At 42.6% G+C, this 71372-nt stretch overlaps 5 protein-coding genes across 16 annotated transcripts in view; 2 read left to right on the top strand and 3 right to left on the bottom strand.

Moving 5' to 3' along the window:
• Window positions 1-21464, bottom strand: part of LOC306928641 (catenin delta-1-like) — a 23691-nt gene extending 2227 nt beyond the window's left edge. The window contains exons 1-22 of one of the 10 annotated variants that reach the window (XM_079508902.1): window positions 21243-21464; window positions 20266-20346; window positions 15065-15209; window positions 14159-14322; window positions 10319-10387; window positions 10018-10134; window positions 9392-9657; window positions 8267-8554; window positions 7734-7974; window positions 6988-7210; window positions 6086-6278; window positions 5792-5909; window positions 5525-5681; window positions 5287-5304; window positions 4834-4902; window positions 4556-4683; window positions 4012-4162; window positions 2112-2304; window positions 1764-1960; window positions 1248-1289; window positions 729-796; window positions 411-514 (exon numbers count right to left, since the gene is read on the bottom strand). In XM_079508902.1, the coding sequence (XP_079365028.1) occupies window positions 455-514; window positions 729-796; window positions 1248-1289; window positions 1764-1960; window positions 2112-2304; window positions 4012-4162; window positions 4556-4683; window positions 4834-4902; window positions 5287-5304; window positions 5525-5681; window positions 5792-5909; window positions 6086-6278; window positions 6988-7210; window positions 7734-7974; window positions 8267-8554; window positions 9392-9657; window positions 10018-10134; window positions 10319-10387; window positions 14159-14317 (2757 nt within the window). In that variant the 5' untranslated portion in view covers window positions 14318-14322; window positions 15065-15209; window positions 20266-20346; window positions 21243-21464 and the 3' untranslated portion in view covers window positions 411-454. The remainder of the gene's footprint in view (window positions 1-410; window positions 515-728; window positions 797-1247; window positions 1290-1763; window positions 1961-2111; window positions 2305-4011; window positions 4163-4555; window positions 4684-4833; window positions 4903-5286; window positions 5305-5524; window positions 5682-5791; window positions 5910-6085; window positions 6279-6987; window positions 7211-7733; window positions 7975-8266; window positions 8555-9391; window positions 9658-10017; window positions 10135-10318; window positions 10388-14158; window positions 14323-15064; window positions 15210-20265; window positions 20347-21242) is intronic. The other 9 variants (XM_079508906.1, XM_079508904.1, XM_079508905.1 and 6 more) reach the window with 9 other exon arrangements.
• A 2439-nt stretch (window positions 21465-23903) lies between these two features.
• On the bottom strand, window positions 23904-26692 carry LOC306928723 (uncharacterized protein). Its single transcript, XM_079508993.1, has 4 exons — window positions 26293-26692; window positions 25781-25881; window positions 25607-25688; window positions 23904-25490 (listed from the first exon to the last, which is right to left on the bottom strand). The coding sequence occupies exons 1-4, from the start codon at window positions 26573-26575 to the stop codon at window positions 24670-24672; spliced, it is 1287 nt and encodes a 428-aa protein (XP_079365119.1). The 5' UTR covers window positions 26576-26692; the 3' UTR covers window positions 23904-24669.
• A 384-nt stretch (window positions 26693-27076) lies between these two features.
• On the bottom strand, window positions 27077-34632 carry smtnl1 (smoothelin-like 1). The gene is made up of 6 exons (XM_079508982.1): window positions 34625-34632; window positions 31188-31288; window positions 29447-30159; window positions 29174-29288; window positions 28303-28454; window positions 27077-27901 (listed from the first exon to the last, which is right to left on the bottom strand). The coding sequence occupies exons 2-6, from the start codon at window positions 31272-31274 to the stop codon at window positions 27490-27492; spliced, it is 1479 nt and encodes a 492-aa protein (XP_079365108.1). The 5' UTR covers window positions 31275-31288; window positions 34625-34632; the 3' UTR covers window positions 27077-27489.
• Window positions 34633-35037: 405 nt separating this feature from the next.
• slc43a3b (solute carrier family 43 member 3b) lies at window positions 35038-64867 on the top strand. Of its 3 annotated transcripts, none has more exons than XM_079499668.1 (14): window positions 35038-35056; window positions 35983-36040; window positions 49445-49722; window positions 50464-50593; window positions 52535-52581; window positions 52674-52750; window positions 54107-54199; window positions 54343-54482; window positions 54910-55079; window positions 55297-55440; window positions 61852-61959; window positions 62439-62625; window positions 63496-63619; window positions 64129-64867. In XM_079499668.1, the coding sequence occupies exons 3-14, from the start codon at window positions 49536-49538 to the stop codon at window positions 64222-64224; spliced, it is 1503 nt and encodes a 500-aa protein (XP_079355794.1). In that variant the 5' UTR covers window positions 35038-35056; window positions 35983-36040; window positions 49445-49535; the 3' UTR covers window positions 64225-64867. The 3 variants fall into 3 exon arrangements, with proteins under 3 accessions (XP_079355794.1, XP_079355792.1, XP_079355793.1); XM_079499666.1 differs by lacking the exon at window positions 35038-35056 and adding an exon at window positions 35523-35571; XM_079499667.1 differs by lacking the exon at window positions 35038-35056 and adding an exon at window positions 35524-35571 and having other exon boundaries at window positions 36010-36040.
• Window positions 64868-71192: 6325 nt separating this feature from the next.
• rtn4rl2b (reticulon 4 receptor-like 2b) overlaps window positions 71193-71372 on the top strand; it is a gene marked incomplete at both ends in the record, with an annotated part of 3994 nt that continues 3814 nt past the window's right edge. The window contains one exon of the mRNA XM_079503645.1: window positions 71193-71250. Coding sequence (XP_079359771.1) covers window positions 71193-71250 — 58 coding nt within the window. The remainder of the gene's footprint in view (window positions 71251-71372) is intronic.

Below are 71372 nucleotides of genomic sequence, written 5' to 3'. Positions count from 1 at the left end.
AGTTTCTGACCGACAGCAACGATATAGATACAGTATACATGTACACAACACAAGGACACAACACCAACGCTTATTCTGTGGTACAATATTGTGCGCACACCACAGTTGTCATTAACCAGGCCAGGGTCAACGTTTATAATAAACATACACTGGGGTTTGGTAAGTCTATGGTAGCATTTTACCACAATTCCCAAGGAGGAACAACTTGCAGGAACACTATACCAGCATGTACACATGTCAGAGTATTGTGTTCTTCAGTTATCAGTACCCTGCAGATCTCAGATCAGTGCACCACGATAAGACCTCACAATTGGACTTGGTACACAAGGGGTTTTTATAGAAGCTACGGAAGACAGAGGATGAGCGCCCTATAGAGATTCCATGCAGGATAAGAGGTCAGTTGGACGTACCATGCTGTTACATGCAGAGGGGGGGTAGAGGGGATGGGGGAGGGCTAACCATCGTAGGAGTCCAAAAGGGGCAAGGAGCCCTTCCTGCCCCCATACACCCCTCGCTGAGAGACAACCAGAGAGAGAAAGGAGAAAAGGTTGTGAGGTTGTGAGTGGGATAAGTAATTTTGGTCAGTAATTGTGAGGTTGAAGGTTATTAATTAATGGAAAAGTTTAAAAGTGAAGCCTCTTTAAAAGAAGTGCAGGAGAGAGAGTGTGTGAGAAGAGTCACATGGTTAGTGCAGCTCAATGGACAATCACGTGTGTGCACACTCTTACTGGTAAAGTGTCTGTCGTGTCATCTAGAGTGTGTCTCCTCTCCCTCTGCTCCAGTGTAGAGTAGCCCTCTGAAACAAACATAAGGCATGGGGAGACGTCATCCACTAGGCATGCAACAATTCACTCAACTCACGATACGATCCGAATCACAATATTAGGTTCACAATACGATTTTTCACAATTTCTTTAAACACAAATGTATTTTTCAGACAAATGATTTATTATTATTATTATTTCTCTTGCACAAATCCAGTATTGTCTTATTTTTCTTTTACAATACCGTTTGTTTTCAATACTGTAGCAAATGACAGGAAACATTTTTATCATTTCTCTTCCACAAATCTCAAATCCTGTATTTGTCAACATTAAATCGATTTAAATTGCCACCAGTTTATATTGATATACAGTATATCAATATACAATATATCATGACATGCCTATCATCCACAGATAGGATCCATTGAATGAGTAATTAAGGTTAGGTCTTTTGGTACAGTCATAAACCATGCATTCACTCACCAGGGCCCATGTCATTTAAAGGAATCATGTCCCTCTTCTCCCCTGTAAAAAAACAGTATATTGATTAACAGTCAGACACAGTACTTGCCACTGAAAAACACACATCTGATATCATCGTGAAGACCTACATAATGTAAGCATTATGTTGTCCAGGAGTCGTGTTAAAACCAACCAGCTAGTTATGATTAGAATAAGGATCCACAATGCATACCTATTAATAGACTATACTATGGGTCTTGGGTGAAGGAAATTAATCACAGAATACCACTTCCACAGCAATAAAAGACTGCAAGTTTGAATACAAAGCAAAATGGGAGCTATAGACAACTCATATTTTTTTATTAGAAAGGATCCTTCTAGCAAAATTACTTAAACCCGTTCATTAAAAACAAAATAGTTTCGGTTAATTGTTTGAAGACGCAGTTTTCAACTAATCATAATTTTGTTCTTTTATACTTGAGGAATACTGTCTTTTTATGCTTCATCATTTCATTAAATGTTAAAAAGTCTATCTACCTCTATCCAGTAGTGGCAGCGTGCTGTCTTCATAGTTGCCATTGGCTCGGCTGGATGGACCGTTAGTGGTGCTCAGATTGACCATGAAGTCAGTCTTCTTCCAGCCGTCCTTCTCCAAAGGCTTACGTAGTTCCTTGTGGGCCCAAACAAGCTGCAACACCTGGCCTGCTCCCCGCACCTCACGGTCTGAACGTTTACTGGAGAAAATACAGAAAGTTGGATTGGGTTATGAATTTAGATAATTTAAGACAATCAAATTTATATACTACTTTGTCTTTTATACATCAAAATTACAGTTTTGATGGATATTATGTTAATCCATCACCCACACACACACACGTCACTTACCCGTCTTTGTTAATGAGCACCAGTCTCTCGATGCCTTGCGAGGCTCGCAGGGTCTTTGCTGCCTCTAGACTGTTGCCTAGCACCTCGGTGAGTGTGCTCAGTACAGACACTACGGTCTCCTCGGACAGAACACGTCCAGACTGGCCTTGACCTCCAGGCAGGTCGGCCACTAGGTGACCAACTGCATGTTTGCCTAAAAATGGGGAACAAAGGATAAAAAAAATGAGCAAGAACAGTTTGTCGTGTTGAGGAGTAATAATAAGGAGTAATAATACATTTCATTTATAAGGCGCCTTTCAGGGCACTCAATGTCACTGTACAACAGGTTTAAAAATACAAACAATACAAAACAGTTAAAAGCAAATCAAAAACTTAAGTACAGCTCGCAGCAGAGACAACAGAGGAGTTCGCTCACATGTGGAAGGATTTGTCTTGGATGATTAACACAGCCGTATTTTAAATCGCTACCAATTATTTTATTGCTTAAAACACTTTTGTTTTGGCCATTTTGTCTACATGTAGTTTAGGACAGTCTGCGAGCATGCGCAACAGATTACACACACAGATACATAACTTGTGGATTTGTTAGTTTGTGGGAGAAAACTACTTAGCCAGGGCAGTTCAGTTTGGTGTTTTCAGTTGAGATTGTATGTTTGATATTGTCACATAATATATACAGCGGATATTAAGGATGCCCATTTATTCAACAATGTTTATATTGTGTCTATAATTTATACGCCAACTATTAAGCAATGTAGACAACGCCCTGGTAAAGTCTGTCCCGACAGCCAGGAACCTTGGTGTTGTCCTGGACAGTCAGCTCTCGTTCAAAACACACATCACAGCTGTCACTAGATCCTGTAGGTTTACACTCTACAACATACGACGAATTAGACCGTTCCTCACCCAGGAGTCAGCCCAGCTCCTAATCCAGACAACAGTCTTGTCAAAACTTGACTATTGTAACTCCCTCCTTACCGGCCTACCGGCATGTGCACTTAAGCCCCTCCAACTGATCCAAAATGCCGCAGCCCGCTTGGTCTTCAACCAGCCAAAATTCTCACACGTCACCCCCTTCTCCGCTCCCTCCATTGGCTCCCGGTCGCTGCCCGCACAGAATACAAAACTCTGATGCTGGCATTCCCATCACAGTCAGAACTGCAGCCTCACTCCCAATCTTCCGCCGTAGTCGAAAACCCACCTCTTCAGACTCCACCATGGCCCGTAGCACTTGCCCTAGCCTAGCCCCTTAGATAGCACATTATGTAGACTTAGATAGTATTTTAAACAGACCTATAGCTTGTTACGTAGACAGCTCTAGAATTGCACTTTATGTAGTCATAGCACTTTATAGTACACATGTATAATATATTATATAGTATAGTATGTATAGTTAACATAGATACTCCACTGTTACGTTCTTAGTTTATGATTCATGATAACTACTTTTTATATATGTGATGTATGCCATGCTTTTGTTATTGCTTAATGTAAGTCGCTCTGGATTAAGAGCGTCTGCTAAATGCCTAAATTGTAAATTGTAAATTGCAATGTGCTGTGCAGGCATTCAAGAATACGGTAGATGCTAATGGTAGTCTTAGCAAGAGCAAATGTATGATTTTGTGTTGCTGGTATGCGTTGCGGAATTCCATATTTGTAGAAGATCTTACAGTAACATTACAATTGTTGAAACTTAAGACCTACATGTAACACATCCATTTCTTCAGCTACTACAAAAGAGACATTAACTCCCCTGTGTGCTGTGGTCTCTTTTGCTGCCAACCCCCTTTTTGGCCTGAAGAGGGTGCCTGCTCCAATACACATAGTCACCCGTTGCTCCAATACACATAGTCACCCGTTACTTCAATTCACATGACAGTTAGGCGAGGCACAAGCTTACCAAGCAGTTCTTTGTTGCGGTTGTCAATGGCTAGGTTCCTTAGAGCTCCAGACATGGCCCGCACCACGCGGTCATTGCCATGGGCCAGCAGCTCAGCCATCATGGGTAGACCTTTTTCCAGGCGTACTGTGGCCCGTATATATCGACCATACTGGTGAAATAAAAATAAATGTTGCATCAATATAGATGATGCAGAGCAATGGTCGTCCCATAAGATGAATCGATAATGACTACCGACTCCGATTTGAGAAACTAAGTAACGGAGGTCCTTTAGATCTGAGACAGATAGCTCTATGAGAAGCTCTACTGTCCCCTGCTGGATGAGCTTCTCTTTTTTTTTCTCCAACAAATGTATTTATTTTCCTTTTTCCACACAAGACAATACAAATATACAAAAAACAACAATGAACATTACAAGACAATATTACTGATATAAAGAAAGCAAAATAATGACAACAATGACCAAAAAAGAAAAACGACAACAGCACTACTAGAAAAACGACAACAGCACTACTGCTGGATGAGTTTTAAGTGAATCACTTACAGTCCATCGTCCAGCACACAGGTTCTGGATGGCCCCAGCAGCAGCCTCCAGTACCGAGGGGTTCTGGGTCTCTCTGAGCAGCGACGTGTACACACGCACCACCTCTGGCTGGAACAGCAGCTCATAGCCTGACAGAGAACACAAAGAAATATTGGTCTATCTAAGCAAAGGTTTGTTTTAATGCCCCAGAGAAGAGGATTTCTCTACGGCTGTCCTCCCAACTCAACCCAAGATATTGGAAACGGTCATTAAAATAAATAAATGCGAGACACACATACCTTTTGCAGGGGTTGTCCTTTTTGGAATGTCAACCTGGTCTGCACTCCCATCATCCCCATCCTTCTTTCCTGTGCACGAAAAGAGGTAAAGGAAGAAAGAGAATTGAATAATTGAATAATAATAGATACAAAAACGTAACGATCTATAGGTTATAAAACATTGGCTTGGGAGTGCATTCCAACCTCCTCCGTCCTCTAGCTTGGTAGAATGTCTAGGTTGTGTGAAATGGGATCATGCCACCAGCAGGAGTGTTTGACCATGCAGTTTGACAATGATTAAGTCCATGATTGTATTTGATGTGATGAGACAGGCTTGAACATCCACGTTTGCACAGTGAAGTGTTATTCAATGTTAGTGGACTAGTTGGTGATACCAGGTGGTGAGCAATCAATGGGCAACGTGCAAAAGATGCACAAACCGAGGTGAAATTAACACCAATCAGAGACTCTTACCTTTTCCAAACCACTCATCTAGAAACACAGAGGAGAGACAGAATTGGGGAGGGATCAAAAAGGAGACAGAAAGAGAAAGGAGGACAGAGAAGAGGAAAAGAAGAGTGGTAGAGAATGAAATACAGCAATAGGGGATCTTGCCACCAACAAGCCTCAACACACCAGCAAACCTCTGAGCAGAGGGGAGAAAATGAAAATCCAGTGACCTTTGAACCCTAATTGACAGATTAAGACAAACCTTTGCCCTTTCGGGAGCCGAAGCAGCCGCCCTTGTTGGAGCCTGGGGCAGAGCCTTGACTAACAGGCGTTGTCTCAGCATATCGGTCGCAGCCTGGTACCTCGCGATGAACCTGATAGGACAGATTTCTTAACAGGCATACGCTGTTCTCGACCAGCTGAAGAGAGGGATGAACACGACGGAAGACAAAAAGGTACCATCAGTCTCACATGAAACATGTTTCATAATGTTAAAAGCCATCTTAAGACGTATCAAAAGAGCATTTACCTTGTTATCCACATCTTTGCGGTTGATCTGTGACTGGACAATGTACATGAGCGAGTCAACCAATCCTGTGCATTCCCTCAGCTTCCGCCTGGCCTCGCTGCGTTCTGAACTAACATTCCTATTGGAGGGAGCGAGAGAAAACAAATTGGGGTCTCTGATAAAATGAGTACCCAATGGGGTCCATGGCATAAAAAAAACAGTGTATCTTTGAAATTAAAAGGGTTGATGGGCACGGTTATAGAAGACTTGGACAATTGGTCCTTCATCTAGTTATTTAGTTCCTTCATTGTGTACCTAAGGCAGCCAGCAGTGTTGGTGAGGGCAGTCTCCCACTCCAGGTGGCGTGGTTTGCAGCTCTCCTCTCCTGCGTCACTCCCTCGCTCCCAGCCGGAGTGGGGCACCATGACCTCGTCAGACAGGGCGTGCAGAGCATGGTCCACAATCTCCATCTTCACAGAGTCATGCGAGGACAGGTTCCACAGCGTGCCTGCCAGGTTGAATACATATTGTTTTTGTTTATCAAAAATGTAAATATGAGATTTATTAATTCAATTCTCAAAGTCAACAAGGGAAGAATTCAGGACATTTCTAGCTCAACATACAAGAACGCAAGCAGAAACATAAGCCTTGAGTTGATTTGGGGTCAAATTCCTTCCCACTGGTGGTTGCTTCCAAAACAAATGACTTAATAGGTGTATTATACATTTTTGTAGATTGTCTATTTTGGGTCTGCAACATGGCACGCTACCAAGTGAAATTCAGGCATTACATTTATGTGGGTACAAGTAAGAGTGGTATAGGCTACATATATGTGGGCCCAAGTAAGAGTGGTATAGGCTACATATATGTGGGCCCAAGTAAGAGTGGTATAGGCTACATATATGTGGGCCCAAGTAAGAGTGGTATAGGCTACATATATGTGGGCCCAAGTAAGAGTGGTATAGGCTACATATATGTGGGCCCAAGTAAGAGTGGTATAGGCTACATATATGTGGGCCCAAGTAAGAGTGGTATAGGCTACATATATGTGGGCCCAAGTAAGAGTGGTATAGGCTACATATATGTGGGCCCAAGTAAGAGTGGTATAGGCTACATGTGTAGTTATAAACTAAGCAAAGAAAACATGCTAGACATTTAAAATCATATTAAAACTATCATACAACAGACCGGACCAAGCCTAATATGAACAGCATTACCTGTGATGGTATCAGTGAGGTCCTGGTCACGGGTTTTTCTCAGTAACCTGACCAGGGCTGGCACTCCGTCACAGTTCTTGATGGCAATCTTGTTGTCTTGGTCTCGACCATAGGAGATGTTCTTCAGTGCTCCGCAGGCCGAGTGGTGGACCTCCTTCTTGGGGTGATCCAACATGGAGACCAAGGATGGAATACCCTTCAGACGACGAACCTCCGACTTCACCTGAAGAACCACATACTTCAGATTAATAGGCCTTCTGTACCCATTTGCAAGCTCACACTGGACTCCTATATTTGAATACAGTGTGTGTGTGTGTGTGTGTGTTCGTTCTATAGGGATGTCACTTTTAATTCAAATGTTCAATATATATATATATCAAGTGATATTTTTGGGCTAAAACTAAACTTTTTTTCTTTTTAAGTTCAAGCTCAATATTCTGATATTAATCATTGCTTTAGACTAGAGTGATATTTGTTCAGTAACAGCGGTCTCCCTGCCTCTCCAGGTCTTTGAACAGAAAATACATTTTCAGGTGGGTCACAACCACTTGAATTCAAGTTATCCATGGCACCATAGTCAATTGGCTAAGCTACAATGCAGCAATTATACTGTATGTGTAATAACTGAGAATGTGGAACTATTCTTTGCAACATTGTAGGCGGTGGCCGTCTTTAGGGATCAATTTGGGGAAAACAATTAGACTTTGGACAAAGTGACAGCCATATTGTGTGTGTGTGTGCTATACCTTGTCATTTTTGAAGGTGAGATGCTGCAGGAAGGCAGCAGCGTTGGTCTTGACAGGGTCCAGACGGTAGTTCAACATGGCGATCACCTCCGGCAACTCCGGCTGTCTCCAGGACGTGGGAGGGCCCTTCCTTAGCGTGCTGTCTAATGATGCCATACTTCCCCTGTCCATCGTCATAGGAACACCCCATGTGTAAGGATCCACTCCTCCCATGTCACCATCCAAAGTGTCTTCACAGCTCCTTCAAATTGTGGATGAACGAACATCAACATTTGTTGTATTCAAGTATGAACTTTGTTTAAATTATGTAGTTAAGAATGCATGCGTGCTATAACCCAAGCTGAAATGCAGGAGCTAGGTAATAGGTATTAGACTGATTTATATGGCACTAAATATTCGTATGTAGTCGTATAGAGTAATATAATCAAACTGCAATTACACAAGTACATATTCTATATCACAGATGATGACTCTGTAAGTAGCATTAAAACAAAGTTTGTATGATGATGACAAAGCAGTATATCCAGTTATACCGAAGTCTGCGTCTGTCCATTCCCCCAGGGCCAGGGCCGAGGCGGGGCATAGTCCCATAACCACCAGGGTGCATGGGTGGAGGCCCCATGTCATAGCCAATGTCATCATAGCCTAGGCTACGCTGGTCGTCCTCCATGCCATAGTGCCCTTGACCATAGCGCATTTCCATGGCCGAGCCCATGGCCCGCATCCCCCGGCCCACCTGGGGCTGTGCTGCATAGGGGTCGATCTGCTGACGACTGGGGGCCCGGTAGCCAGAGTCCAGGGTCCTGTAGCCATCCACCTGCCTGGTGAAGTGAACAAAAGGATGAATACATCAACGGATTAACGAGGGACATGTTGGATGGTAGAGGACATGAGTTGATCGCTTTTATTGATTGCTAAATTAAGGCCAGTCCACACCAATGCAACTCTTTGCAACATCCCCAATGGCAGTTGCAAGGAGTTGCATTGGTGTGGACTGGCCTTAAAGACATAGTGAAAGGAAAAATATGTTTTTCACACTTTTAGAGCATATCCGTGGTCATCATATGGGCATACCTAACAATAGATGCCAAAACAAGGGAAGATTTCCATTTTTATGTCAAACATAAAAAGCCAATTGTAATTACTTCCTTTGAACGAAAACGTGCTGTGTGATGACGAATCGCGGCCTGAAAGAATCTTGATTTCATTCACCGGTTTGAACTGATTTTAATTACAGAACAACTTAATTACATTATATGTATATGAAAACATTATAACTAAGTTAGAAATAAGGCCCATAGCAGCAAACATGCTGAGCTTGCCGTCTGTCTCTCACTACTAACATCCCATAGCCTGAAGGGATGCGACACCGATTGGTTCAGAAACACAGGCATCCGTTTCAGACTGAAAATTAAAAATAAAATGACCAAAAACGCCATTGCCATTTAAAACAGTTTTGTTGTAACTAGTTGCATTGGTGAGGTCTGGCTTTTAGATCCCGTTGGCAGTAAACATTACAATTCAGTGTTTATAATTAAAGGTTTGTCTTGTCGTATCAATTATTTCACCCAGCTCATTGCATACCGCAACATAAAAGACATGACGCTCATAAAACACAGTGCGTCCAGACATAAGCCCCATCCATGTGCCCATGTTACCTGTAGCGGTCGTCCATTCGTGTGCCTCTGCTCAGGCTGGCATAGGTCTCCGATGGGGGCGCTGGCCTGTAGTCGTCATAGCCCACCGAGTGGGCATAGTGGTAGTTCCTGGGGACTGTGGCTGTGGGGTAGTCTCCGCCTCCGGCCTGCCGATAAGGACGGTCCAACGTGGCGCTGTAGCCACCCATGCCGGGGACCAAAAGGCCACCGTCGATTGACATGGAGTCAGGGGGCATAACTGTGCGTGAGGCTACAGGCTTCATCATCTGGGAAACAAAAGTTTAAGATGTTATATGATGGTATGGTTTGGTACAAAGACAACAACAGACAAACGGGTGCAAGCGTTTGGTCCGACGTACTAACAGTCCTACAACCCAACCCTAAACCTAACCTCCCAGGAAAGCCACGGGTTAGTTGCAACCGACCGCGCATGTCGGGAGCGACTGTGTTGTCGGACTAATGCCTGTCGGACTGTTAGTATGTCTAACAAACACACCCCCAAAGATACATGCAGATAGAGAATAAGTATTTTTACTTTTTTAGTGGACTGAATGTCCAATGTGATAAAACATGAAACTTTATTTCTCAAACCGGTGTGCGTGCGTGTACACAGTTCATCTCCCTACCCCATTGTCTTGCCGTCTTGATCCCTCGTCAGAGAAAACTGAGTGCGCTTCCTGTGAGTCGTCCTCTGGTGTGTAACTCTCATCCAGAGCACCGTGAGCAGGGTCAACCATCCTGTACTGTGACACACACACACACACACACACACACCTTAAGATGACTATGTTCACTCATGCAAGGCACTTGTCTGTGCATGGCTCAAATACACTCAAACGTAGTTGACAATTATAAAGAAAAGTTAACATGAGCTTTGAAATATTGTGTTATATTTTAAATCATGTGAGATTGAGATTACACACACACCTGTGTCCCGTTTATGTAACCGTCACTTAATTTCAGTCGTTCTATGTCTGCATCCCCTAGACGCCCGTTCTGAAGGGGCAGAGAGAGAAAAGTACCATTGTAAAAAAAATAACCTAAACATTAACAATGAACAACGTCTAAACGGTAACAGTATACACACATTCACATAAATCAACCATCTTAAACCTTGCATATAATGAAGGGGACGTTGCCTACAATTCCAGCAAGCAGCTCGGTCAATCTCTCTTAAAAAAAAACCTCAGATAGGATTACTGCTGCTCAAGCACATTCAGCACTGACCAAACCACCCCTGCATATTTACGGCTAGTGAGTCACAGAGGGGCGAGTACTTTTGGAATTCAGCCATTCATCCCTGTTCACTAGCTAGCTACTCCCTCTCCGACTCTCTGGTCAGTTATAACCATTGATACTCAACATAATTCTCTTGAGACTATTATTCACCATCACTGGATTTATGTTATAAAGAACTTGATATTTGCAGTTGAACAGAGCTCATCGAGACACAAAATCAAGCTGGAAATACATTTGAGAATCCTGCACGTCGTTCACAGCCATTCAGGTTAAATTCACGTTTAGGAGGATGGTGACACTGGAAAGTAGCACCATCAAGCCAATAATAACAGTCATATACTAGGCTACACAGAGACTCACTGCAATGCATATTACATCCAGAAGGGGGTGGAGTTGCTTCAGATTAAAAGCCTTTATATTCAGTAACAATGGGGTTGTGGACTGTTGTTTTACAGGAAAACAGGCTTATTTCCTTTGTGCCCTCATCAGAACAGCAATACATTTACTAACTACTATACTCTGCCACCAAAATGTGGAATACCATGACACCATCCATTTAAGTATGTGTAACACTGGTTTCTTTCAGAATCGTCGTGAAAAAACATCAGGGGACCACAATGTAATTGTCTTTTGTACATAGTGTAGTGTATTTGTTGATGACACGTATCATTGTATCATTTTATGTAGTCATAGCACTTTATAGTACACATGTATAATATAGTATAGTATGTATAGTTTACATAGATACTCCACTGTTACGTTCTTAGCTTACGCATGTTTCATGATAACTACTTTTTATATACGTGATGTATGCCATGCTTTTTTGTTATTGCTTAATGTAAATCGCTCTGGATTAAGAGCGTCTGCTAAATGCCTAAATTGTAATTGTGACCACAATGGAAACAAGTCCCCAGGACATTTATGTTCTTCTTTTAGCCTTAATGTCTTATTGTACCATGTGCTGCTTAGGATGTTAGGATGAAACGCAATGTGAATCATTGGCCCAAGGCCAAAAAAGGGGCAAATTGTTATTAGATGCAATGCAACTCATCTTGAAAATGACTCCTATTTTTGTCCAATTAACATTAATCAATTACAAATATACAATCTCAATATGGTCTGGGAGCTTTGCAGGCAAAAACAGGTGTAATTTGCACCTAATATGCCAAGCACTGGCTTAGGCACTAAACTGTACAATGTGTCAGATAAACAGGATGTCTATCCCTGACCGCTACAAATTACAATTGTTGTGTCCTTTCACATTTCGAGAGAACATCGCTGATAAACTCCAGTGTTGATGTTCTGAAGTCACCTGAGCCGAGAGAGTCTGGCCTACCGTCCAGTAACTGACTGATACAGTCACAAGACTCTTTTAACTGAGCCGAGGGAGAGTCTGGCCTACCGTCCAGTAACTGACTGATACAGTCACCTGAGCCGAGGGAGAGTCTGGCCTACCGTCCAGTAACTGACTGATACAGTCACAAGACTCTTTTAACTGAGCCGAGGGAGAGTCTGGCCTACCGTCCAGTAACTGACTGATACAGTCACCTGAGCCGAGGGAGAGTCTGGCCTACCGTCCAGTAACTGACTGATACAGTCACCTGAGCCGAGGGAGAGTCTGGCCTACCGTCCAGTAACTGACTGATACAGTCACAAGACTCTGAGCCGAGGGAGAGTCTGGCCTACCGTCCAGTAAGCAAGTTTTTTATTCCTATGATGGGAGGGAATTTGGAGCGCTGTGATTGGTTGTCAGTGGAGTAGGAAGCGCTTGGGCTGTGTTTTGGACCGCACACAAGTGTTTATGCCTACTAGTACTCTATGACTAGTACTAACCCTATCTCTAACTCTAACCTAAACATAACCGCAAGCAGGGGAGCAACGCACCCCTCACCAACCTTAATCCAAAAACTATTAACGTACCCCTCACCAACCTTAATCCAAAAACTATTAAAAAATCTGCGGTAGTAAAAGAGTGGTAAAACGAGCGCTCCTAAACCTGAGCTATCCTAGGAATAAAAAACTAGCGTCCAGTAACTGACTGATACAGTCACAAGACTATTTTTGAGAAGCCTGCGAAACTAGACATGGAGGCGGCAGGCAACCATGTCCAACTAATTAACCCAGCTATAAAACAGGACAGCAGACAGGGAGTCTTAAGCCTCCTACACACAGATCAGCTGATGATCTTTAACTACAAAGTAACATCTGCCATGAACTCAGCTCTGTTACAAATATATGCAAGAGCACACTCATAGTAAATAAAACAGAAACTAGAGGTGCTCTGATAAGGTTTTTTGGGACCGATCCCGATCACGGATTGTTTTTCCTGACGATCGGCCGATACCGATCTTGTATTTAAGGGGAAAATGCAATATTTCCAAAATTATATGAAAACCCATGCCAAAACGAAGGGGAGAATGTTGCCTGTCACAAAGATAAAGATGCAAAACAATATTATACTTGATTGACTTTTATGCCACTTATCGTTGGCTGATCGATCGGAGCACCTATAACAGAAACTATATCACAATACATGCCATTTAAAATTGGAACATGCAATCTTGTAATAACTAAGTAGCATCATGCAGAAGGAAAACAATTAAACCATTCTTATAAGAAAAGCCAGTCCATTAACATAACGATACAGGGTGAATGCAGGGCAAGGCAATGCACGCACGACAAGTGACCACATTCCAAAGAAAACATGCTGCAACAAAGAGGAAAATAACTGAGATTCCATCAGAGGGGGCTGGTGAAAGGTATGTGGGGGGGAAAGTGATGAGGGGAAAGTGGGTGGGTTGTCCATTTGAAATGTGTAACCTACTCTAAAGGTTAAGTGTGCACAAGCTCATATTGTGATTGGATGTGTATATTTGTAAGCTCAAGCATCTGTATATCTCTGTAAAGTGTGCATGCATTTTGTATGTGAGTGTGGCTCTTATGTGCAGTGCATACAAGCATTTATATTTATGCATTTATATGTAGTTTATTTCATTCGTATGCGTGTGCCTGCATGCATGCATGCATGCATGCAGGTACATCCGGTGAGTGACAAGAGAGGTATGTGGAAGTACGTGCTGATGGCTATCTGCATGTTAAAAGCTGTAAAACTATGTACACAGACAAGCTGATCCGTTGCCAGATGAAGGCCGACAGACACGCATTTGAAGACAGATGGACCGACAGGTGTGCGCACACAGGCTCATACAGACACACATGTACTGTAGACATAGAAACACACCGAGTGGTGGTGGAGGAGGATGGATGGAGCATATAGACGGAGGGCATCAATGATGGATAGCGCAATGAGCAGATAACCCAACTCATTGAAAGTTGGATTAGATGTCGAGAAGGATGCATGAAGACTTGGTTGGTTGTGTGACAATTGAGTGATGTGTCAGATGTTATTGATGATGCATGTGAATATCAGATGGACGGGGCAGTTAAGGGTTAACAGCGTTAGCTGGGTGATGCTGAGATGCGGGTCATCAAGGGGGGGAGGCTGGCGGGCATCGAGGGGGATGTTACCTGTGTGTGAGGGAGGGAGTGGCCCAGGGTGGACGGGCTAGTGGCCGGGAGGCCCACTCTCCTCCTCTCCTCCTCGAGCGCCCTGGTCAGCTGCTCAAACTGCACCTCCTGCTCCCTGACCGACTCCAGCAGAGCCGCAGCACTCTCACACTGCTCCATACACACTATACAGCCCCAGGGGGAGAGGGGTGCGGCGTTACACACCACACACAGGGCCTCATATATGCGACAGCGCTAGGACACGGCGTCGGCGGGTGTCTGACATCATGTACAGTACATGGCATGCACGCATACAATGATAGTGTCTGACATCACTCTCCCGCACACAGACAGTTACACACAATACACCATCTGACATCATACCCACACACACAAAGCACTATACAAAGTACAGCAGGAAGTAGGGCTTGGTCAATGTAGCAATTCTGTGGTCCGATTCTCTGATACTCTTAAATGGGGGAGGAATATTAACTATATCCGACATATCTGCTGATGAAGACCTTCTTTGATGACCAATTTCAGAGATTGATGTCTGCTTGGCAATCACCATTTGACTCTCTTAAAGAAAGGGACATCTCACCAATAACACAATTACTTGACATCTTTATTCTACCCGCTAAATGGACTTGTGAATGGGGCTGAAACCTTGCTTGAAGTGTGTTCAACAGTGTGTAGAGTGCAGATCTTTGTTGATGTTGATTGAACTCTATAACTCTTACCATAAACACCATATCGATACTTCTGTTCTGTCATACATTAGAAGGGACATGGTATCTCACACACACACACACACACACACACACACACACACACACTAGGAAGACCATCATTACACACTGCACAGACATGATCCTTGATTCATGCACAGGTGATCCTTGATTCATTCATGCAATGACAGATACACACCTTCACCTGTGGGCGTGGCTTTGGAGAAGAGGTCAGAGGTCACACCAAGCTCTAGTTGCAGGGGCTCATGGGTAGAAGTTCACCAAACCACCAAACACAGAAAGAGGAGGGGAGGAGGAGGGTCAACAGATTGGGGAGGAATGAACTGCAGAGAAACAGAAAGATGGGGGGGGGGGGGGGATGAGATTTTTTTTGTGGAGTCTGAAGACACTTCTGTTCGAAAAACAGCAACATGGTGAAAATACCATACAAACGTGTGAGCTCACTGAGCTGGGCTGTGTTTGCACTATGAAGACACACGGAAGCTCCAGCATCCAGACACGCCCTATATTTACTCAACATTTGGCCTGCGTACAGTAGCTAGCTGCAGGAGGCTGCAGCGGTATCTGGGCCAGAGAAAACACACTGTCAGCACAGAGAGAAACAGAGCGGTGAAGACCAAGAAAGACAACTCCCGTGAGCCATCTGTCCTCTCCTATCCACTAAAGTAAAACATCCATCTCTAGTCTATTCTAACACAACCTCCCCTCTTCTTGGGCCTCTGACTTCTAGCCTGACATCTTCACGCTTTGTTTCTTCCTTCATAACATCTTTTTATCAGTCTTCATCTAGTATGTATGACTCTTTGACTCTCTCAGTGCACACGTGGTTGAGAAAACAAACAAGCAGAGACTCAAGTCATCGTGTAATTCCTTCATCTTATCTGCTGATAAACCCTCTGTGAAGGCCAGACTCTGTGTCAGTCCTGCTTTTAACCACTTAAGCCCTAATATACTTTGTTGTACGGCGATTTAATAGCAAAAAATAGAAATAGTAAAACAAAAAATAATTTTAAATTGTTTGGATATTATATTTTTGAAAATGTTACATGCCCAAAACAGGAGGATACAGGAGTGGAGTGGATAAAACGTTACAGTGTGCCCGTGCACTGTGCCCGTGCACTGCCCCCCCCCCCCCCCCCCCCCCCCCCCCCCACGCACACACACAGACTTGCATGACCGGTCGGACAAGGCAGGGGAGGGGCGCCAGTGTGGCTGAATTTCACTGAGCCCTTGTTTCTGTGTCTTTAAGCCCAATTCTTTGTAGCACACCAGTGTTGCTCACCTAAAATAGCCGACTTTCAAGCTAAAAACACAGTTATTTTTGGCTAACTACAGTCATGCAACGAAGTAGCCTATAAATTAGGCTTTAGTGTCTCTCTAACTCTCCAGCTGATGTGCACTTGCAAACATGGCTGCTTATAAAGAAAACAGGAAATAAAAGACTAGAGCGTCGCAGTCCCGCCCCTTTCATGACGACGATGTCACGATAGGCCCAGGAAATGATTCCCCATGCATTTTTCCCATAGACATTTCAAGTATTTATTTAAAGATCTGTAAGCCTCGAACAAAGCCAACTCGGATCGTGCCAAATCATGACAACACACACAATATTTTGGGCCGAACAAATTACAAAAAAGAAAAACAACCAACAAAGTGTTGTACCCTGCCCTTTTTTCTTCTAATTATTTGTTCGGCCCAAACAAAATTGTGTTTGTTGTCATGATTTGTCACGATCCGAGTTGGCTTTGTTCGAGGCTTACAGATCTTTAAATTAATACTTTTTGAAATGTCTATGGTACAAATGCATGGGGAATCATTTCCTAGGACTGCGACGCTCTATAGGGGATGGAGGTTTTGGCAACAAAGGACCTGCATTTACAGTTGTAGCACAGGCGCATCCAAAAGTAAAGATGTTAACATGTACCAATAAATACAGCAACAAAGAGGAACAGAAGCATATTGAAATCAAGAGCTGGGGGGGTGGCAAGAGGCACACAAATGACTCATAGTTTCACCTAATGGGTTGAGCAAATGGAAGAGCAAGAGAGGCAGACAAACAGGTATGCGATGACATCATCCTGTGAGAGGCCTGTACTACTATGCCCTTTAAGGCCACAATGAAACTGGTAGAGGCCATGTCCGCTCTTGTCTTTCAGTCTGAGTCTGTTCATGACTAATACGTACACATACGGTGTCATGTGGGACATGCCGCTTCCCAAACATAGGAAATTGGTCACTTTAAGAAAATTATCCATTCATAGTGATGTTGTGGGAAAAAGAGGGAGGGAGGGAGGGAGGGATTGATGAGAAAACGAGTGATGTAAAAGCATTTCACAAGGATTTTGGTTGGACAGGGTTCAGCTGAAAGAGGGTCACAGACTAACCTCACCTAACCTGGCTTTCCACATCACCTGTGAAGGCCTGGTTTCTATTCTGAATTAACAAGTCTGATCCAGTTTAGCATACTGTATCTGGTAATTTGCAAACACATACATGTATGTATGTTTCCGTATCCGCTCTAGACCCAGACAAGCAACCTGCAAAGTGAATTTATGCCAGTCTAGACACAGACTGACAAGTGAAAGGTGATGACGTCACACATACCAAATGCCCTCTAGTCTACATACACAACTGCTGTGACGCCCCAGGCAGGGATCACAACCTCCAACCTAAGGAAAAGCACAATCTGCTGTCCTGTAACACACACGCCCTTATATGGTCAAAGCTGAGACAACTGGTATTCACTGAGATAGAAGGAGAAAGGGAAACAAGAGGATAGAGAAAGAAGTTGACAAGAAAACAAAGAGAAAGTGGGGACAGATAGGCAATTAAAAAAAACACATTGATGCAAGGAGGGGGGTTGGGGGATTGTTGAAGGAGAGGATACGGAATAGATAAGAAAAGGAGTGTTGAATTCAAGATAAAAGCAGATCTAGCATTCCTCACATTGTCTCTGGCCAATTTACCACATCAGCCCACCCACTCATTCACTGGAAAAGCCCTTCATGGGTCGCAATTATCAGTCTGCATTCTGTGTAAAATACTCTGTGGGGGCTTCTCCCAAGGCCAACCTACTGGTCACACTGACCCAAATGCAAAGACACACGCAGACTATACAATATCTCTCTAGCTCTCATCTATCATGACAATACAAACGTATCTTTATCTTTGTCCTTCCTCTGACATACAAAATAATTATAAGTGCAATCCACATAACATTCCAAACACTATCTCATTTCAATAATGAGCTTGGCTGTCATTGACACAGGGCTAACTATAAACTCTCAAGAAGGATTATAAACAAATAGTGAAAGCTATTTCTTGGCCAGTGGCCTTGGGAATGATGGTGTGTGTGTGTGTGTGTGTGTGTGTGTGTGTGTGTGTGTGTGTGTGTGTGTTAACCACAGCCAGTGGAGGGAATTTGCAGCTGTCAGTCTGGGAGGCATCAGGAACAATGAGAAGTTTGTGTAAGTGAGCGCAAGTGTGAAGGAGATGGATAGAGAGATTGAGACTCTGCGTGGGACTACACGCTTTTGTCTGTGTGTGTATAGGCTACTGCTCCCGATACTTGACCTCAGGCCTAACTGCTGTCCTACACTCAGCTGCCTGTCTTGCAGTCATTTTTGCCCTCGACGTCTTTTCGGAAGTCAGCTGTGAGTTTCATTGAACAATGAAAACATGGCTACCATCCCATTCTTGTTCCTTCCCCTTCCAGCCACTTCCTGAGTAACAGGATGTTGTGGATTCTCTATCAGAGAAGAGTAAAGAGGAGACAGGAGTGCTGCCTCAGCCTACTAGGAACCATTTTCCTCAACAGACTACACAGGCTCAGATAAAGAAACCATGAAAATACTCTGCTACTTCCCTGATAGAATGAGTTTGGTCAATAGCCGATGGTTAAATTCCACCACTGACAGAATGGTTGTGCTGAAAATCCCCTACCATCAGAGTGCTAATCATACCACCACAAACCACTTCCCCTTTAGCAATGCTCTTCTCAATCCATTACTCTTCTGTTTTCTGGCTTCTGAGAAAGACTCCTGAAATTCCCCATGGCTAAAACTTGAGGGTTTTTGTTCTCCTATATTAAGGAACACAATGCTCACACAAGCACAAAATTCCTGGATTGAACCACTTGTTCTGCCTCCATGATCCCCATTGTCCATCACAGTATGTGACAAGGATTTGAGATTCATGTATATATCTAGAGCATATTTGAGAAGAGACTGAGAATGACAAGGCCATGCTGCTGTCAAATGGTTCAGATTGTGATTGTGATGACAAGGCATGGTCAAAATGTCAAGTAGAGGGCCTCTGGGTCCACGATCACATGTAACATCTGATCCAGCCCTGACACCACAAGTCAGTTTGGTCTGTGACCATCTGGTTCTGCACCCATCACTCAGCGTGAGTCACTCACTATGTCAGAAGATATATAATCACGTCACAGACAATACAGTTCTTGTTGCATGTATGATGAAACTGCTCGATGGAATGTGGGCCTGCACCTGCTGTCAAGAAACCCCACACACACACACACAATGTACATCCTTTATGAATTTAGCTGTAATTGACACTGCTGTTAGTTCATAAGTCAGTGTAATGCCATTGGCACTAGTTTAAGCAGAGTGTGGCTTGTAATGAGATTGAGGCATTAACCCACTAATCCACTTACCGCCTAACAAACACATGTTTATGTGCACACACACAGACCTGCTAGATTTACCTACACACCTTAGAAGAGCACAAACAAATTCAGCTGGTGCCCATAGCTTGGATCAACAATCAAACGCCCACTCCGTCTGATAACTACCATGGAAGACCTATACAAAACAAGTGTGTTTGCACTCAACTACACTGTTATTACTGGGAGGAGCACCTGCAGGTAATTTGCATCTGAAGACTGACTCCTGACCTACTGATTAATATAAAGATAAACACACGACAAAGTTAGGTAGGTCTACTCTACATAGGACTTGAAGCCCGTGTTAAAAATCTCTTTTAGGCCCAGACAACCAGGGTAGCAGTCCGGGCACCTAGGCTGCTGATACAGCCTATCAGTTTGCGTGTTCGACTCCCGATCCTGCCTTTGTTGCTCTTCTACAAGGTACAAGTCAGTTAGTTAGTTGTCCCCACCCAGCCTTTTCCCAACTGAAACAAGTTCACACAAGACCCACCGAACGGGTTCGCTAGGTGACACTGACAGACACAGCCTGCTGCTAGATTAACACAACATCCAGACCATCACCCTTAAATAAACTACACAACACAACACACGTATTATCAGTTTGCCAAACATGTGCAACAGCAAAAGGTGTCCCATTACCGTAGGTAATTAGTCTGGACAGGACAACATTCATCTCCTCGCCAAGCCCTTACCTATAATGGCTGCAGTCTTGAATGAATGGGCTTGTCCTCTCTCTGGATTAGAATACAACGTGACTCTCCAGAGCAAAGAAACTAAAACAAAAAAAACGAAACAACTTTTATGAGTAGGCAAGCGTCAGCGAGTAACCGCGTTGTTCAACTCCCTGCGATCATTTTCAAACTTTGTGAAGAGCCCTCATCGCCGTTTGCCGTCGGGGCTAGTGTTTCCCTAGCCTCGGAAACCCAGACATTTTTTATTTCCCTGACCTAGCGAAAATCAAACCGGCTGTATATTGATTAGGTAACGCAAGCCAGTAATCCGGGGCAGACGGTAGCGATGAGTACAGTTGGCTTGTTGTTAGACAACACAGAGGCGACCACGACTACAAAAACAAAATGTGTGCAAAACACTAACACGAGAAAGCATAATGTTTGTTTACACTCTGTGGTGATGTTAAAAGTTAGAGCTCACATCAACAGAACTGTTTAGAAACCAAATCAATGCAATGGACTGTGTTGCTTAGCAGCCGTGGTGTGACCCATTTTAAGTGGTTAGCTACAGTAGCATCACAATAACCCACATACTGATAACACTGCCGCCAGGCTAGCGTTAGCTTAGCTTTGGCACTGCCTGGCAAAAGCAAAGCAGACCCAGGTTAGCCGAAGGTGCTAGCTGGTTAGCGTGTATTCAACTCCACGGCTATTCTCATGTAGGTAGTCCTTTATGCGCCTGTAATGTGTTCGTTGTCCGTTTGGTTCTCACACGGCCTACTGGGCTTGGTGGTAATGCAGCATTGCGAGAAGCAAACGACTGAACCTCGGGTGTAAAACGTCGTTAGCATCGATGCTAACGTGGTTAGCCTTTTGGAAAGTCGTGCTGGCTGGTCTGTCTCGATGACCACTCCTTGCCAACGCTGCAGTGCGCCAGCTATAAACTACAAACCCGCAACACCCGCGACCCCTCTTATCTCATTTCATAATGTACTCACCTATTTTGTGCAATCTAGCCCCTGGTCCTTCCCGCGTGGCCCCGTTTTATTGTTCTTATTCCTCACTTTTCCCCTCCTGTGTGTCCCTGGGTTTCTCGGTCAAGCTCGTTAACGAGGCATCATCATCGACTCGACTCTGTTCTATCAGAGAGAGGGAGGGATCAGTCTGAAATATTACCGTAATACTCGGCGCAAGTCAAATTCCTCTTCTCGTACAGGTGTGTCTCCAGTTGCTGCCTGCCTGGGCGACAGTGGGCGTCCATACTCAGTTATCACTGATCAGGCAGCAGAACAAAGACCGTCAGCTGGAGTATGAAACACGTTTTATCGTAAGATAATATGTTGATAAACCAGTATTAACCTTGAGTGATGCATAATGTTTGTTCATTCGTTCAGAGATCAGATAGGATATAGACAGCCAATGCCAAATTGTTTTATTATTAATTATTATTAACCATGGTTTGATTATACCTGTACCTCGCTGTGTTTTATTCATTCCTGCTGACACACTCCACACATTAGCTCCGTTTGGAACCTCAATATCTACGCTGCAGTGCTAAAGCGTAGCAGCTATGTAGAGGTTCCAAACGGGGCTATCCACACATCAAACTTTGTGGGCATGTGGGGAAATAGTTTTATCATCATATCTTAACCCGGTGAAGTTTTAATAAATTCAATTTCGCTGAAATAAATAGATAAATTAAGTTGGTGGATACCGTCGCCCTCCCAAGGAATTACACCGCAATTCATATTGGCATGGCATGCAGCACTGGTGGCCATATATTTTAGGCTACTAGTACTAGGCCTACTTGTTAATTACTAACTGATACGGAGTTTTTTTTTTTTTAATGTTTTTACGGTATTTGCACTGTGACTGTCACATTCTTTTCTGAGACGATTGACCACCTAATTTCTAGGTTTTGATATTACACTAAAATGAAATGTCATTATCATATAAATGTTCTACGTTAACTTCAATATTTGCGTGAATTGAAAAACAAACAGAACCCAACCCAGATAAACAATGGGGGGTGGGGGAACAATGCCAGGAATTCCCCCAATTTCCTGAAGAGTCCCCTGCAATGTCTGAGAGTGAAGTCACAGCTGTATCACAAAGAATAAAGATCACGTATTAAGCAGATGCAATGCTGCCCTCTAGAGCCCTTTTAGAGGTGCATGCATACTGGAAAACACTTCAGAGGGTGAGTGGGTGACCCACTCATTCCCAGCATTATTTTTTATTTTCATGGCGTTATATAATATTGTACATTTTAGAAGGAACTGTACAAGTAGAAGGAACTATAAAAGACAATTATTGCAAATGTGAAAGAATACCTAGATTTTGAAGGGGAGCGTAAAAATGTACGCAATAGTGTAATTAAAACAGACTATGAAAGGACATGGATATAGAACTGAAAACTGCACTAAATTGCAGAATAATTCTGTTAAAAGTACACCACTATTAGCCATAGCCTACATTTTAATCCCACCAAATGATCAGTGGCCAGGATGACATCACCAGAGGTTTCATCTGTATAATCAGTGAGTGTCAGTGATGTGACAATATTAGATTGTTAATCTTTTGGAAGTTTTTTGTTCAAGTTTGATTTTCCTTCTGTGCATTTTACTGTGGAAAATAAGTGTGGCTCAGCAACCCAAAAAACAATGTCAGCATTGTCAGTATTCACTTTGTTACCATTATAATAACAGCATTACTTGCAAGAAAACAAACTACCTTTATCAACTGGTTCCAGTGAAAAATAGCAACATTTCCAATTTGTCATCACTAAAATGTTATATCTTGATAAAGTTCTAAGAAAAAAGTAATTCTTTCTAAAATATGACATATTTTAAGTTAACAAATATTGCAATGTATATGTACTTGGGCTGCCTAAATCACTGTCAGTTAGTTTAAAATGCCGCTGTCCATCTTCTGACTGGCACCAAGCGAAGGTCAAGTCACATCATGGACTCTCTTCAGTGCTTGCCTATTACATTTATGAATTAATTTGAATCACTTTTAATTGCTGGAATTTCATGACAGCTTCCCAAAGAATATATTAAGGACTTATTGGAGCAATCATCCTACCACAAGCCCTTATGTCCTAAAATCAGACTATTGGAAATCACCCGGGTCCATCTAAACTCAAAAGGTGATCATGTTTTTGCTTCTGTGGCATCTTGACTATGGTATCAGGTTAACTCAGTTCTGCATGTTTAACCACTGACTAAAACCTATATACTCTCCATTGTGCAATTAGTGACTACATTACACACTCATGTCATGTCGCATCATTTTATCCATTTAAAAATCTCTCAACCCAACAGTGATGTAAATAGTTTTCAATGTAATGGCTCCCGGGACCCAGGGGCGGTCTTTTAGATGGGTCCCAGAGACATTTTTTGAGTCCTACTTCAATGACTTTAGAGTACAGTACTGAGTACAGTATTGCATCCCAGGTCCCTCAGAGTGTGACATGATTGCGTCCTTTCTCAAATTAGTGAGTCTAAGGATGCAGGCTATTTGCATCACTGACCCAATACGGTCAAGGCATATAGCTGCCCAACTAGAGCCAGGTTCTGTTTAAACGTTTCTTCCAGTTAACTTCTCTGCCAAGGACAGGATTGGACGACTTTAATTAATGATCACAGACCGTCAAGGACGAGATAGGCTTTTATATTGAAAACAATAATAATATATATTTGTAATTATTATTTTCAGCGTATGTGAACGCACCGGTTATATTCCATCCAGGTCCCGCCCTAGAGCCGATCGAAAAAACTTTTTGCATTGGAATTGAGCTCAGATTGAGTTGATGGACCGTTTCAGCTGTTGTGATCACTGACCATGTATCTAGGGTGCACCCCTGAAATGCTTCCGTGTTCCCGGAAGTGTGTCAATTTTGTCGGTCTAGCTTCTTAAAGGGGCCGCATAGGGCTAAAACCTTGGCGGTCTGAGCCATTTCTAGAGGGTGCTGTTTGGCAGTCAAAGAGAGGCTTTTCCTTGCCACCTTTTCCAAGGGCATGCATGAGGAAATTGTTGATTATTGACTGGCTCTGCATGTATATAAGGTTACCTGCTACAGATAACCTTTTTTGTGATTTGGCGCTATATAATTAGATACAATTGCCTTGACTGTGAGTTTTACTTTTCTCTGTATCTTTTATTGTATAATTTGTATTTATTTTTATTTGTTATAAAATTTAAATTAATATCAGCCCATGCCTCTCGGAAACTCAAATGAATGAGGTTCTTCTTCACTATAGTGAGGTTGCCAGTAGAGCAAAATCGAGGTGCCCGCTGGCTTAGTGGTCCAGGCACTCCCTCTTTCCTGTCAATCTCCACTTGTATCTATCAATAAAGGCAGAAAAGCCAGTATAGCAAAATTGAACATGACATGACCATTTAACAACTGTCAATAGAATGTCAGAGTATCCCATTTGTGGTGTGCGTGACCATGTGTCTGCGCAAGTTGCTGGGGTTGTTGAAGCTGGCATTGCATCGAGAGCAGGTATACGGTTTCTCCCCAGAGTGAGTCCGCAGGTGGATCTTCAGGCTTCCGTTCTGTGTGAAACGCCTACCACACTGAGGACAAACATATGGTTTCTCTCCGGTATGTATGCGCATGTGGATGCTCAATGTCGTCTTGTTGACAAATGACTTGCCGCACAGGCCACAAAGAACTGGTGACTCTCCAGTGTGGCTCGCTCGATGTACAATCAGGTCCTCACGGCTGAAAAAACGCTCCCCACAGAAGCTACAATCCAGGGATTTATTATTATAGAAGTTGGGGTTCTGTTGTTGCTGGTGTTGGGGATACTGACTGATGTGACTGGAGTGACCCCCTTTATTATCAACAGTCACGGTTGTGTTTATTGAAAGTATCTTTGCCATTGTGACTGTCTGGTTCAAGCGACTTCTTTCTAGTTGACTGTCTCTTTCTGGCCTCAGACTGTTATCCTCTGTCCCTCTTATTGCAGGTCTCTCCGCAGCAGCACCACTAAAACTTGGGAGATTGTCATGGTTGATGGAGTGATCAGGAGACAGAGATGCGAGAGCCTGCAGCTCTGAGGCAGTGAAGAGAGTGTTGCTGTCCTCTACAAGGAGCTCCTCCCCTCGACCGTGGACGCTCACAATCCGTATGTCTTCACGCTGACCTGACATGAGGGAGGAGCCAGGGGCATCTAAATCCGGAGTCCCCATGGCAACACCACCGTGCATGCTGTGATTCCCAAAGGCATCTGGATCTGTGGCAAAGAAAAATGACATCAGGGATGGATCACTTTTTGTCAACATAACATCAGCATTTGTCCAATTCTACTAGTCTGGATTTGAGAGGCAAACGAAGTAGCATTTGCCTCACCTGCAGCTTTCCTGCATGATCCAATGTCCTCTTCATCCTTAATCAAAATCACATCTGGTGCCTCCCCTGCTACAGACTCAGACTGGCATATGCACAGTGCACAAACAGCAAAACTGAAAATCATGTTGTCAAGATGCTTGCTGAACCACATATTGTATGCAATATTTATCTTACCTCCACTCCTGTGGCAACACTAGAAGTCTCCATTTCTGAAGGAATTGTAATAGCAGCATCATTTCCAACAACTTTCTGAGCCACTGGTGACTGTACAGGAGCTAGCATTAGTAGAGGGAGAGCAAATATCAGTTTGAGAGTCAAGACTTGTTGTGGTTGATATAAAACTGGGTTTCTAATAAGGACGCTGGTCTAGTAGTAGCAGTAGTAGAACTTAGGCTAGTAGTAATTACAACAATAACTAATAATCTGTATTCTATTTCTATATCAACTTTCTAAAACAAGCTTCACAAAATAAAATAAAGTGCGAAGTAAAAATACATTACATTACTTAGCACGGAAAGCTAAATTAGGGTTAGGGTGGAAGTCCATTGGTTAGTCGGCGAATGATCTCCATCATATCATCACAGAGGCGTGTTACATGTTTATAACCCCACTCCCATTCGTGGCCTTAACAGTTATAGCTTACGCACGTGGCCACTTTGTCATAGGGGACTTCCATTAACCGTTACCTGCCAGTCTAGTCCGTGGTTTAGGGACGTTTGCTCTTGCCAGGGAGAAGCGACTTGGCGGCCGTGCGACGTTGTTCCTGGTTTGAAGCCGCAACGAAAACATCTCACTCCTCATTACCTTCATCCTCATCCTCAGCGCTTCGTTTTCTTTCAGGCTTTGGGTGATTTGATTTCGCATGGCTGCCGAGCTCTCGGAGAAGAGTTGGCTGATTTCGCCCACTGCCGCTTTCGAGAGTACGTCCATTATCGACAGCAGTTGAGTCTCCAAGGCAGTGGGAGACATGTTTGTTGTCTTTTTTTGTTTAATTCTGTGTAGGAAGAAACGCGATACAAGTAACGTCGTTTGGTTACCTCCCCGTAGAGAAGCTACACAATGGCCTTTCCGGTGACGCGTATTACCGTAAACCCTAAAAAAAAGTATGCGCGCGTTTTTCTTTCTTTCTGTCTGTCTGTCTGTCTGTCTGTCTGTCTGTCTGTCTTCTTTCCCTCAAAAAAAAGTTATTTCTGTCTGTCTGTAGCATTACTCCTGTTCCAACTGCGTTTTACCAACAACTGCCAGTCCAACAAATAATGTACAGCTTCCTGAAACACTGCGCTTTGGAAAACCTTTTTGTGTGCATGTAATCGCTCGCGCACGCGCGCACACACACCCACACCCACACACACACACACACACACACACACACACACACACACACACACACACACACACACACACACAATCCAAGTTGATGTTTATTTATACACCAACACTGATTGATACCACAACACACAAGGAATATTGTCAGTTTTATTTCATCATTCATCATCATTCATCAATCATCATTGATACATGATAAATGTTTTCATTCACTAGCACCACGCACAAAGTGGATAAAGATCTTTACAGTATGTGCCGAAAAACAAACATAGGCTACTCAACAAGAGTGATGAAAGCAATCACAGCATAATTAAACACACAACTACACTGTACAAATTATAGTGCACACCATCTAATTCCACACAGTCCACATTAAAAGCTACAGTAGACTTGATGTGTTTCAGTTTCACTCAAGTGTCTTGTTAAGAAACCAAAAGCACTCCTCTGGTACCATACCAAACTATAAGACTAGTCTCCGAACTAAGTATAGCTAATCATCAGCCTTTTATAACTTTGGTCTTTTCATCTCTTTGTCTGTTCTGTTGCCTTTATTTTGTCTAGGCCTCTGCTCCAACATGCACTCCTCCATCGTCCCCCCTTTGTTCGTTTGCTTCACTTGCTTGTATCGCAGCACTGCTTGACATGTCTCCCTCTCTCTCTGCCCCAACATCCTCCTCCTCCTCCTCCTCTTTTACCCTTCCTGGGCTATCTTCTATCACTGCATTTTCGACAGCCTCTCCTTCCTCCTTCTCCACTGATGCCTCCCCTGCCTCCTGTGCCAGCTCTTCTCCTTTCTCGCTTGCTGTGTCCTTTTCCTCCTTCTTTTCTTTATCCTTCCTCCCCTTCTCTATTTTGGAGAGGGTCTGGCAGAGGGACTGGACATAGGTGAAGACACACATAGGGTCGGGTCTGTTGCCCATCAGGATCATATCTGACACATCCAGCAGGGGGCAGCAGTCAGCCAGAGACCTATAGGGAGAGATGAATTTATGAATTATTATTTTTTACCAGCTGCAAAGCAGGCTGGTCTACAATCTATCAGGTTGGTAGTGGTAACTTATCATTTCATTGGCTGCCGTAGTCACCTATCTTTCTGATTGGCTGCCTCGTCTCTAGGCAACCAGACACTTTTTGCCTACCTCTCAGCCAATGGGATAGTATTGCATTGCAGCCACACACACCCAAATACAGATAAACACATTTCATACCACAATTCTGCAGATATAATAACGCAGCTGGTAGTTAATTGATGTTCAATTCTTGTTTTTAGATTGGAACAGGTGAGAATTGAGGCATTTGAGGACACCTGATGGGACCTAAAATGATTTGGTTTCAGAGTAACTGGGTGAAGGAAAGTGAGCGTTGCATACTCTGCGGTACTGAAGGCCAGGCTGAAGTTCTTCTCCCTCTCCTCTGGTTTCAAGGTGGAGTAGTCAAAGGCATCTGGGTAAAAACTATGGATAAGCGCGCAGAATGCCATCCCATCACACCAGGATGATGAGAAGTTGTCCATGTTGATGCCCTAAGATTTCAGTTGGATGAGAAATTAAAGATCAAAGAGTCAAAGCAAGACAATTATTTGAACACAAATTGTTTCGAATTTAGTAGATCCGATTCAGATGCAGTATTTCTCTGTAAACTAGCAGTGAGCTCGGAGAACAACATGACACCGGACAGTATCACCTTACTAATTCTAAAGTTGATGAAACACAGAGGATATACAGGTAGGCCTACTGGTCACATACCTGACCAGTGGATATGAGTCATAACAGATATGGGACAGAACAATAGTACGATATTAAGTGCACAATAAAACATAGATGAGTGGTTACTGGTACTCTGTTGCATCCTGCATCACTGAGCATGTCTCCAGATAAAGCGTTGACCATTGTATCGTAAGCATGTATAGTTTACACATGAGTCACAGATGAGAGTGAATCAGTACAGTACAGTACAGTACAGTACAGTACAGTACAGTACAGTACAGTACAGTACAGTACAGTACAGTACAGTACAGTACAGATACTGATCAAACAGATACATACAGGTCAAAGATGGGAAAATTCTCATTCTACTACTCTTCCACTAAAATGTAGAATGCCCTGCTGACACCATCACTTAAAAATGTCAAGCCTAAGATATAACATTAGATACCATATTAGTGAAATATATGTAGATGTTTGGAACATATGAGCACTAAGGAACATTTCTGCAAACACATCATGGCCCTGCTGATCTCACCTCATAGTTGTGTGTCTTGTTGTGGCACCAATTCAGTATCTTCTGTTTGATTGATGCTCCATTGGCCACAGCCATAGCTGACCTCTGAAGTTTGAAGTTGCGGGGTAATGGTGTCCTAAAACATCAAAAATATTCCATAACTTCCCATGTAGCCCCTATAAACCACAATAACACTAACAGCTTAGCAAATGTAAAATGTATGAATAAAAAAAGCAAAGTAATAGACAGTATAAAATGATGTTATCATGACCCATAATGTATGGTTTGACTCACTCCGGTGCACCTTGCTGGAACTTGGCCATGATGTCATTTCTAGTGGAAGCTCGAGCAGAGCGGGCAGAGGTCCTCGGCCGTGACAGAGCAAGAGGTACAGAGGCGGATGGAGCATTTGTGCCAGTCTTTCTTTTTGTCTTCCCTTGCTTCTCCAGCTCCTTGCTCTTCCCCTTGTCCTTCCCTTCTATACCTCCTCCAACACACTCTTTTTCTTTGGCCTGTTTTTTCTTGTTCTCTGCACCCTTTGATGATTTTGCCTTTGTGTCTTTCTCACCAGCCTTTGGCTTCTGCTCCGCTTCACCTGTGTCTGACTTTTCCTCCCCTCTGCCCGCCTTCTCTTTGTCCTCCTCCTTCATGTCTGTTGGTTCTCTTTTGCCATTCTCAACCTCCTCTGCCTCTCTGCTATTTTTATCCTCTGCCTTTTCCACCTTCTCTGACTCCTTCTTTCCATTTGCTCGTTTACAAACTCCGGTGCTTACATCGGTTGATGTCCCGTCTTTATCTTTCCCAGACACTTTGACATCATCTTCAGGATCTTTCGGTGTTGTCTGAGGCATGTCCATATCTCTGACAATGGCCTCGTTTACCTGCTCTTCAGGAGTTGCATCCCCACTTCTTTCCTCCAACCCTTCCACCTCCTGGTCTTCCACTAGCTCCCTCGTGGAGGCTTCTGTCCCCTGGGCATCACACTCCTTTGTTCCTGGGACCTCTACCTGGAATACAAGCAACATGATACCGTAGAATAATACTTTAGTTGTTGGTTGTATTTCTGATCAAAATGTTGTAAGGCATAAATTATAGTAGTGCAAGGTATACCTTTAAGAGTCTCAATGGTTTATTTCACACTAACCCTATTCCCTGAGATGAGAAATAAATTGCAGTGGAATTACAGTATGTAACCAGAGGTATTAAACCGTGTCACTTCAGTTTATTTCAGGGACAATAGGGTGCTTTACAGTCCAATGTACATAATGTTCCAGTACATATTTAAACACATATCCTTTTTGTCTCCAAAATGTCCTAAATTTGCATTTACAGATTAACATCACGCAAGTGTATACTAGTGTACTGTAAAAACAGCTATTACAGTATAGTGTGAATTCTCTAACTTGATCTGACACAATGTCACAATGCACAATGTCCTACATTGTTTGTTTTGTGTCTGGCTGCCCTGGTGACTTTCCATTGGGTATGATTGCTTGAAACTGTCTTTGAGGAACAGTGCAGGTCACATACCAGGTCATGTCAGAGTAGCACCTCACCAGTTGTAAAAGGAAACTGTACTGTCAGCGTGCGTGCATGTGTGAGACATCCCTGATGAAGATTTGGCACAAGAACAGGTGTAGCGTAGCTCATGTGGGCATGATCATTACTCCTATATTCAACTGTGTTTATCCACACCTGCCAGTTCCACAAATACATGTACAGCTTCAATCCTCATGGATTCTAACAATCACATGTGCATGTAAACACTCACTCGCTCGCTCGCTCGCTCGCTCGCACGCACGCACGCACGCACGCACGCACGCACGCACGCACGCACGCACGCACGCACGCACGCACGCACGCACGCACGCACGCACGCACGCACACACACACACGCACACATGCACCCATGCACACACACTCACGCACACACAGGCACGCACGCACACACACACACGCACACACACACACACACACACACACACACACACACACACACACACACACACACACACACACACACACACACTCTTACCTGGTTATTGTTATTGTTGTCATCAGTTAGGCTTTGACTGGCTTCCATAGAACCAGAAGGCTGCAGACTGGGCGATTCTCCCTCCATGATGATCTGTTCAACTGCCCACAGGATCAGATATCTAATCACTCCTGGTGTTCTATCACTGTCCTACTACAAGCTTTCAGTTCTGTCTTCTGTCACCTCTGGGAAGTTTTCATTCAGTCAATAATGGTCCAATCTGACCATTGCTGTTTACTGTCGCTGTCAGTACATACAGTAGTATAGTAGTAGTAGTTTAGTTCTTCTGTATCTCTGTCTACGTCTCTATGTCTGTCTGTCTGTCTGTCTTTCTGTCTGCCTCTCTCTCTCTCTCTCAATCTCTCTGCCTGTCAGTAGTACTGCATGTTTGGCAAGTGCATGTGTTGGACAGTCAGTGGGTACCCATGCTAGCCCCGTCACACCCCGCCCCCGCCCCATCCCCCGCTTTGTGAAGATTCCTACTAGCTACTTTATCTGACCTTCCGAACAACACAGTGTCCATAAATAGAGCCCCAGTGACACAGGCACAATCCAGTAGACCCAGACAGCTGCATCTGCTGTGGAAACGCGGGTGTAGACATACACATGGACATGTGCGTGCAGTCAGATGTCTTTACTCACATTCACATTAGCTAAGCTGAGCGACATACTGCACAACATTATAACATATACCTGTACTGTACATATACTTTATATAAAAAGAGAAGCCTACATGAGTGCAGAATGTTTGATTATAGACCTTCAATTCATGGGTCATGGACTATTATTGATGTTTAAGAGTAGACTATAAGTAGTACTATAAGTTTAATAAGCCTATAAGTACCACCAGTATGAGATTTACTCAATTGTCTTTTGTTGTTGTTTTCACCTATATTTTACGTTCCCCTTGAGATCCCCCCCCACCGCCCCCCCTTTTTACCTCCATTATGATGAATTCCTGTACTGTTCTTTGTCTATATAGAAGTGTCTATTTGTACGTCTCTAAATGTTTTGATGAATTGAACATGGTGGACCCTGTTGTAAACAAGTGTAATGCTTAATTGGGTCGTCCACTCACAGTTAACAGCCTTTGTATTGAGTTTGTGCTTGAAATGTACTGTAATTCTGCAAACTGTTAATAACATTTTCAATCAATCAATCAATTAAGATGTGTTTTAAAGAGAGACCTGGTCAAGAAGAGCAGCCGTTACAAACAACACACAACAAACTCATAATAAATATGTTAATACAATAAGGTAAAAATGCAAATAAGTAATATATTTATTAAAAACATGGCAGAAATGAAAGCATCCTGTTGAAGTCCAGCGTGCGTGTGTCCACCACACACACACACACACACACACACACACACACACACACACACACACACACACACACACACACACACACACACACACACACACACACACACACACACACACACACACACACACACACACACACACACACACACACACTTAGCTAGTGGAACAGATGGAGAAGCCCTTATACCTTTGATGAAGTTTGCAGCTCTCCAAAGTCCTTTGGGTTCACTGCTCACTCACTCTGAGTCTCACTAAGTTTGTCTCTGTCTGTATCTTTCTCTCCCTCGCGTCTGTCTTGTTCGTTGCACTTTCCTCACTGTTTCCCTGGCTTGTCTCAGTGCAGTGTTACCAGTGTCCAGTGAGTCAATCAATTAAAAAATTCACATCTCTCTTCCTCCCATTTGTCTTCTACCGTTCACTGCTTTTCCCCCCCTTTCTCATATCTGTCACAATTCTTATCTCTCTGTCTGTGCCCCCCACCCCACCCCCCTCCTGGGTAAATATACAAGAATGCCCAAACAGCTTTGAAAATATACTCCCTGCTGATTTGAATATCCTGACCTACCACATGTCCCATCAATCTCAATCCTCCCAACTCAATGCTCCAGCTGAACAGTGTATCTACTCATTCAACACAAAACAGATGGTTTTAAAAATAAACAGCTATCCTTCTTCTCTTTCTCTTCTTGCCCTTTCATTATCTACTCCTGCTGCTCGCTCTCTCCCCCCGCTCGCCCGCTCTCTCTCTCCATAATGTGTCTCTTCTCTGCTCTCCAAGTCTTGGGGGCTAAAAATATGTCAGCACCTTCTTGTTTATCTCTCCTGCTCTTTATGGCCCATTTGAGTGGAGCCTATCAATAGGCTACCCTCTTAATGGTGGGTTCCATTAATGTTGGACATTTGTTGCATGCACCATATGGTATTGTGAAAGCCTTGATTTTTCATAGGCCTATACATAACTCATGTATGCTAATAAATCAGATAGTAATGGTCGATACTGTGTGTGTGTGTGTGTGTGTGTGTGTGTGTGTGTGTGTGTGTGTGTGTGTGTGTGTGTGTGTGTGTGTGTGTGTGTGTGTGTGTGTGTGTGTGTGTGTGTGTGTGCACAATGCACACACACATAGTATTGATTGCAGACATCTGCTATTTGTCATCAGACAGATCAGGTGATTAGACCTATAACTGTGCAAGTACAACACATACAACTTGAGATTTATGGAATGTTGACATCCATGTGGATGAGAAGGAACACAACCGCATGCATGGCCTTACACTTACAGCATGATAATTGAACCCATTTGTCATACGTTTACCAACACGGTGTGAGGGCCAACCCCCGCCCCTCTCTGCCTGCTTGTTTTGCTCTGTTTCTTTTTGCAGGTGATTGGCGAGCAGTGCTGGATGGTTTGTGGGGAGAAAATGGACTGCTGCCACTGTGGGTGTGGCACTGCCGCACTGGCAGCCTTGATTGAAGTTTATTTTATTTAAGACATGAACATCGCAATTACATTGGACAAACCAGATGCATGGTCATTTTCTAAACCTGTCCACAGGAGACTTTTGTAAAGAAAATGACACAATGACGTTTTGTAGGAGCGAAAAATAAATAACGGTTGTGCATGATTTTTATTGTCTGCTTGTAATATGACATTATAAGTTTTAATATGGTTGTATAGCCTATTGAATTGTGACCATGATGTAGGCTAATATGTAGTTGTGTGCAGTTTGACAAGACCAAGACATTTGTAATAAACAAAAAGTATTACATTTTGGTGTCACTGTATGTACATTTTGTATCAAATTATTTTTAAATCCAAGATATCTGTGCTAGCGGAGTCTGCATGTACAAATAGGCCTATAGCATATTGGCCTACATCTCTAAATTAGTGCTATTTTATTTAAATGATACATTTTACAGGCATATAGCCTGCAACAAGCTTCAACATTTTAAAAAGGATACTTTTCAACGTACTGTAGGCTACCTACTCACGTCATTATAGACGCCTTATCAGACGACGTCACACTGATAAGAAACGGCATGCGCGCGCATAAAGGCAGCAGAAGAACAACACCACTCATAAGATGCAATGGAAAAGTTCTAACTGCACTCACGTGTAAAAAATGCCCCATCAAACTTTCAGATGCTGTTTTTCTCCCAGTGTGGAGGAAGAATGATTAGGATTTCGATTTGTATTGTGATCTCTCGCCCTTGAAATATATAATCCTTGGTTTCTGTTGTGTTCAAAACAGTTGTGTTCAAAACCACACCTCCAGTCGCTGTCATAAGAACGGGAGGTGCGCTCATGATCACGGCAGCAGAGCCTGTTTGTGCACGGCTGCACGCGCACCTGCAGCCCATCAAGTATAATTTATGCTTCGTCCCGCGATGGTGTCGCGCACGCAGACCTCTACGCTCACAACAGTCGCATCTGCGATGTGAGCTTGTATATCTTTGAAGTATAAATGTCTCCTAGGGTGCATCTCACTAGCCAACTCACAAGAGGAGGTTGAATGAACTGAAACCAGCGCTCCCCAAAACAACAGGTTTGGAGATCTATTGGGAATTGATTACATGAAACAGTCACCCGTGCGCCCAGTCCCAATGTTTGTAAACAAATAATTGGTCAATAGAGTTATCACTTCCCATGACAGGAGGACAGGACAGGACAGGACAGGACAGGACAGTACAGCGACAGTTTGAGAAATGGTCACGCGAGGGCGCTAACGGGTTAACAAATCTCACGTAGGCCTACATTACATTTATTTTCTCCGTTTTAAATTAATGTCATGATAAATCCAGCTCCAGCTACTATCGTAATGTAAGGGCAGATGGCACGTTTGCATTCGTGGTGATTTATGCATGAGCAAGAATGGACCCTGTAGTGTCGTATATTCACATTTAAGTATTAACACACACCGGACACCAATGAATACAATCCAGTCACGTTGCACGTAATCACCACCACTTAATCACATATATATGACCCACCTGTCTCTAACATCCTGGTACCCTATGCAATACCAGTGGCCCCCAGATCGTGACACGAGGGCACTAACAGGTTAACAAATCTCACTTTCTGTCACTGCACCGACCACTTGTTTAAATGAAAGTTATAACTATGAACTTTTATTCATTTATTTTAGTCATAAATGCAGCTGCTTATCGTCTATGGCAGATGCATGGCAAATTTGCATTCGTGGTGATTGTGAGCAAGAAGAGACAATGTCCTGTCTGAAATAGTATTATAATTTTTATTTATTACGTTATAACGGAGCTGCTGGTAATGTTTGCACAGCTAAATCACGTACCGTAGGCCTATACCTAGCTAGGATTCTAGGAATTGATCAAATATACACTAAAATAGCTGTCCTGCTGTCCATATTGTGCAATATAGCTGTCCATATTGAGCAATATTTACATAAGAACTAACATATACAACTAAAGGTGTGTAATGTTTGTACCCATGCAGAGCAATCCGACGTTTGTACCCATGCAGAGCAATCCGACAGGAGCTACGTTCATCAGAGGTGAGACACACACACACACACACTCACACATACCCATAAGGAGAAGAATACGTACGGTATGAGAAAAATACTTGGCAAGAGAGACATTATCTGAATAATACATGTTAGACTTGTGAGTGTGAATGGGCATGAGTAGGTGATGATATGACTACAATCCTGGTATGAAATGGCACTGACAGCTACAGAATAAGACCACCTGTAATATAGTAGGCTACTGTATAGCCATATATGCACTGCATTACTTTAGAATGCATTATTGATTGCATAGCCTAGACTTATAGTCTATAGTTTGTTCTAGGTAGATTAGGTATACGCCTACATTTTACAGGCATGTATGACAGACTAATGACCATTGACCACTAAATCATGGTCAGTTCTTGCACAATAACTGCCTGCCTGTCAGTAAATAATAAGGCTGTCTATACTGACAGAACATAGTAGGCTACAGTAGCCTACTTTAGTCTTGCCATGCAGAACATAATGCTCATTGCTCATTTCCATGATTACCTACTGTGCTAGATGCCACCAAAAGATGGGTCTTATCTAATAGTTTCTGGAATATTTTCTGCACTATTTATGTAAGGTTGGCCTGTGTACCTCAGTTCTGCTCTCCTGTCTTTCAATCGGCCATACATAGTCTGACTCTCAATGTTAAAGAAGCTATGCTGTGCAATGCATGCTTGCAGCCATGCACGCACAGTCGCACGCACGCACGCACACACACACACACACACACACACACACACACACACACACACACACACACACACACACACACACACACACACACACACACACACACACTCTCTCTCTCTTTCTCCTGTGCCTCCCTCATATCAAAAGAGGAAGTGGCATCACTCTTTACACAGCTTCCCTAAAAAGTGGAAGTGGCATCACAGGAAATCACATGAGGAAAGAGTTTCCATGATTAAATATAAATTTACTAAAGTCTATTCTAGAAATATAGACTATGCCACCTGACCACTGCCTGCTCTATTACTTGCTGATGTGGGCAGTTTTGTCTGTTTGACCGCTGGTTACATGCAGTGACGGAGAGAAGAGCCCAAGTGGGTCATCTAATCCAGAGGTTCCCAACCACTGGTAGTACAAAGGAGAAAAAAGACAAAAGTTGAATGAAATATTTATATTACAACAGGTAGTTCTTCTGACCAAGCAATTGGTTGAAATATAGCTATCCTGCAGCCATGCTGAAATGAGCATGACAGCACACCTAGCCGTTAATAGAAGATTTGAGAACGGATTAATCACATTAGAAATATCATCAGTTGTCCTCATTAGTGATTAGACAGTTTTGTCAGAGCACAAACATTATTGGTTCCATAGGAATGGAACAAAAAGAACAGGTACTGTATACGCTCCTGTATTTTAACATCAGTTATTATAGTGGTACTTGGAGAGCCAAATATTTTCTGAGGTGGTGCTTCAGTATAAAAAGGTTGGGAACTAATGATCTAGTCCAAGGGTTCTCAACCTTTTTGGCCGGGGACCCCCGAAAATGCTTTGGCAACGTCTCGGGACCCCCGCCCCGCCCCCTCCCGACCCCCAATATAAATTGACTGCTACAATAACCTTAATAATAGAGACAATACACCATAAATAAATACTGAAACCATCATCATTAGGGAAGGTGTATGCATGTACTATGTGTACTATATGTAAACTCTTCATTTCCACTTTACAGCCATTCAGTTGCAAAAATATAATAATAACCCCCCCCCCCCCCTTTTTTTTTTTTTTTTAATAATTTGGGGACCCCCCAAAATAATTTGGCGACCCCTCGAGGGGTCGCGACCCACGGGTTGAGAACCCCTGATCTAGTCAATCAATCTATCTTTATTTCAGACCCAGGGAGATCCATATATCACAATTAAACAACACAAAAATAACAGGAAATAAATAAATAAAATGCACATATCCCACACTGTTCAGTTTCTGACATACCCGTACAAACATGTGCGACAATGGTTCCACAATCTAGATGAGAACCTAAGCGAACTGCTTGTAGGGTCCGTTATGACAGCGACGATATCATTTAGTGACTCAGATGCCCTACACATGAACCTGTACATAAGGTTATGTAGCAGCAGAGCAGGTATAGGTACCCCGACAGTGTCGCTACAGACAAGGCAGCATCAGACGACTCACAGTGGCCTATAATGACTGCATGAGGCTGCTGCTGCTGAGAGTTCCAAGAAGCTCCAGTGCAAGTCAGATGTTTGTTAGTATACAGCAGTGTACAGAAGGATCTAAAGAGAGATATCTTCACAGGCAGGCCTACTGAACACATGCAGTGCCAGTGCCAGCCAGATGGAAGTCAGGAAAGATTGAGTGTCTGTCTTCCCTACTTCGGACAATCATGATTTTACTCTTTTTCTTTTTTTTCAACTTATTGTTTTTTATTGTCATTGCCGGGGTAGACAATACATTTTATACATATGCATCATATATCATCATTCAGTTCTTCAATACAGAATTGTCTCCCCAAGGAGACAGCAGCAACATAGAAAGTAACACATTTGAAAAATAATAATCGTAAATAATACTAACAACAATAATAATGAAGAAATGTAAACATGAAAGACAACATCTTGATCGAGTAATTCAACAGACATGAAAGAAAATAAATAAATAAATAAAATAGAATACAAATAATAAAGTAAAGAAAAGGGAAGGGGGGGGGGTCCATCAATCTTTGTAATGTTAAATCTCGATGCGCGCGAAGGGCGTCCATTTCTTAACAAATTGCTCATTTTGTAGCCTCACCAAATAAGTAATTTCTTCCATGTCTCTAATTTCTTTTACTTTATTTAGCCATTGTTCGTGGGTTGGAGGGTGTTTTCCTAGCCAATGTATTGTGATAGTCTTTTTGGCCGCTGCTAACAATATCTGGAGGAGGTACACCTTTTTCCTACCTTCAAACCCAGTCGGCACTACTCCTAGAATAGCTGTCTTGAAATCTTGTGGTATCTGAGTGTCAAACACTCTGTTAATGTCATTAAAAACATTATTCCAGAATTGCTGTAATTTAGGACACGTCCAAAAGATATGCGTATGATTACCGATCTGTTCACCACATTCCCGCCAGCACTCAGTTGTAGGAGTAGTGCCTGCTCTACCAGTCAATAATGGAGTCTTAACACTAGCATGTCTGAATTAAAATCACTACTACTATGACGGCTAACGGTCACGCTGACCGGTGTTTTTCGTGCAATTCCATTGGCCACTCTCTCCCTGCATCTCTTCACACCTCTCCCCCCGTGGCGGGGGGTTGACGACTTGCCATTGTCTTCTAAATGTCACATTCCAACTAATTCAAGGCAGCGTTTCAACTCGACAGGACAACTCAAAGTTATTTTTCAACATGTATTTATTTAGCTATGCTCAATAGATAGGTGGAAACAATACGCCAGTCAGTCAACACACCATATTTCACCATATTTTTGATGCGCTGATATATGAAATGAATATGCGCGACAGCTGTGCGTGCGTGCGTGCAAATCAGAAAAGTTTAGGCTACAGACAAAGGAGTTGGGAGTTTGGGAGCGGCCGGCTAGCCACATATTAGCCTATATATATTTTAAAAATACCCAGCATAATTGTTGGGAAGGCTAAGCCTGGCCTAGCCGCCGCCTATGATCGATGTCATTTATATATATTTGATTTATTGTGCCAGCAGAGAGATCCGTAGCAGCAGCACGGTTTATATATACACCAGTTCCACTGGTCGCGTGCAGAAAAGTTATTTTCTTTTTCATTTCAGTTTACCAAACTATAATTATAGTGACGATGTGAGCGCTATATATTCAATATAGCGCTAGCTATAGCTAGTTTCTGTACCATACCACGTTCCTATGTCGCGCATTTCATATCAGCGCATCTTACCGTCTCGTTTCTGTATTGAATCAACCAAATTTGTACCGTAGTAAAAAAAAACAATGTCTGTTTACTTGGATCCATGAACATAAATTATAACATAATTATGCTAAAGATGGCGTGTATAGTCAACATGTATTTATATCTATTGAGCTATGCGCTTGGTGGAAACAATACCACACACCATATTTCTTTTTCCGTTTCGAGAAATAAAGTCAGACATGAATACTTTGTGTTAATTCAAGAATGTTTATTGTTTCTTAGTGTTACACAATATAACAATATAAAGCATGCAAGGTGTGACATAAAATCAGGAAAACATCCTATGGCATTAGTTTCTGTACATTTATCTGGATGGCACACAAAATGTTGTCTTTCTCTTCTTTCGCTTAGATACACTTGACACATGTCATAGTAAATGTACCAGTGCATGTTCCACACGCCCGTTTGTCACATTTATGGCAGCTGATTAGCGTCTTGTTTCCACATCCGTCAAGCTGACACTGCCTTCTCTTCTTGGGGGTAGGGGTGTCTGGTGTCTGTGGACCATTCTGGGCCCTCTTGGCAGCTCTTGGCGTTGTAGGCTGGTTCTGTGGTGTGGTCGGCAGCGGCTGCAGTGCGCTGCGCTGCTGGCGCCGAGGTGTGCGTGGTGGCACTGACGCAGAGTCCTTTTCATCCATGTGTTCCTTACGGAGCTGTAGTGCCAAGTCCTGTAGGAACTCCCTCCTGGTGAGCTGCGGTTTGTCCAAGCACTGTTTGAACAATACATAGGCATTGATGGCAGCCAGGTCCAGCATGTTGTAAAAGACAGCCACTGGCCAGCGACTGGTGCCAACTCTGACGCTGTAGTTTCGTGCCATCTGATCCAAAATGTCCACTCCCCACTTGGTGTGGTTGTAATCAGTTACAGACTCTGGCTTTTCTTTGGGGTCTGTACCAATCCCGATGGAACGGTGCATGGTGCTCAGGATGCAAACGTTTTTGTTGGGTTTGCTCTGGTAGATGGTGAGCGTGGCATCATTGCTCTTCATCAGTTGCGTGTGGAATAGCCTTTCTTTTCCACGTACGCATGGAGGCAACTCTCGCCTCTGTCTGTTCACAGTTCCAAGTATCGTTGTGTTTCTTGCTCGGAGAGACTGCCCCAACTTCATCGAAGTGAAAAAGTTATCCATTGTGATGTTCCGCCCTTTGTCGAGGAATGGTTCCACCAGCCTCTGGACAACATCTTGAGACAGCGGCACGCCATCACTGCAAATGACAGGGAGAAGGTGTAATGGTTATTACAACGCAAAATATATACATATAGGCATTGATGTAAAGACATTTTAAATACATGATTATTATTATTATTAGAGGAAAATAAATTACCTGCTGCGGTACTGGCCCTTTCCAAGGTAGGGAAATCCATTTAGGAAGTATTTGCTGTCCAGGTCAGCAGCAATCCAGAACTTAATTCCAAACTTGTCTGGTTTATTGGCCATGTATTGCGTAAACCCACATCTTGCCTTTGAGGGGAAGAGCTGCTCATCCACCGTGATGTTCACTCCAGGCACATAGCAAGATTTGCAGTTGTCTGTGAACTGATTCCAAATGTCCGTTATTGCCGCAAACTTGTCTGCTTCTTTGCGAGCGAGTCTGGTGTCCTTGTCATCAAATCGCAAGTAGCGCATGATGGATTTGAAACGGTCACGAGACATTGTTTCTTTTACCATCTCATTTCCCCATTCGTTGGCCCACAGTTGATTCAATGGATAACCACATGTCGTCAACGCACGAATGAAAAACACACTGATGAATGCTTTCAGTTCTGTAACAGACAAATCCCAATCTTGATTCTGTCCATCACTGCGGGCAAACTTCACTGTGCAGTCTCTGACGGTATACACATTTTCTGCATCAAAGTTGTATAGGCTAATTTAAATGTCAATTGATTTCTGATTGGGCTATTACAAATAATGGGGGGAGTTTCCCCGCAAGGTGACAAGAGCAGGAATGTGCAGAATTATTTATACTGATTGATTCAATAGTTCAAACACAATCAACACAATAACAATCGAATTGATTTCTGATTGGGCTATTCTGCACATTCCTGCTCTTGTCACCTTGCAACTACGATGCAAAAAATGTGTATAAAGGATTTGATGTCACACATGCATGTATGTAACACCAAACATTTCAGGCCTACATGGTAATATTCGTTCAAAAACTATAGCCTACGGTACAAAATAAATGTAGGATGTAGCATTTATTCATATTATACACAAGTCATTTCATTGAAAACAGCCAACAGGAAATGTCATGCACAGCTCAGTCACAATGCTATAAACTTTATTATCCCATATAATTATGCTAAAGATGGCGTGTATAGTCAACATGTATTTATTTAGCTATGCTCAATAGATATAGGTGGAAACAATACGCCAGTCAGTCAACACACCATATTTTCTTTTTCATTTCAGAAACTATAATTATAGTGACGATCTGAGCGCTATATATTCAATATAGCGCTCACATGTCACTATAATTAATTACCCTTGCGCAGCAATTACACTGTCCATCTTTGTATTGAGACAATAAAATAAATACGACATTAGCGTTATATATTGTCATTTTTATATAGAGGGGATACATTATAGGGAAGGAGGTCTATCGCGTTGGAATGATTCATGTCATTAATTACCCTTGCGCAAGGTGACAAGAGCAGGAATGTGCAGAATTATTTATACTGATTGATTCAATAGTTCAAACACAATCAACACAATAACAATCGAATGGATTTCTGATTGGGCTATTCTGCACATTCCTGCTCTTGTCACCTTGCAACTACGATGCAAAAAATGTGTATAAAGGATTTGATGTCACACATGCATGCTTGTGATGTAACACCAAACATTTCAGGCCTACATGGTAATATTCGTTCAAAAACTATAGCCTACGGTACAAAATAAATGTAGGATGTAGCATTTATTCATATTATACACAAGTCATTTCATTGAAAACAGCCAACAGGAAATGTCATGCACAGCTCAGTCACAATGCTATAAACTTTATTATCCCATATAATTATGCTAAAGATGGCGTGTATAGTCAACATGTATTTATTTAGCTATGCTCAATAGATATAGGTGGAAACAATACGCCAGTCAGTCAACACACCATATTTTCTTTTTCATTTCAGAAACTATAATTATAGTGACGATCTGAGCGCTATATATTCAATATAGCGCTCACATGTCACTATAATTAATTACCCTTGCGCAGCAATTACACTGTCCATCTTTGTATTGAGACAATAAAATAAATACGACATTAGCGTTATATATTGTCATTTTTATATAGAGGGGATACATTATAGGGAAGGAGGTCTATCGCGTTGGAATGATTCATGTCATTGATTCATGTCATTTTTACACTGTTCGTTTAGCGTGCCCTCCGAAAAATAAAGTAAAAATATTTTTGATGCGCTGATATATGAAATGAATATGCGCGACATAGTCACAATGCTATAAACTTTATTATTCCAACATAATTATGCTAAAGATGGTGTGTATAGTCAACATATTTCTTTTTCCGTTTCGAGAAATAAAGTCAGACATCGTTATTTCTGCAAACCGCATATAAGAAATATAACATCTAAAACAACATTTAGTTTATGTAAGTTTGTAATGTAAGTTTGCCTACATGTGGACTTCCACATGTAGGTTGGAATGCAAATGACACATTAGCTTGAACAATGCCCGTCTCCAGCCGGGAGGAAGGTGTGAACAGCACGGCTTGTGGGGGAGAAAGGGTGAGGGCTCTAAGAGCGGTCCCACGGACCGCAAAAGAGCAGACATTTTAGTAGAATTATGTCTAAAATCATATTTCCAAAACGTTTCAGATGAAAAAAAAAACAGAGATGGTTTGAATCGAACATTTAGAAAAAGTCATGCAAGGGGAACTTTCTCAGGACTTCATGGGCAAAGAAAATCCACTTCAAAATTTCAAAATCGGTCAGCCTGACCGCTCCGACGCGCTGCTTACAATTTTCCATTGATATTCTCTCCAAGAATTAGAGTTTGTTACTTTATGCACTTCAGTGCAGGTGTCTAGCCATTCTTCTTGTGAAATCTCTTGTTGTATTTCTGCCCCCCACTTGGCTTTTATATAAAGAGAATTATTGGGAACCATTTCTAGCAGAGTTTGATATAAGATAGAAATTACTTTGGTGAATGAACCATGCTTTTGTATGTCCCTAAAAAGAGATTCCAAACTCGAAGGGGTTTAAATTTTGTCCCAGTCATCGTGTCTTTGTAAATAGTGTCTTAGTTGGAGGTATCTATAAAAATCAGTTCTGGGCAGATTAAACTCGTTTCTGAGTTGTTCAAATGACTTTAACTGATTGGAGGAAAATAACTGGTGGACAGACCTCAGGCGTAGCAAACTCCACCCCTGGAACCCAGCGTCTAGCCTTGAAGGCACAAAACCTCCCATGCACCCAATTGAAGACAGGCCTGACGATAGTAGAGGCAGTTTAAATTCTTTCTGGACTTCCTTCCATATTTTAATTGTGAACCTAGACCAAACTCCCATAGCATCTCCATTTATTTTATTCCCTGAGAAGGGAAGGACCGCTAGTTGTGACTCTGTGCATAGAGTTTTCTCAATTTTTAACCACCTGGTTGATTCATCATTTTCTATCCACGTAGATTTTACTCTTTTTAGGGTTGTATTTTATATTCAAACCTCTTGAGCTCCATTGCCCCCGCCAGCGGGGGCAGCGGCTGTCCACCTCTGAACAGCCCTCAGCGGGTCAATGGAGACCCAATTGGTCTCCGGTTCCAACTCCGATGTTGCGGATTTACCCCCTTTACCCCCCTGGGGTTTAAGAGGTTAAATCAAGACCATATACTGTGAGCATACGCTCAGACGCTGTTGGAGACAAGCTCTACACAGACTAAAAACCAGTAAGATGCCTGAGGTCGCGTGCACACAAACAGGTCAGCTATATGGAGATGTAAGGGTTTGAGATCAGATGTAGAGTTGCTGGCCAATATTGATGACATCGGGGATCTCCATTTAAGGGCTTAATATTGATGACATCAGGGATCTCCATCCCTGATGATGTCACATGATGTCACGTGCTCCATCCCTGATGATGTCACGTGATTTCACGTGCTCTCTCACCCCGACCAACCAACACACTGACGGGAAATGCACGATTCCATAGTTAACTGCAACCTTTGGTCGCAATGATCAAATAATCTGCATACATCAGGTGATTAATTAATGAGTCACCAACCCTACACCCTGTACCACATGCATTTAAAAACAATGATAAATCATTCATATAAACATTAAAAATAATAAAATTCCTCCCTGTCGGACACCATTGGTCACATGAAAGGGAGCAGACATTGACTTCCCCCATTTTACACATCGTCTGGTGAGCATACCAGAACACCAAGATTGTGACTAAGAACCTGGGGATCCCTCTTTGTGCCAGTTTTAAAAATAGCTTAGTGTTATTTAGTGTGACATATTGCACCTTTACTGCAAATATGAGGGCAGGGCATTTAGCTATCTTGCACAGTTTACACTAGGCCTATCATCCGGACTGCCACCCAGATCTGGATGATGTATAGGTTAAGGTTTTCATTTTGGCTGCAAAGTACCCCCTACAACATTTTGCTTAGAAAACTTAGCATCAACCACATATGATGCTATCAATGAATGATAAGCAGCTTTTGAAGAATATAACATTGGTTTAACAATTTACAGGTTCACACAAAGCCAAGTTTTTAAACAACAGAAAAAATACTTTTACACTTTTTTCATGTAGATTCTCCAGTAGTACCTTCACATATGTATGTGTGCGTGCGTGCGTGTGTGTGTGTGTGTGTGTGTGTGTGCCGTGTGCATGCGTGCGAGTGTGTGTGCATGCATGCGTGTACTGTATGTGTGTGTTCCATTGATATTTTGGAATGGTATTGTAATGCTCATTTACGTATGCATATAGGGAAGTGGGACTTGTGAGTGTTGTTGAGGATGAAGTCTTGTGATGAATATTATTAATAGTGTCACTTGCGTTGAATTGCATCACTGGTCTATGTCACTATAGGTCCTTCAACGGAGATAAGGGGGAGGCGTCATAAGGCGTCCTGTGGCACTGAGTGAATTAATAAGGAATTATGGGGTAACACTTTCTAGGAAACTTGTGTCTTTAATGCATTATAAAGATACGTATTCATTATAATCTGCTTATAAGAATTAGTTAAGCACTTATAATTGTAATACATTACTAATTTTATAATGTATTATAATACCACAAGGACGCAATTCCCTGATCAGCGAGTCTCAGGTTTAATTGCTGGCTGGCCGAACCATCTAGCTGAATGTGAGACAATCAAGTTTAAAATATCAGAATCAGAATCGGAAGACTTTATTGCCATGACATGTAAACATGTTAGGAATTTGGTTTGGTGGACAGCAGAGTGCAATAACAACATTAGGACAAGTGCAAAACAGGACAAGACAGTGCAAAGAATAGTGAAAAAAATAAAGTGCAGAGAGTTCAAGTGATCAGTTCAGAGCACAAGTCAGTCCATTCCACTCTGAGTGGGGGTGGAGGGAGGATAAAGGGGGGTCAGGGGGGGGGGGACCAGCAGCGTTGAGGAGCCGGATAGCCGTGGGGAAAAAGCTGTTTGAATGTCGGGCCTTCATAGTCTTTAGGGACCGCAACCTCCTGCCTGAGGGAAGCAGGGCAAAAATACTGTGGCCTGGGTGTGCAGGGTCAGCCATGATCTTCCATGCAGTTCATATAAGGTTCCAGCCTGATTCGACCGTCAAAGGTCGAATCAGGCTGGAACAGTGGAACCTTATGAACTAACCATTATTATAAAACATATGTAGAAAAAAATGCAGGGAGGTATTTCCTTGACAAAAAAATTGGATCAGATTGTTCTTGCCACCAGACTTGCTGGGTGCATTTGAGTATGGCACAGAAAAGTATTTTAGTTGATTTTAGTTTAGATTCATAATGCCAAATTTGGTTTAAAATGGCAACTGTAGCCTATAGTTTAGGCTACATTATGTAGTTCATTTATTTTACGTATTTTACTTGTGAGAGGAAATTCTTTCCATGCACAGCCTTTTGCAAACAACAACACGTGGGTAACACCCACAAACACAACACATAGTGGACATAACAAAAAAGACAATGAAATCATACTACAAAAATATAAACATAAATTACACAGACATCCCAAACACATGCCGTGGTTCTGCAGGGGGGAGAGTGTGGAGACCAATTAGCTGTCTGAAATCTAATATTCCTATCTATGAGTGTGTCCATTTTGTTGTGAAATCTGTGAAGTATGAGATGTGAGAAATGACTGTGAAATTGTTGTGAAAAGAATAGAGATAAGGAAATGAAATGAAATGAAATGAAATCTATATTTACCCAGGGTATCTGGGCTAAGCTCAAGAACTTGTTTCCAGCCAGGCCCTGCTCATAGAACACATTTCATCGTAGTGGTTGATGCCTTGTTCAAGGGCATTTCAGCGGTGGTAATTTTAACGTGTCGGACGGCTGATTCGAACTGGGAACCTTCCGGTATCTAGACCGCGCCGCTATCCGTTCGGCCACCGCTGCCACAGGTTGGTACAAGTCAGGCTGTGGACAGCCTGGCATGTAGCCTAGGGTCTGCAAATAACTTGGTCCTCGGGACATTTGTTTTCTAAGTCATTAGATGGTGGACCAGAACATAATCAATTGTTTTAACAAAAAACGAAATAAAAACTTGAGAAATGGAACTTGCGGCAGACCGTGTGTGTGTGTGTGTGTGTGTGTGTGTGTGTGTGTGTGTGTGTGTGTGTGTGTGTGTGTGTGTGTGTGTGTGTGTGTGTGTGTGTGTGTGTGTGTGTGTGTGTGTGTGTGTGTGTGTGTGTGTGTGTGTGTGTGTGTGTGTGTGTGTGTGTGTGTGTGTGTGTGTGTGTGTGTGTGTGTGTGTGTGTGTGTGTGTGTGTGTGTGTGTGTGTGTGTGTGTGTGTGTGTGTGTGTGTGTGTGTGTGTGTGTGTGTGTGTGTGTGTGTGTGTGTGTGTGTGTGTGTGTGTGTGTGTAAAATGTTACAGCCTACAGGTGTAGATAGAAAATATTGGGTAGTCATGTTGTGCAGGCCACAACCTTGAGTGGTGAACTAGAGGACACATTACAAAGTTTTAAAAGAACATTGTATCTGGACAAATTTGGTTCTTTCATAGAATAGGAGCTCAAGGTCTTTCCTTGGATATGGAAAGAAACAATGTGAAACAATTGCATGTCATTCGCTTTCAAAATGGATAAAAGCATTCTTCAGGTGGTGGTGGTAGATTCTAAATGTGAGAATAAATACCAGCACTCACGTTGTGTCCTTTTAGGATTCTTGTTTTATTTTTCGTTTCCCCCCAGCAGGCAACAAACAGACAGATGGACGTTTCGGCCGTGTGGCCTTCTTCAACTCTAAATCAGATTTAGAGTTTAGATTTAGAGTATTTATATTTATTTATATTTTATATATTTATTTATTCTAACAGTGTATATCTTCCTGAACCGTGCACCCGTTACACCATTACGTGGAACTATTCAACTGAGTGCTTGCTCTCGCTTTCTTCTTTAAAGATTCTAAATGTGGACATTATAGCCTATGTGGGTCACTGTCAGATATTGTAAATTATTTAAAATATCCTAACCTTTGGGCCAGATATTATTGCTGGTGGGCCAGTTCTGGCCCATGGGCCACCTATTGCCTATCACTGACATAGATGGTGCCATGTGTAAAGATAAAGGCATGAGGGAAAAAAAGGGAGACCGAAATGTGTGCTTGGGTATAACTTGTCAACTCTGAAGTCATCAATGTTTATTCTCTATATGCTAGCCCTTTCCATTCCAGGGAGTAGATGTATGTTTGTTTTCTTCAGAGAGAGTGAAAGAGGAGGGGGAACGGTGGCTTGGGGAGGGAACTTTGGGGAGAAGAGGAAGGAAGAGCTGTAGTATAAAGCCACAGAGAGAGACAGTGAGCCAAAGGGCGAGATTGTTGAGTGAGAGGAGTTTGCGAAACCACACTGAAGTTGAGCTGTGAGTATTGAGCTGTGAGCGGTGAGTATTTGTAGTATTTGTAGGATTGTGCAACTAAACAGTAATGCATTTTCTTTCCCAGAATGATTCGTAAATGGTTTCGTAAATGGAGAAATATTATTTGTTGATTGCTATATATGGTTGTCTGCATTGTACTCCAGGCACTCAATGAAGTCATCATTGTAATGGACTATCATCTGAATAAAATGACTTCAGTCAATGTTTGAATGCAGGACTCAGTTTGTTTTTGTGTTGAGCTAACCAAGCTGTTTCCATTTGATCATGCTCAGATTGCTTTTCCTTGTATAGTCATTTTCCACCTGCTTTGTGACTATATATTTTGCAGATGAGTGTCACTCATCCACAAAAGTTAGTGTTAGTGCTTAGTAATTCTTTCTCTCTCCATTTCTCTCAGGTAAAGCTTATTAAGGACGCCACTGTCTGATCCTTTATGCAGCTGTGCTGCAGTGCACTGCCATCTATATAGAGCTTGTGCGTGAGGGACGATGCTGGCTTGTGAGGGCACCTCAGGGGTGCGTCGCTGGTTCACCCTAGCTACAGGTCTGGTGGAGTGCCTGTGTTTCGCTGGGGCTTTGTTCGGGTGGGCTTCCATTGTTTTTGTCCTCAAGACGGAGGGCTACTTCAGTTCGCTGTGTGTCAACACAACAGATGTCAACGGAACACAAGTAATAGGTAAGTGCTGCTCACTCTGGTCTTCTTGTATATCCTTTTGACTTCAGATTTCTAATTAAGATTAGTGCTTTTGTAACACTTGCTGCTATGCATCCCATGTGTATACATGATACCTCCCACTGTTTCTCAACCAATGGTCCATGGACTACTAATCATTTCCTAATAATAATGACTCAACCAGACAATCCAGTGCACTGATCTCCCTCTTGAGATGGTAACTCCCTTTTTCTGTTGAATTTCTTCGGCCATATAGGTCACCAGGTCATCCAGTTCACGGTTTCTCAACTAGCGGAAAGATTTCTTTTTAAAATCAACAAATCCTACATTATTAAATGCATGGTCAGGGACCACATGCAATACCTCCACGGACCACCATTTCTCCAGATCCACATTGTAGAAGTTAATGACTGTGTTCTTTTACCAATCGTGTTCATAATGTTATGTGTAAATTATGTGTTAAGAAGGATGTACATATTCAAACGGGCATGCAGGGATGCCTGCAGAAACTGTCAATACCCCACCCCCCCCACACACACACACACACACACCCACACAGACATGCACGCACGCACACACACACACACACACACACACACACACACACACACACACACACACACAGGTCACAAGGGGTGAGCATGAGAATCTTTCTGTTCCATTATCACTGTTCCAACTTCCAACAAAGTCCAAAATCCCAGCCCTGTTTTATCCCCTCTCTCTCTCTCTCACACACACACACAGACTGCAGTGGACAGGATGAGCAGTTCTCATTGGTCTTCACCATCGCCTCCTTTATGAACAATTTCTCGACACTGCCTAATGGCTTCCTGTTTGACCATTTCGGCACTACAGTGGCTCGCCTGATTGGAATGTGAGTTTGATTGTTTGGCTGGATGGATGAAGAATGGGTGAATCAGAATGTCCAAATATAAAATATTGAAACTAATAAAGTGGAAATTTTACTTTTGTCCTAGAGACTTCTGTTGGATGGCAACAGAATCAAACAGTTTTAAATAGCATACAAATCACTTTAATCTTTATTTGAATGCTAAATTCTGATAAGCAACATGTCACATCCACTTGAGCTACTTACACTTCCCTTTGTAAGCTTTGTATGAAGTGTTATTTAATTTGCATATAACTAATGATTGATCACTAATAAGCTCAAGTTCAACATATTGATTATTGTGACTCGAATCCTTGGGGGAAGGTTTATGACAGAATTAAGTAAAAAAATAAGTTGGTCTGTTGACGCTTCAGTTAAACCCTGTTCAAGATTCATGCCTTTTTAGTTCAGCTGTAGAACCGTGCTTGTCTGCAGGAGCCTGCCTGGTGATCCAAAAGAATGACAGGTGTTGATACTGTGAAGTGATACTGTGATAATGTGAAGTGAAATGAGTGTCTGAGAGAACCAGGCCGTGCAGCATTTAGCAGTTATTAACACAGTGTAGTTACAGACAGTAAGGCCTCTGTCTGTCCTCCCCTCTACATCTCCACATGACTGCTCTTCCTCCCCTGCTTCTTCACTGTCCTGCCTGTTGTGGCTAAGATGATGGGAACGCATGCATTATCTGTATAATAGTTCATCTTTTACCGTTTTTGCTATATTTTCACTCAATCGACTCTTTCTTTCTTTCTTTCTTCCTCTCCCTTTCTGTTTCTGTCTCCTCTTCATGCCTTTCTATTCTCTGCATTTATAATGTGATGATCACATTGTGATTCCTGTGGTTTCTGTGGGATTGCCATGTTTGTGTGTTCGCACCAGCAGCAGAGATCTGAGTCTTGGGGAGAGGGGATGTGTTTGTGCATGTTCATGAGTGCATGTCAGCGGTATGAGTGTGAGCTAGCGTAGCCATGTCTGCACATGCAAGTTGCGAAAACTCATTCATACATGACAACTGGACAAGCACAGATAAAAGTATTGTGATAAAGAAAGAACAAGGTCAAAATAGTTCTGCAGAAGGCTACAATGCTTCCGAGGTTTCCTGGGTAACAGGTTGCCAGGCAGAGCGGTCAGTGAGCTGCGAAGCAGCAGCAAAAAATGGACACACAATGAACATGCCTAGGAATGAGACTTTACGAGCCAGAGAACCACACACAATGTTTGTGTGAAGACCCAGTAGCAAAGGGAGCTCCAGGAATGAGGGTTACTGAGACAGTTGCTATGGACCTGCTCTTGAGCTTGATGAATTAAGGAGCGTGCAAGACATGGGGCAGCACTATGCAGTGAACTGGCCCCATCCTTGACCTCACCAATCGCTGTAGCCTTTACAACAAGATGGGTGCGGTCACAGATGGGGCTAGCAAAGATCTGAATGGCTGTTTGAATTGTTACACGAGTGTGTGTGTGCGTGCGTGCATGCGTGGTTTGGTCCTAGGGTTGGCCGCACTCACTATCGTTTCACAGACCTAATCTGCGATAACAAACTCCTCTAGTTGGTCCTAAGCTCACCCATGTGTTTCCACTAAGAGAGGGTGGAGGGGAAATTAAAAGCCAAGGAGCACAAATAGTCAAACACAGGGAGGTGAGGAGGAAGGTTGAGATGTGAGACAGAACCCCTGGCTTGGGAAGGGGCCAGGAAAAATGTAAGCTAGAGTCTTTCCAGACAGGGTCAAGTACAAAGCAATTGAACAATGCCAAGCAGTTGTTGAGCCACAGATGATTTTAACATTGTCCTTTTACCTGTGTAATGATGTTAATCATTCTATTAGTGTTGTTTCTTATCTTCTTGTGCGCTCTCCCACCTCACCGTCCTATGTGTGATTCATTTACTAGCCCTTAAGTACGGTCATTATCTCTCTCTCCCACCAGATTACTCTACACCCTGGGTAGCTTGTTTGTGGCATTCTCAAGTTCAGGTTAGTCCTTATACCTCCATCTTGCTAGACGCTCACATTGAACTACAACTGAAAATGAGTTGTGGATGGTCACATTACCTTTTCTCCCTCAGCTCTTTCCATCCTTCTCTTCCCTGCTCTCTCCTTCATCGCTGTGGGAGGCATCTTGTTGCTGATAACCAACATGCAGGTATGGTACTGAAGTTGCCATATCACTTTTAGGCTTTCGGCTTTGTCTCTACTTGACAGTCTACACACAGACACTTGGGTAGCTGCTACTTAAGGGTTGTGAGTGCTGTTGCTGATGCATAAAATACCACAAAGCAGCATGTTGATAAAAGAAATGTCAGCAGCCAATGTTTTTGGAAATCAGCAGCTCCATCTCTCTCTTCGATATGTTCGTTTTCATCTCAATTGTGTCTCTGCTGTGTCTAGGCTGTGTCTAGAAGTGGCAGAGAATTATTATTTTTCAATTTCTCTCAGTTTTTTCAGGAAAAAGAAAGTAGTGAAAATCAACAAAGAGGCAATATTCAATGAACCAATAGCTCAAACTTATAAACGTGTAAAGCAGCGCGTCTTTTCACTTACTGCTGACATTTTCAATTGACAACTATAGAAAGTCAAATCAGAGTTCCCCAGACGATTCCATATTTTTTGCAGATCTGCTATTTTTGGCACTGGTGCACAACCAAGTATAAATCTAACTTTAGCACACTGGCCCTTCTTCCTAATGTGAAGGACGGTACAGTGCAATAACACCATGAATCATGACCCTGACCTATGAGGGAGAAGAGTCCCATGACCCATCCTCAGGAAATATGTTTTGAGAAATCCTGTTCCCTCAACTTTCTCAGTAGGGGGTGGGGTCCGTAGCCCATTCACTTGTAGCCTATTGATCACAAAGGCAGCTTCAGGTTAAGCTTAAATATTATTATTATTATTATTTGTAATGTATTTTTTGCTGCTTTCGCCTTTATTTTATATTATATAGAGAGACAGACAGTAGGTTGACAGGATATGGGGGAGAGAGATGGGGGAGTGACATGCAGTAAAGGCCGTCGGGATCGGGAGTCAAGCCCGCGGCACACTGCCAGACTCGGGCTACCGGCCAAGGTGCCTGGACCGCTGAGCCACGGCCCAGGCCTAAGCTTATAAATATGATGCTGTGATATAAGTATAATCTGTGCACTCCATTTAATGAGTGATACGGTATGAGATAGGAATGGAAGCACAGCGAATATGCCAAGGAATGGGACTTTATGAGCCAGAAAACATTTTTGTGTGAAGAAGATGGGAGTAGCAAAGGGAGCTGTAGGAATAAGGGTTACTGAGACGCGCTTGCTATGGACCAGCTCTTGAGGTTGGAGAAAGAATGCATGAGACAGGGGCAGGGCAGGCATATACAAAGAACATGACAGTCAGTTCAGACAGAATGAGGTCTGTTGCACACATTACCCCTGCTGTGAGAATCAATGGACATTCTGGAATATATGTTAACTTGTAAGGAAATATACACTTTCTATTTACATCTCTTTATCTACTGCAGGTTGGGAACCTATTTGGCTCCTATCGCTCCACCATCATCACTGTGTATAATGGAGCTTTTGACTCTTCCTCAGCAATCTTCCTCGTTATCAAGGTAAAATATGCATTGTCACGCACGTACGCACGCACTCGTCTCCTTGTCACACATGAATACCTGAGGCTATAGTATCTTCTAAGAAGGTGCTGAGGAAATGTTATTAAATCACAGACCGCATCCCTCATGTTCTTCCTCTATAGGTGCTGGTTGAGTCGGGTGTTTCTCTGCGTGCCTGCTTCCTCTTCATGTCTGCCTGTGGTGTCCTTCACCTGCTCAGGACCTTCCTACTGATGCCCAGATCCAGGATTCCCTACCCCTTACCTGACGGCTATACATATGGGTAAGACATTAAAACCAAGGTGCTTAAGTCTGTGCAGGATCTGTCTCTGACACTGCAGAACAGTAACATCCATAGTGTCAATTTAACTGCAAAGAGTCCACAAATGGAAGCGTGTCCACTTGTACACTCTTTGGAGTTAAAGTTGCAACCCAGAGCTTAATTTAATGAATAAAAATGTTCTCCAAATCTATAATTGGTCCATCTGCAGTGGCAAAGGGGGTCTCCTTATACTCTTTCATTGGATTTTTTTGATCCTCCCTATAGAAGGCCATGAAGTGGGCATTCGATCTTAAAAAATCCGTAGAAGTTTAGTCTCTCATGCAGGAGACCCAGGTTTGAATCCAGGGCAGGTTACAGATTACAAATGACAGATTTCAGCTTTAAATTAAGAATGGTATGGTGGTGTGTGCGACCTTTGCTCTGCCAGGGTGACCTGCGGAAAAACGAAAACCATCAGTCCTGAGCTGGAGGGAGATAAAGCTCATGTACAGGGTGACAACGCTGGAGAGGGTACACCACTCGACACGAACGGCCATGTACAGGGTGACAACGCTGGAGAGGGTACACCACTCGACACGAACAGCCCTCCAAAGAAAGGTGTGTATTGTATACACAATATGATTCTCAATAATGTCTAATTCCAAATAATAAATAAATAATTTCCCATTGTGACTCATAAAAATGGGTCTGCGACACTGTTTGGGAAACACTGGTATATACCATTGACTGCATAGCAGACTGACTTCTTGATATTTCCTCCATTCTCTGTCAATGTCTTGCTTTCCTTCTTTTCCTGGGTGATTCTCTCCGCCAGAGAGAAGTTTCAGAGAGTGCGTACTATCCATGTTCTTCCTGTGGCACCTGGTGTGGCTGTCAGTCATGCAGCTCAGACACCTCCTGTTCATCGGCACCCTCAACCCCATGCTGCAGAGACTGACCATGGGAGACACCCTACAGGGTAAAAACATACACACACACCCTCAACCCCATGCTGCAGAGACTGACCATGGGAGACACCCTACAGGGTAAAAACATACACACACACCCTCAACCCCATGCTGCAGAGACTGACCATGGGAGACACCCTACTGGGTAAAAACATACACACACACCCTCAACCCCATGCTGCAGAGACTGACCATGGGAGACACCCTACTGGGTAAAAACATACACACACACCCTCAACCCCATGCTGCAGAGACTGACCATGGGAGACACCCTACTGGGTAAAAACATACACACACACCCTCAACCCCATGCTGCAGAGACTGACCATGGGAGACTCCCTACTGGGTAAAAACATACACACACACCCTCAACCCCATGCTGCAGAGACTGACCATGGGAGACACCCTACTGGGTAAAAACATACACACACACCCTCAACCCCATGCTGCAGAGACTGACCATGGGAGAGCCCCCACTGGGTAAAAACATACACACACACCCTCAACCCCATGCTGCAGAGACTGACCATGGGAGAGCCCCCACTGGGTAAAAACATACACACACACACCCTCAACCAACCCCATGCTGCAGAGACTGACCATGGGAGAGCCCCCACTGGGTAAAAACATACACACACACGTATCCTCAACCAACCCCATGCTGCAGAGACTGACCATGGGAGAGCCCCCACTGGGTAAAAACATACACACACACCCTCAACCAACCCCATGCTGCAGAGACTGACCATGGGAGAGCCCCCACTGGGTAAAACATACACACACACGTACCCTCAACCAACCCCATGCTGCAGAGACTGACCATGGGAGAGCCCCCACTGGGTAAAAATATACACACACACCCTCAACCCCATGCTGCAGAGACTGACCATGGGAGAGCCCCCACTGGGTAAAAACATACACACACACCCTCAACCAACCCCATGCTGCAGAGACTGACCATGGGAGAGCCCCCACTGGGTAAAAACATACACACACACCCTCAACCAACCCCATGCTGCAGAGACTGACCATGGGAGAGCCCCCACTGGGTAAAAACATACAGTAAACACAAACAGTGGTGGAAAGCAACTAAGTATATCACATACTTTACTTTTATTTCCATTTTCCATTTTTTACCACTATCTCAGAGGCAAATACTCAAATACTACAAATACATGACAGCTTTACAATGGTGTAAAGTAGTATAATTTTGAGGTATTTGTACTTTACTTTTTTTTCTCCAATACTTTTACTTCTACTCCACCACATCTCAGAGGCACATTTTGTACCTGTAGCCTACTTCACTACATTTATTTGAAATCTTTAGTTACTATTTACTTTGTAGATTTTGCATTGCCCACTTCGTGGGCAGTTGTACTTCGTATTACATTTTGAATAGAGAGTATTTCTACATTGTGGTATTGCAAATTACTTCAGTTCTTCTACCACTGCACACAAACATTCTCAATGTTACATAAACCGCTAAAAACTTTTCATAGTCATCAATCTTCTTCCCAAATAACTGTGTCACACTCTAGTGAACCCAGGCAGAGTACTGGATTGACAACAGCATTGCAACCATGCTACTGTAGGATTATAGGGCATCTTTATATATTTATTGGGCTAGTTAGATGACCCCACTACATTTTAGTGTCCGGTGTCGAGTTGGTCGTACCCACTGCTGTCCAGAACCGCCACAAAAGGCCTCTGCCCGGGCTCTGGACAGGGTATCGCTCTAGTGTATAGATAGACAGATAGATAGATAGATAGATTCTTTATTTTTGTGTCATGCACCCAAGGCGCCCAGCCCACATGGACTTATAGGACACACCATACAAATCATTGCTTCAGTATTGCATTGTGTACAAGAAACAGTTTTTATTTTTTTTTATTTTTTACACAAACATAACATTCTGCTTTTTTCCCACGCTTTGCATACAAAGTCTGCTAAAGCAAAAATACCTTTCCTAAAACAAAATTCCAGTTTTTCGTAGTCCTCTAACCAGAAAAAGTTAACACAGATGGTTGTAATTTTACAAAATAATAATACAAACAAAAAAATGAATTTCATTTTCAATTTCTTTCAAATCACACACTAGACACACTCTGTCCTCCTCAGGAGTACCAATGAATCTACCCGTTTCTTTTTTTTTTTTTTCAACAATATATTTATTTTCTTTTTTACACACAAATGACAATACAAATATACAAAAAACAACAACAATGAACAGTACAAGACAATTACTGATATAAAGAAAGCAAAACGACAATAACCAAAAACAACAAAACAAAAAACAACAGCACTACTCCTCTTCAGCTCCATCCATTAAATGTGACAAATTATTGTTCTTTATGTATCTCATAAAACGGCCCCACACCTCCTGAAACATTTCTTGTTTGTCCTTAAGAATGTATGCAATCTTTTCCAAAGGTAGACATAAAGACAATTCTCTGAACCACTGTGTAATACTTGGTTTGTCCGGCCTCTTCCAGGTCAATGCTATCACTCTCTTAGCTTGTAAAAGACATATATCTATAAACATTTGTTCATTACGCTTTATCTTGTGTCCCTCCGGATATAGACCGAGCAGGAAGAACTTTGGTTCTGGTACAATATTTATTGACAAAATCTTCTGTATTTCCTGCCCGACCTTCCCCCAAAACTCAATCAATTTTGGACAGGACCATAGACAGTGGAACAATGTGCCTCTATCTTCACCGCATCTGGTGCATACATCTGGAATATTACAATTATACTTATTAAGTTTAACTGGTGTGATGTACACTCTCATAAGCCAATTGTATTGTAGAAGTTTTAGACGAGTATTCCCAGTCTGGGATTGAGCTTGTGCACAAGCCGTACTCCATTGTTCCACTGTTAAATCCTCCTGAATATCTGTTCTCCAGGCATTAAGCCTATCTTCCGAGGATTCCGGAGAAAAGTCAACCAATAGGGCGTAGAAATCTGATATTAACCCCCTTCCGAATGGGTCATTAACCAAAGCTTTCTCCAGCACAGACATGGATGGGGCCAGCATGGATTGCCCCAGATTAGTTCTAATAAAGTCCCTCAGTTGCAGATATTTAAAGAAGTGTTTGCGAGGGATATCATATTTAATGACCAGTTCCTCAAACGAGAGCATACTCCCCCGACCCCTCTCAAATACATCCCTTAATTGACCTATTCCCCTATCAGCCCACAATTTAAACCCCCCATCAGCTCTACCTGGCACAAATTGATTATTACCCCATATTGGGCTGAAGCGAGAGAGACGTGGATGTTCTCCCAAAAATATATTAACCTCATGCCAGACTTCAATCATTGTTTTAACTATAGGATTGCTTGTAATTCTTTTTAGGTTTTTATAAGTATCTGAGTAAATATAAAGGGGGAGTGGTAACTTCAAGGAGCTTGATTCCACATCTTTCCATGCCGGCGCCGCATCCGTTGTAAAGTAGAACATTAGTGTTCTCAATTGAGCTGCCCAAAAATACCACAGCAAGTTAGGACACTGTAATCCTCCCCTATCATAGGGTAGATAAAGTAAGGACAATCTAAGTCTAGGACGTCTATTGTTCCAAATAAAGTTGGTAACCAATTTACTGGTTCTAGAAAAGAAGTTTGGTGGAGGTGACAAGGGTACGTTCTGAAATAAATACAATAGCTTGGGAAGTACATTCATTTTGAGTATATTAATTCTGCCGATCAAAGATATTGAAAGACTTGACCATCTATTAATTGAATTTTCGATTGTGGCTAAAATTGGGTTATAATTGGCATTCACAACCTCTTCCAACCTTGGCACGATTTGGATTCCCAAATAAGTAAAGGCATTTACTGGTCTGAAGTGACGAACATGACCGGGAGGGTTTCATCTTTCTTCCGAGTTCAGAAGCATAATGGATGACTTAGAGTTGTTTACTTTGTAGCCAGATATGCGACCATATGATGTTATTAGATCCAGAATAGCTGGGACAGATATCTCCAAATTTTTCAGGAATAATATTACATCATCAGCATATAAAGATATGCGGTGCTCTAGATTTTCTATATTAATACCTGTAATTAGTGTATGTTCCCTTACAGCAATTGCAAATGGTTCAATTGCGATCAAAAATAAGAGAGGTGATAAAGGGCATCCCTGTCTACAGCCTCTATTGATCCTAATCGGTCTAGATATATTATTGTTGGTTAGTATTTCTGCATATGGATCGTTATACAACAGTCTTACCCATTTACAAAAGTTCTCCCCCAAGCCAAATCGACCAAGAAGCTCGAATAGAAACGGCCACTCTACGCGGTCGAAAGCTTTTTCCCCATCGAGAGATAAAAAGGCTGTATCTGGCGCCCCCTCCTGGACATGCAATAAATCCAATACACTCCTTACATTGTGAAAACCCTGGCGGGCCACCATGAACCCATTCTGGTCCTCATCTATAATTTCAGGTAGAATAAGTTCTAGTCTCTTTGCAAGTATTTTGCAAAGTATCTTAAGATCAGAATTTAAGAGGCTGATTGGACGCATATTTTCGCATCTATCATTTGGTTTACCAGGTTTTGGCAAAAGTATAATGAGGGCTCCTCTCAAAGTGGGAGGCAATACTCCCTCTTCAAAAGATTCAGTATACATGTCCAAGAGGGGTCTCGCCAATCTGCCCGCAAATCTTTTATAAATGTCTATCGGCAGACCATCAGGCCCTGCAGCTTTTCCAGACTTCATATTACTCATTGCCTCCAAGATCTCACCAATACTCACATCTGCCCCCAGCTTTTTACTGTCTTCCTCTCGAATTTTAGGAATATTAATTCCATCCAAAAAGGAGCTCTCAACCACATCTTCTTGATTTGTCTCAGAGCTATATAATTTACCATAATAATCTCTAAATGCCTCGCAAATTTGGATAGGGTCTTCTATCGTCTCCCCAACATCATTTTTTTAACATGTTGATTGCTCTTTCAGTTTGCATTTGTTTAATGCGCCAGGCTAGAACCCTGCCAGACTTCTCACCCTGGTCAAAGATAGTTTGTTTGAGCTTTAACAAATTAGCTGCTGCTTTGGAAGCGGATATTTCATTATATTGTGCACGTAATAATAATATTTCCTGATGTAATTAATCTACCCGTTTCTAAAGCTAATGGTAAGGTCCCAGAATGCAGCTGTGCACAAAAAGATCTCTGACTTTTGGATACATTTTGTGTAACATAAGGTTCAGGGCCATAATTATTTTTAATAAGACGATATGTTCTTCGTTTTGGTTTGTACCATAAATCAACAGCCCAACTCTCCTTATACCCAAGGAACATATAGTTCTGTATCTCATGAATATTACAGCATAGTCTATTTAAATAAATAAATGATGAATTATTCATAAAAAATAAAGACTTTACTTCATTGGCCCAGGGATAACCATTAGAAATATCCCAGTTAAAAATCTTTTTGGTTAGTCTGTCATCAGACATATTAACAAGTCTATTCCAAAGACATCCCAAAGTGACATGACGGGAACCTACGCACACACAGACACACACACACACACACACACACACGGTTACGTCAGTTCCAGTGGAAAATGAGGAAATAAAGAGAGCTGGTGAAAAGGTACAATCATTTTGTGCAAGACAAAAACATCTCACCTTTGTGTCTGATATTTACGGGCATCCATCCCATATCTCCGCTAATGGCCAAGGCGTAAGCTTATGAACTCCAAGTATATGTATATAAATGATATAACGGTATCACTTTAACCCTGGGGTTTTCAACAGATTGTGAACAAGGGACAACCACCCTGATTTAGAATCAACCTGATTACCACTGATGTGTTTGGTGGGGATATGGACTAAGATTAGTGCTTTTGTAACACTTGCTATGCATCCCATGTGTATACATCCGACTGTTTACATCCCACTCTAACATGGACTACTATATTACTATTACTACTACTATTATGTCCTAATAATAATGACCCAACCAGACAATCCGGTGCACTACCCCCTCTTGAGATTCTAGTGGTCCACAGACTACCTGTTGAAAACCTCTGCATTAAATGAATGAATGAATGAATCTTAGAGTTCCTATTGGGCGAACATGTAGGGTTTATTTGTCATTACTTACAGTATTCATACATAAGACAAGTACAGTGATGTGGTAAGGTCCACAAATACTGTGCTAAAGTAACGACAATAACAAGATAAGAAATGTTCTGAACCACCATCAACCCTTGTAGGTTATAAAGGTACTGAAAGGTTAGAGGTTACACAGATACTGACAGGTTACACAGTACTGACAGATTGCACTGCTGCTGATATGCCACACTGGTACTGATAGGTTACCATGTTGATTAGGTACATTGTTGAATTAGTGATGCTGCATTCTATTTCGTCTACTCTAAACTGTCTCTTCCATGGCTATGTGTCCTTGCAGTGAGCCAGTACCTCAATGCATTTGCGGCGACCCAGCTGTGTGGTGTGTTTTGTGCTCCCTGGAACGGACTGATCTTTGACAGACACAAGGGCAAGCCTAGAGCCGCAGGTAAAAGTCTAGACAGCTCAACAGTGAAGCCAGAAAAACATACATGAAAAGTCACTGGTTTATATAGTTCTTTGCATTTTCTCCCCCAATTTTGTCATTGCCAATAGTCACTGTGACTTGGGAAGGGTATAGGACAGGGGTTCCCACATTTTTCATCTCGAAACCCAAAAGACAAATTTGGTGTCTGACCCAAACCTACAAAAATACATAATGAATTATATATATTGTAAATTATTGCCTGGCCAGATATTATCACCTGCGGGCCAGTTCTGGCCCATGGGCCACCTATTACATACCACTGTGTTAGGATTTAGGGTATTTAAGGGTTTGGTTTAGCAAGTTACAAGCAGGTCAATGAAAAAATAATGGGGTAAACAATTACATCGCCACAATGATACTGATACTGAGTGTGTGTGTATGTGTGTGCGTGCGTGCGTGCGTGTGTGTGCGTGCGTGTGTGTACGTGTGCATTTGCATAGGCGAGAGTGAGCGGGAGGCAGACCTAAGGGCATCGGTGCTATCTCTGTTCCTGACGGCGCTGCAGTGTGTGCTGTTCTCTCTTTGTGCCACCATACCCTTGCTGCCCCTCCAGTACCTCACCTTCATCCTGCAGGTGCTCAATCGATCCTTCCTGTATGGTGGCAACGCAGCCTTCCTCTGCATTGCGTGAGTGGTGCACACACACGCACGCACGCACAACATTTATTAAATGTCAGTTCCACTACTTCTCAGACTCTTCAAAACTAAACTACACTTTAGAAAAAACAACTTGTGAAATTGGACATTCTGCATAATACTTTTTTACTTTTGGTACTTTCATTATATTTTGATACCAATACTTCTGTACTTTAACTCAAGTACAATTTGGGATTAAAGTAAAAAAAAATCAGAGTAGGCCTATTTCTTCCATCGCTGCCAAGTGGTGCTTAGCCAAGGCTAAGCAGAACATGAAAAGACACTCAACACCCCAACCACAATCTGTTCACCCTGCTACCGTCGGACAGGCGATACCGCAGTATCAAATGCCAATAGAACAGACAAAGGCTATCCGGCTGCTGAATAAGCACTGAGCCCTGTCGCACATGTCTGTACATTTCCACCCGTTGTAGTACTGTACCTATTACCTCTGCTACTCTTTAGAACCGGTTCAGTTATTCAATGCCGCCACTAGATGGCCACATCAGTCTCTTACATGCTTACAGGCCCAGTATGCATTTATGATAGTACAGTAGATATATTCCCATTCCAATATACTTATGTTATGCATATTTTACGTCTGCTGCTATTGGATATGATTTTTATTTTCACACACTGTCACACACTTTATGCATATTTGATCATATTTGTTTTGATATGATATAATTTATATTTTTTTACCCTTACTTTCACTCTTCTAATTCGTTCTAATTTAAAATGCTTGCACAAAATGATTGTACCTTTTCACCAGCTCTCTTTATTTCCTCATTTTCCACTGGAACTGACGTAACCGTGTGTGTGTGTGTGTGTGCGTGTGCGTGTGCGTGTGCGTGTGTGCAGGTTCCCGTCATGTCACTTTGGGAAGCTGTATGGCCTGGTCATGGCTTTGTCAGCTGTGGTCTCCCTGCTGCAGTACCCCTGTTTCGCTCTGGTTAACGGAACCTTGGGAGGTGACCCGCTCTACGTAAGTACATGGACCGGACCGCCCTTATTTGGTAGTAATCCCAGAGGAGGATGCCCCTACGCTTCTAGCCTGCCATAGCAGCACCACTTGATCAGTGGGTGGAAAAAGTACTCCAAAGATTCCAAAAGTAAAAGTAGCCTACTAATTGTGCAGAATGTCCCATTTAAAGTTTTCAAATGTATAATAATCTGAAAATAGCAGATCTACATGCGTTGTGGTGCGACACATTGTGAGCTTGTAGATCATTGTAGACATTTTTGAATAGTTAAAATAGACAATCTACAAGCTCACAACATGCCGATGTAGATTTACATATTCAAAAATATTTTTAAAAATAGTAAAAGTTACTATAGGGATAAGGGGTTTAGCATGGACGACAATAGAGTGGTGGGCGCCTGGGCAAAAATAGGCAAAAATGCCCAGAGGCACCTTGCAATGTGTGCCGAAATGTTTTGGGGCTCTTGAGGCCTGCTGGCATTTACTCATTCCCTCTGTCTCTACCCATACAGGTGAATGTAGCATTGACCCTGCTCAGCCTGCTGGCATTCATTCATCCCATCTCTGTCTACCTGCACTGCCGTCGAACCAAAGTCAATGTTTCCTAACTAGTTCCTAGCTGGTGAAGGCGGTCTAAGACCCTTTTCTGCACTAATGTTGACTGACTAGTGACTGACTAGTACTAATATAAAAACAGTGAATGTCTTTTATATCTGAAATTCCATGTGCTGCTGCTACAATTGTATTATAATGCTTCATGTTGTCTTTTATATCAGTATTTTTTTTCTACATTTGAAACCTGTAGCACAGCAGTTTTATTGTATACCATACTGTACTTTCCTTAAAAAGGGAAATAACACAGTTTTACACAGAAATTAGCACTAGATTTAAGTTTGCATTATAATAATGTGCCATGTCTCAAATGTGATATCTGACCAGGTATTGGAAATGCTGTACAATTATACAGATGTATTTTTAAATCATTTTTTATTTTTTTTAATAAGTGGGGGAAATATATTTCAACCTACAGTAAAAATCTAGCACAAGGATTGTGGGTGGTGTGCACTTTCCTCAGTACGGAGCCCATGGTAGCCTACAAAGCTGTGTGGAGCTGAAGAAGGAAGCTAGAATTACCTCGTCTCCAGAACTCATGGACAATTCTGTTGCACCACACACAGACACACACGTGTCACGTTACAAATAAGTGCCTGTGGAACCTGTGCTAAAATAAAAAAGTAACTGAAGACTGCATCGGTGAATCCTTGTTTTAATGGTCACACTGTTTTAATGGTCACACTGATGCTCCATATTTATGCGCCATTCTACGCCATGTCACAAGCTGAAAGAAACCATCTAGATTAGAAGAAGATCGGCTGAGACACTGCTGTACGACAAAGTATAAAACAGGATACAGGCAAATACGTCCCACTAATTAGGGGGGGGGGGGGCTGAGGAAGGGAGAGGGAGAGGTGGGAATAAATAACCCAGCCTGTCATGGTAATACAACATGAGAACAAATGATCTTTGCACAAGTGTTAAATACTATATTACCATACCATATTCTTATGTGGTTGGATAAGACTTGATTCATTCAAATATTTAGTGTGTGAGTATACGAATGACTGTTATGGAGGCTGAAATCTCTCACGAGAGAAAAAAGATTTTCTTTTAACTGAATGGGTTTCCAGAGCCTACATTCGTAATGTCATCACGTTGGATGCCGAGCTATACCTTGACCTATAGTAGACCTCTGGGAATAGATGTGTGTGCAGTTGTTGAACTTCTCTTTTCCTTCTGCAAATGGATTTCCATGACCTAAGGCCATGGAAGTGTCTATACTCTACAGCAACTTGTTATCACAGACACAGCCAAGAAAACTAGAGGCAGGCCATGTAATAAAATCTATTCACATGAAGCTGGTGTACACTGTGTGTGTGTGTGTGTGTGTGTGTGTGTGTGTGTGTGCGCGTGCGTGCTTGTGTGCGTGCGTGCTTGTGTGCGTGCACAAATGCATCCACACTGTACGTACGTCATCAAGATCACAACCCGGTTGTGACGATTTAAAAATGAAAGAACAAATGGATGACAAGAATAGAATTTGAGGGTGTTGAGTCTGGGATAAAAATAAGCCATGAATCATGTTTTTCCTGATGGACAGATTCAATCTGTTGAAGAAATGGAAGGAGGGAATATCTTCAAATCATGACATGCTCATCACAGACAGGCTGGCTTGTCAGAAACTGTAATAATTTGTGCTGCTGTATTGACAGTAGATTAAATAATGAATAGTCTCTCACTTTCCCATCTGCTCTGGTGGGAACTACACAGATCTCCATTCTGTTCAAGGTGAGTGTAGGTTCATCAGATAAGATTATCTCATCTTCACCACTTGAACCTTCACAGATGGAGCTGTGAATAATCTGTGAAAACATCAGAACTAGCCTATAAGATTATAGATCTAATATTTTTTACATGGGCTATTTTATTCTTCATTTATTTAGAGTAGCCAATCATTTTTTACCCCATTCTTTATCCCCAATTTAGTACGGTAGTTACGCCATATGAATTCCTCCCCACACACATTTCTGTGTTGTCATGACACTGCTGCTGTATCCTACTGACTCACCTACCAGTGGGGAGGCCCCACCGGGAGCTGCCGGCCAACACTCCTCACCTAATACGATGCCTGTTGGGAACACCCATTATGAAACCATGATCGGCATACACCTATATGGACAATAGGCTATATATTGACCGCATGCACTGTATATCTAATATCTGCCTTGAGGAGAAGGATAACCATTAACCAAGCCTTCAAATGCTTCATTCAGATGCTGATATTGATTGATTGATTGATTGATTGATTGAATACTTTATTAACAAGTTTGGTAACAGTACAGGTATAACCAGCATGTTTTTCACTAGAGTTATACAGACTTGGTGTTAGTCACAATGTATGAATACCAGCACTCACTTTATATCCAATAGGATTCTTGTTTGATTTCAAGTTTTCCTCCAGCAGCAACAAACACGAACGTTTCGGATCAGAGCCCTTCCTTATATAGCATGAAATCAGATTTCACCCTGAGGAAGGCCTTAGGCCCAGGGGTAACCAACCAGGGGTTCGGGAGCTATCAGTAGCTCGCATGAGCCATTCAAGTAGATCCCGGAGTGAGCGGGTGTCAGACTGACAGGCAGCCAGTATACCATTCGTAATGTCATCACGTTGGATGCCGAGCTATACCTTGACCTATAGTCCATGGCCTTAGTTGACCTAAGGCCATGGAAGTGTCTATACTCTACAGCAACTTGTTATCACAGACACAGCCAAGAAAACTAGATGCAGGCCATGTAATGAAATCTATTCACATGAAGCTGGTGTACACTGTGTGTGTGTGTGTGTGTGTGTGTGTGTGTGTGTGTGTGTGTGTGTGTGTGTGTGTGTGTGTGTGTGCGCGTGTGCGTGTGCGCGTGCGTGTGTGCGTGCGTGCGTGCGTGCGTGCGTGCTTGTGTGCGTGCGTGCTTGTGTGCGTGCACAAATGCATCCACACTGTACGTACGTCATCAAGATCACAACCCGGTTGTGACGATTTAAAAATGAAAGATTTCATGGGCTCTGAATACACAGAACGTGGATTTAGAATAGCTTGCAGTGATGGCCCCAGACATGTGTATCGGGCCATCAACTGCAGAGTTTGTTTGTTCTCTTGTTTGACCGCGGAGGGCGTTGTGATGCACAACTTCACTTGTGCATAATAGTCAAGCATATCAGAACAGAACTATGGTATAAAAACCCACAGAGCTAAACAGCCTCTCACTCACTATACCTACACAGGCAAGGCGAGTAGAGACTACTCTACTCTGACTATGGAAAAATACATTTGTCTTAATATTTTGGCATTGATTATATAGCTATCAGTATTTATTCTTATTTAAACTATAGTCTTTGTGTGGATGTGTGCACATGCATTGAGCCTGTCAGAAATCGTTTTTCGAAAGTGTTTTTTAAACATAGCCTATTTTAGTGGTAGATCATGGCTTACAATAGGGCTTGCAAACCTCGCACCTTTGGTATGCAAATTCGGGGGGTGCACCATTTTGGTTGTGATGAGTCACAACTATACCTGGCCAACAGACCGTGACGTCAGCCTTGCATCTCCTATTGGGAATAAAATGGGCTCTTGGGCTTGAAAAGGTTGGTTACCACTTAGGCCAATGGAGCTCATAGCTGAAGTTCAGGAGCAGGACCACACCTAATCCAGCTACCTCCACCTCCTATCAAGCCACCTCCAATCGGGTCACCTCCACGATCCACATAAAAGCCCATCCAACCCACGCTTCTCCTATAGCCTGGCTAATAAGCCAGACGCGAATCAGCTGTTGGCAAAAACAATTAGCCTGGCGGCGGACGACAGTGTGATATGAGTCTGCAGGCTTATTAGCCAGGCTACGCTTCTCCCTCTGTTCTCACTTTCGTTATCCCTCCCCTCCACCCTAATTCTCATCCTACTCCCTCTCTAACCTCTCCTTTTTACCGGTCCCTAAGGAGGGTTCGTCGTGCCAGGGAGCCACGGCGGATCCCCGAAGCCTCCCACCTCAGCTTAAATGACCTGATGACCAGCTGGATGGCCAGATGACCCGCTAATCGTTTCATGCATTCTTCTTTTGTTAATAAATGTTGTTAGGCCTGGGCCGGCTTAGCGGTCCATGGGCCGGCTTAGCGGTCCATGCAGGCACCTTGGTTGGTAATCCAGCATGACAGTGTGTTGCGGGTTCGAGTCCTGATCCTGACGAACTTTGCTGTGTGTCTTCCCCCCCATCTCTCTCCCTGTATCTATCAATAAAGGCAAAAAATATCTTAAGAAATAAATGTTGTTAAACTTGTTTTGGTGGTGTGGTCCTTGATCATGAAGGGTAAGTTAATCATTAGATTTATTGTTTGAAGGATCTGCATAATACAGCAATTCTAGGCAATTCTACAGTCTGAATTGGTTCAAACACAACTGTTAGTTGATTGTGGTCTCACCTCAGATGGCAAGTTGGACCTTTACTCAGCCGTTCGTGTGTGTGTGTGTGTATGCGTGTGTGCGTGCACGTGTGTTCTCATCCATGTGTTGTAATTGTAAAAGGTTATATGGATGGGTCATCAACACATGTGATTTAATGAGCTTGTAGGCTATGTGGGCTAATGTGTTATGTATCATCACAAATTATGGAGAAACACACACACACACACACACACACACACACACACACACACACACACACACACACACAGCCTTATTGCTCCCAGCCTTCCCATGCAGACCTAAGTCCTTCCTCCCCCGTTCAAGAAACAGTGTTATTAGTCCAGGCGCCGAGCCAGATTTTGGTACCACGTGACCGTATTATATGTTTGTATTTTTGTATTCCTACCTGATGTCTCTAGTTTATATTTTGGTATGATACATCTTCCAATTCAGTAGCTTAATGCCAGTTATTGGCAGTTACTGTATGTGACCATATAACAACCTATATAAGGAAAAAAATCTAAATCAAAATTTAATTATGCTAACATGCATGTGACATGTCAAACTAGGGGGTTTTCATGATTCTGAATCCATTTCAAGCATTAGTTTTGCATGAAAAACAATCCTTGGGCTAAAAACAGTCATAGCCGTCATCACAAATGTGATGAGGTCATTCAATTCATATTTTGTTTTAATAGTGTAAGATAATATAATATGCTATAGCAATGTCAGATAATATATAATATATAAGAATATTTAAGATATAGTGTAGTGGTGTAATAATGAATGATATAGCAGTCCATGGTCATGCTCTGTGAGGAGGGGGTCCACGGTCACACTTTTGATGGGCTCCGTGAAGAGGCTTGCATGGTCCACGGTCACACTCGACAGTCAGTTGGGGGTTGGGGGTCCATATTAGAGGTCCACGGAACTGCAGAATGGAAAACAATAGAAACACTCCCAGGAGAGCCCAAGGAGTGTTTTTTGTGCAAAATGAATGCTTGGAATGGATTCAGAATCATGAAAACCCCCTAGTTTGACACGACACACACACACACACACACACACACACACACACACACACACACACACACACACACACACACACACACACGTCATGCACAAGCACAAAGCTTATATTAGTGGTAAATGCATGGTGCATTTATATATAGCACTTTTATCCAAAGCGCTGCTGCATTATGCTGCGCATTATACACTCACCCATTTACACACATTCATACACCGTTTTTATCAAGTCAATCAATCAATCAGTCAGTCAGTCAGTCAGTCAGTTTTGATTGATTGATTGAAAATTGTATTAACAGTTTGCAGAATTACAGTACATTTCAAGCACAAACTCAATACAAAGGCTGTTAACTGTGAGTGGACGACCCAATTAAGCATTACACTTGTTTAACAGGGTCCACCATGTTCAAATCATCAAAACATTTAGAGACGTACAAATAGACACTTCTATATAGACAAAGAACAGTACAGGAATTCATCATAATGGAGGTAAAAAGGGAAAAGAAACATATACAGTGAGGGGAAAAAAAGGGGGGGGGGGGGGTGGGGGGTGATTCAGATTTTACGGGGGCCAGTTTCGAATTGCAGCCATCCGTAGGTGCCCTTTGAGAGCGGTTTTGAAGGAGTCAAGGGATTCCCATGTCTTAATGACTGTTGGTAGGGCGTTCCACATTTTGGTGGCATAGGAGCGAAAAGAATTTAGTCCCTTGTTTGTGCCGAATCTGGGTTGAACATGATTCGTTGCACTCAGTCAGTCAATCCACCCACCCACCCACCCACCAATCAATCAATCAATCAATCAATCAATCAATTAATCAATCAATTAATCAATCAATCAATCAATCAATCAATCAATCCTTCAGTCGACGTCAGGTGGTGTGATAGCTATAGGCCTATATTCAACTGCCTGTCTGCATGGTGCGTAGCCTATACCAGATATAGATAGCAGGTTAACTTGGAATGTTTAGAAATAAGGTGAAACGAAAGTGGTATAGGTTTTATCTTTGCGTAAAATGTCACTTTAATATTAGGCCTATAGTCACAAATGGAATTGATTCACCCCTGATCAAAATCTCCCGGGCCTCGCATGGTATAGTGATATTTTAATTTCATGTTCCAAGAAGCTGATCTATCTGCACAGAATGAGCCAGACAATGGTGCCAAAATCTACTTTGTTGTATCTTGTTTGCGTACCCCCGCATGAGTCCATATTTGGAGTCGTGCCGCTCGCACCCCCATTAAACTGCACGTAACCCGCCTTTCTCGTCGCTTCCTCCTGTGAACAACTCATCCTCTCCTCCCAGTTCCTCCACGGTCCACCCTCTCCCACGCCCCACTGCATGCTGACGTGTGAGAGATTCCTACCCTGCCCACGGCCGTGGGCGACTGTCCAGCACGAGTATTTAACCGTATCCCGGGAATCCTCCCCATCACTCACTGAAGGCACACCGACTCGGTCACCAGAGCTGAACGTCAGCAGATAGCAGCAAGCAGGCAACTACACGCCGCTCAGGCTAACTCGCTTTCGGCTTTGGTTCGAGATGGAGACTCGTCGCTCAGTGAGGAACTCTCGGAACTCCATCCGCCACAACTTCAAGAGTGAGTTTTCAACTTTTCATGAATGTTTTCTTTAAGTAAATCTATTAATTAACTATGCTTGTGCCTTTTGTTTGCGGTGGGCTGATTGTATTATTGTATAATTTTTCAGATAAAACACATGG

The sequence above is a fragment of the Electrona antarctica genome (assembly GCF_951216825.1).
Source record: "Electrona antarctica genome assembly, chromosome: 1".
NCBI classification, from domain to species: Eukaryota; Metazoa; Chordata; class Actinopteri; order Myctophiformes; family Myctophidae; genus Electrona; species Electrona antarctica.
The sequence above is the reverse complement of the archived record's forward strand: the minus strand, read 5'-3'. Positions and strand labels throughout refer to the sequence as shown.

Bases quoted from the DNA above. Each gene is read 5' to 3' on its own strand.
- slc43a3b (XM_079499668.1), top strand. From the start codon at position 49,536: ATGCTGGCTTGTGAGGGCACCTCAGGGGTGCGTCGCTGGTTCACCCTA. The intron at 49,723-50,463 runs GTAAGTGCTGCT...ACACACACACAG, and splicing joins CAACGGAACACAAGTAATAG to ACTGCAGTGGACAGGATGAG. The intron at 52,582-52,673 runs GTTAGTCCTTAT...TTTCTCCCTCAG, and splicing joins TGTGGCATTCTCAAGTTCAG to CTCTTTCCATCCTTCTCTTC.
- LOC306928723 (XM_079508993.1), bottom strand. From the start codon at position 26,575: ATGTCTCCCACTGCCTTGGAGACTCAACTGCTGTCGATAATGGACGTA. The intron at 25,882-26,292 runs GTAACGGTTAAT...TACTAATGCTAG, and splicing joins ACCACGGACTAGACTGGCAG to CTCCTGTACAGTCACCAGTG. The intron at 25,689-25,780 runs GTAAGATAAATA...TGCATATGCCAG, and splicing joins GTGTTGCCACAGGAGTGGAG to TCTGAGTCTGTAGCAGGGGA.
- smtnl1 (XM_079508982.1), bottom strand. From the start codon at position 31,274: ATGGAGGGAGAATCGCCCAGTCTGCAGCCTTCTGGTTCTATGGAAGCC. The intron at 29,289-29,446 runs GTGAGTCAAACC...TTGATGTTTTAG, and splicing joins TTCCAGCAAGGTGCACCGGA to GACACCATTACCCCGCAACT. The intron at 28,455-29,173 runs GTGAGATCAGCA...CTGAAATCTTAG, and splicing joins ACAAGACACACAACTATGAG to GGCATCAACATGGACAACTT.